Here is a 72,089-nt window from a genome sequence, read left to right as displayed (position 1 = left end):
TAGGAAGTCAAGAGATACCTGGAGTAACAGGCAAATGTAGCCTTTGAATACAAAATGAAGCAGGGCAAGGGATAACAGAGTTTTGCCAAGAGAACACACTGGTCATAGAAAATACCCTCTTCCAACAACACAAAAGAAGGCTCTACACATGGACATGAATAGATGGTCAATACTGAAATCAGATTGATTATATTCTTTACAGCCAAAGATGGAGAAACTCTATACAGTCAGCAAAAACAAGACTGGGAGCTGACTGTGGCTCAGATCATGAACTCCTTATTGCCAAATTCAGACTTAAATTAAAGAAAGTAAAGAAAACCACTACCGTTCAGGTATGACTGAAATAAAATCCCTTATGATTATACAGTGCAAGTGACAAATAGATTCAAGGGATTAGATCTGATAGACAGAGTGCCTGAAGAACTATGGATGAAAAAAAAAAAAAAACTATGGATGGAGGTTCGTGACATTGTACAGGAGGCAGTGATCAAGACCATCCCTAAGAAAAAGAAAGGCAAAATGGTTGTCTGGGGAGGCCTTACAAATAGCTGAGAAAAGAAGAGAAGCTAAAGGCAAAGGAGAAAAGGAAAGATATACCAGTTTGAATGCAGAGTTCCAAAGAATAGCAAGGAGAGATAAGAAAGCCTTCCTTAGCAATCAATGCAAAGAAATAGAGGGAACAATATAATGGGAAAGACTAGAGATCTCTTCAAGAAAATTAGAGATACCAAGGGAACATTTCATGCAAAGATGGGCACAATAAAGAACAGAAATGGTATGGACCTAACAGAAGCAGAAGATGTTAAGAGGAGGTGGCAAGAATACACAGAAGAACTGTAAAAAAAGATCTTCATGACCCAGATAACCACAATGGTGTGATCACTCACCTAGAGCCAGATATCCTGGAATGCAAAGTCAAGTGGGCCTTAGGAAGCATCACTACAAACAAAGCTAGTGGAGGTGATAGAATGCCAGTTGAGCTATTTCAAATCCTAAAAGATGATGCTCTGAAACTGTTGCATTTAATATGCCAGCAAATTTGGAAAACTCAGCAGTGGCCACAGGACTGGAACAGGTCAGTTTTCATTTCAATCCCAAAGAAAGGCAATGCCAAAGAATGTTCAAACTACTGCACAATTGCACTCATCTCACATGCTAGCAAAGTAATGCTCAAAATTCTCCAAGCCAGGCTTCCACAATACATGAACTGTGAGCTTCCAGATGTTCAAGCTGAATTTAGAAAAGGCAGAGGAACAAGAGATCAAATTGCCAACATCTGTTGGATTATCAAAAAAGCAAGAGAGTTCCAGAAAAACATCTACTTCTGCTTTATTGACTACACCAAAGCCTTTGACTGTGTGGATCACAACAAACTGTGGAACATTTAAAGAGATGGGAATACCAGACCATCTGACCTGCCTCCTGAGAAATCTGTATGTAGGTCAACATGCAAGTTAGAACTGGACATGGAACCACAGACTGGCTCCACATCAGGAAAAGAGTTCATGAAGGCTGTATATTGTCACCCTGGTTATTTAACTTATATGCAGAGTACATTATGCAAAATGCCAGGCTGGATGAATCACAAGCTGGAATCAAGATTGCCGAGAGAAATATTAATAACCTCAGATATGCAGATGACACCACCCTTATGGCAGAAAGTGAAGAACTAAAGAGCCTCTTGATGAAAGTGAAAGAGGAGAGTGAAAAAGGTGGCTTAAAACTCAACATTCAGAAAACTAAGACCATGGCATCCAGTCCCATTACTTCATGGCAAATCAATGGGGAAACAATGGAAAGAGTGAGAGACTGTATTTTGGGGGGCTCCAAAATCACTGCAGATGGTGACTGCAGCCATGAAATAAAAAGACACTTGCTCCTTGGAAGAAAAGTTATGGCCAACCTAGACAGCATATTAAAAAGCAGAGACATTACTTTGCCAACAAAAGTCCATTCTGTCAAGGCTATGGTTTTTCCAGGAGTCATGTATGGATGTGAGAGTTGAACTATAAAGAAAGCTGAGCGCCAAAGTATTGATGCTTTTGAACTGTGGTGTTGGAGAAGACTCTTGAGAGTACCTTGGACTGCAAGGAGATCCAACCAGTCCATCCTAAAGGAAATCAGTCCTGAATGTTCATTGGAAGGACTGATGTTGAAGCTGAAACTCCAAAACTTTGGCCACCTGATGAGAAGAGCTGACTTATTTTAAAAGACCCTGATGCTGGGAAAGATTGAAGGCAGGAGCAGAAGGGGGTGACAGAGGATGAGATGGTTGGATGGCATCACCGACTCAATGGACATGAGTTTGGGTAAACTCTGGGAGTTGGTGATAGACAGGGAGGCCTGGCGTGCTGCAGTCCATGGGGTTGTCAAGAGTCAACACGACTGAGCGACTGAACTGAACTGAACTGAGGGCTTCCCTGGTGGCTCAGTGGTAGAGAATCTGCCTGCCAGTGCAGGAGATATGTATTTGATCCCTGATCTGGGAAGATTCCACGTACCGTGGAGCAACTAAACCTGTGCACCACAACTATTGAGCCTGTGCCCTAGAGCCCAGGAGCCACAACTACTGAAACCTGTGTGCCCTAGAGCCTGTATTCTACAACAGGAGAAGCCAGCCAATGAGAAGCACACGCACTGCAACTAGAGAGTAGCCCCTGCTCACCGTAACTAGAGAAAAGCCCATGCAGCAATGAAGAACCAGCATAGCCAAAATAGATTTTTAAAAACCTTTAAAAAATAAAATAAATGTTGACACCTAAATGAAACAGACCAATTCCTATGAAGAAAATTGAATATGTAACTAAAAGTCTGTCCAAAAGAAATATTCAGTTTTGGTGGTTTCATTGGACAGTTCTACCAAATATCTAAAGAAGTATTAATACCAATTCTATATAATCTTTTTCAGAAAATAGGAGGAAACTTTTCCCAATTCATTTTATGAGGTTAGGCCCTATACAATAACCAAAGGCAATACAAAATAAACTACAGATCAATATCCTCCATGAATATGGATGTAAAAATCCACAACAAAATATTATCAAATAGAATTCAGCAATATATACTATATGACCCAGCAATCCCACTCCTGGGTATATACCCAGAGAAAACCATAATTCAAAAAGATATATACACATCAATGTTCATTGCAGCACTATTTACAGTAACTAGGACATGGAAGCAACCTAAATGTCTATCAATGGAGGAATGGATGAAAAAGATGTGGTACATATATACAATGGAGTATTAGTCAGCTATAAACAGGAACAAACTTGTGTCATTTGCAGAGACATGGATGGACCTAGAGACTGTCATACAGAGTAAAGTAATTCAGAAAGAGAAAAACAAACACTATATATTAATGCATATATGTGGAATCTAGAAAAATGGTACAGATGGTCTTATCGCAAAGCAGAAATAGACGCAGATGTAGAGACCAAATGTATGGAGGCCAAGGGGGAGAAAGGTAGTGTAGAATGAATTGGGAGATAGGGATTAACATATATATACTACTATGCACAAAATAGATAATAAATTATAGCACAGGGAACTCTACTCGGTGCTCTGTGGTGATCTAAACAGAAAGGAAATCCAAGAAAGAGGGGATATACAGGGACTTCCCTGGTGGTCCACTGGCAACACTCCAGGTCATAGCTAGGGGGTCCACGTTAGATCCCCTGGTCAGGGAACTAGATCCCATATGCTGCAACCAAGAATTCGCATGCTGCAACTAAGACTCGGTGCAGCCAAATTAATTAATTTTAAAAAGAGGGGATATACATGTATACAAATGGCTGATTCACATTGCTGTACACCAGAAACTGACACAGCAGTGTAAAGCAACTATACTCCAATTTAAAAAACTTAGAAAGAATTTAGCAATATATAAAAAGAATTATACTCCATAACCAAGTAGGGTTTATTCCAAGGGTTTGCATCAATAAATCCTTGCAGCTGGTTCAACATTTGAAAATCAATCTGTGTAATCCACCATATTAACATACTAAAAAAAATCACATGATTGTATCAATTTATGCAAAAAAAAAGCATTTGACAAAATTAACCACACATTCTTTTTTTTTTTTTTTACTTTATTTTGCTTTACAATACTGTATTGGTTTTGCCATACATTGACATGAATCCACCACAGGTGTACATGCGATCCCAAACATGAACCCCCCTCCCACCTCCCTCCCCACAACATCCCTCTGGGTTATCCCCGTGCACCAGCCCCAAGCATGCTGTATCCTGCATTGGACATAGACTGGTGATTCGATTCTTACATGATAGTATACATGTTTCAATGCCATTCTCCCAAATCATCCCACCCTCGCCCTCTCCCTCTGAGTCCTAAAGTCCGCTATACACATCTGTGTCTTTTATGCTGTCTTGCATACAGGGTCATCATTGCCATCTTTCTAAATTCCATATATATGTGTTAGTATACTATATTGGTGTTTTTCTTTCTGGCTTACTTCACTCTGTATAATCGGCTCCAGTTTCATCCATCTCATCAGAACTGATTCAAATGTATTCTTTTTAATGGCTGAGTAATACTCCATTGTGTATATGTACCACAGCTTTCTTATCCATTCATCTGCTGATGGACATCTAGGTTGTTTCCATGTCCTGGCTATTAGAAACAGTGCTGCGATGAACATTGGGGTACATGTGTCTCTTTCAATTCTGGTTTCCTCTGTGTGTATTTTTAAAAAACTTTTTATTTTGTATTGGGGTATAACCGATTAACAATGTTGTGATAGTTTCAGGTGAACAGCACAAGGACTCAGCCATACATATACATGTATCCATTCTCCCCCAAACTCCCCTCCCACCCAGGCTGCCACATAACATTGAGCACAGAACCGCACATTCATTTAGAAAACTAGGAAAAGAGGGGGAACTTCCTAAAGTTGGTGAAGAACATCTATAAAACCCCTACAACTAACGTCATCCATACTAAATGCTTTTCTCCACTAAGACTGGGAGCAAGGCAAGGATGTCTCCTTTCACCACTCTTAATTCAACACAGTACTGAAAGCCCTAGCCAGATAAGAAAATGAAATAATAGGCATACAGATGGGAAAGGAAGGGGTGAAAAATCCCCTATTTGGAGATAACATGTTGGTCTATATCAGTTTAGTTCAGTTCAGTCGCTCAGTCGTGTCCCACTCTTTGTGACCCCATGGACTACAGCATGCCAGGCCTCCCTGTCCATCACCAACTCCCGAAGTCTACCCAAACTTATGTCCACTGAGTTGGTGATGCCATCCAACCATCTCATCCTCTGTCGTCCCCTTCTCCTCCCACCTTCAATCTTTCCCAGCATCAGGGTCTTTTCAAATGAGTCAGCTCTTTGCATCAGGTGGCCAAAGTATTGGAGTTTCAGCTTCAGCATCAGTCCTTCCAATGAACATTCAGGACTGATTTCCTTTAGGATGGACTGGTTGGATCTCTTTGCAGTCCAAGGGACTCTCAAGAGTCACCTCCAGCACGACAGTTCAAAAGCATCAATTCTTCAGCGCTCAGCTTTCTTTATAGTCCAACTCTCACATCCATACATGACTCCTGGAAAAACCATAGCCTTGACTGGACAGACCTTTTTTGGCAAAGTAATGTCTCCGCTTTTTAATATGCTGTCTAGGTTGGTCATAACTTTCCTTCCAAGGAGTAAGCATCTTTTAATTTCATGGCTGCAGTGATTTGGGAGCCCAGAAAAATAAAGTCTGACACTGTTTCCACTGTTTCCCCATCTATTTCCCATGAAGTGATGGGACCGGATGCCATGAGCTTAGTTTTCTGAATGTTGAGTTTTAAGCCAACTTTTTCACTCTCCTCTTTAACTTTCATCAAGAGGCTTTTTAGTTTCTCTTCACTTTCTGCTGTAAGGGTGGTGTCATCTGCATATCTGAGGTTATTGATATTTCTCCCAGCAATCTTGATTTCAGCTTGTGCTTCTTCCAGCCCAGCATTTCTCATGATGTACTCTGCATATAAGTTAAATAAGCAGGATGGCAATATACAGTCTTGATGTACTCCTTTTCCTGTTTGGAACCAGTCTGTTCCATGTCCAGTTCTAACTGTTGCTTCCTGACTTGCATACAGATTTCTCAAGAGGCAGGTCTATATAGAAAATCACAAAATATCTGTAAAAACAAATATAAAACCCAACCTTCTAGAACAAATAAATGAGTTCAACAAAGTCACAGCTCACAGGATACAAGATCAACATATAAAACTCAATTGTACTTCTAAATATCAACAATGAACATGTGAAAACCAAAGCTTAAATTACAATATTATGTGACTTCATTGGTGGTCCAGTGGTTAAGAATCCACCTTGCAAGAAAAAAAAAAAAAAGAATCCACCTTGCAGTGCAGGGGGCATGGGTTCAATCCCTGATCGGGGAGCTAAGATCCACATGCCTTGGAATATTTAAGCCCATTCGCCACAACTAGAGAATCTGTGTATCACAAGGAAAGATCCTGAATAACACAATGAAGATTCCACATGCTGCAACTAAAACCTGATGCAGCCAAATAAAAAAAATTTCCATATCATGCACAAATCACTCAAAGAAAATGAAAAGATATATAAATCTAAGAAAACATGTACAGGACTTGTGTGCTGAAACTGCAAAACACTGATGAAAGAACTCAAAGAAGAACTAACTACATGGAGAGACATACTGTGTTCATGAATTGGAGGACTCCACAGAGTAAGGATGTTAATTATCCCCCAAATATTTTACAGTTTTAACAACATTCCTATCAAAATCTTATCAACATTTTTGTAGATATAGACAAGATTATTCTAAAATGTACATGGTAAGGTAAAAAAAAAGAACTAGAATAGCTAAAACAATTTTGCAAAAAAGAATGAAGTGGGAAAAATCACTCTACCCAATTTTAAGACTTAGTGTGCAGCTACAGTAATGAAGGGTGCATGACACAGTGTAATACTGATGAGGGGATAGACACATAGATCAATGGAACAGAACAGAGAATCCAGAACAGATTCACACAAGTACAGTCAACTGATTTTTTAAAAAATATTTATTTATTTGGCTGTGTCAGGTCTTAGCTGTGGCATGTGGGATCTAGTTCCCCCATGAGGGATTGAACTCAGGCCCCCAGCATTGGGAGCATGGAGTCTTAGCCACTGGACCACCAGGAAAGTCCCCAGCCAATTGATTTTTAACAAAAGTACAAAAGCAATTTAATGAAGATCAACATTTCCAACAAATGTTGCTGGAGTAATTGGACATCTATATGCCAGAAGAAAAAAAAATAGACTTCAATATAAACCTCACATCTTCCACAAGATTTGCTCAAATGGATCATACATTTAAGTGTAAAACATACAGCTCTAAAACTTTTAGAGAAAAATATAGGAGAAACCATTTGAGACCTACAGCTTGATAAAGAGTTCTTAGACATGACACCGTAAAAGCATAATCCATTTAAAAAAAAAAAGGACTTTTGCTCTGCCAAAAAAACCCTCAAGAAGATGAAAAGACAAGCTAAGAGACTGGGAGAAAATATTTGCAAACCACATAGCTAACAAAGTACTCATATTTAGAATCTATAAAGAGCTCTTGAAATTCAACAACAACAAAAATTCATTCAGAAACTCCACAAAAGACATGACATTTATTTCACTGAAGAGGATATACAGATAGCAAAATCACATGTGAAAAGATGTTCAGTATCATCAGCCATTGCTGCTGCTGCTGCTAAGTCACTTCAGTCGTGTCCGACTCTGTGCGACCCCAGAGACAGCAGCCCACCAGGCTTCCCCATCCCCGGGATTCTCCAGGCAAGAACACTGGAGTGGGTTGCCATTTCCTTCTCCAATGCATGAAACTGAAAAGTGAAAGTGAAGTTGTGTCCGACCCTCAGTGAACCCATGGACTGCAGCCTACCAGGCTCCTCCATCCATGGGATTTGCCAGGCAAGACATTAGAGAAGTGCAAATTAAAATCACAATGTGATATTAGTACACATCTATCCAAATGACTAAAATGAAAAATTTTAATGACACAAAATGCTGGCAAGCAGGTAGAGAAAGTGGATTACCCATTCATGACTGGTAGGAATGTGAAATGGTGCAGACACTCTGGCAGTCTCCTACAAAACTAAAATGCAATTACCATACACCTCACAATTACACTCTTGGAAATCATCCTAGGGAAATGAAAACTTGTATTCATGCAGAAACTTGTACACAAATATTAATATTTATAGCCACTTGATTTGTAATAGCCTCAAACTGGAAACAACTCAGATGTTTTTCAATGAGTGAATACTTAAATAAACTATGGGCAATCATGTTATGGCCTGCTACTCCAAATAATACAAATGGCAATATAAGCATAGGGTGCTTTGGGAGCACAGAGGAGTGCCTAGCCCAACCTGGGAGAAGGTATAGAAGAGGGCAGGGAGGGCTTCCAGGAGGATGTAACATCTGGTCTTGGGCTTGAAATGTAAACAAGAGTTGTTGTTCAGTCACTCAATCATGTTAGACTCTGCAGTCCCGTGGACTGCAGCACAACAGGCTTATCTGTCCTTCACCATCTCCTGGAGCTTGCTCAAACTCATATCCATTGAGTCAGTGATGCCATCCAATCATCTCATCCTCTGTCATCCCCTTCTCCTCCTACCTTCAATCTTTCCCAGCATCAAGGTCTTTTCCAGTGAGTCAGTTCTTTGCATCAGGTGGCCAGAGTACTGGAGCTTCCGCTTCAGCATCAATCCTTCCAATGAATATTCAGGAATGATTTCCTTTAGGATTGACTGGTTTGATCTCTTTGAGGGCCAAGGGACTTTGAAGAATTTTCCCTAACACCACAGCTCAAAAAGCATCAATTCTTCAGTGTTCAGCCTTCTTTATGGTCCAACACTCACATCCATAAATGACTAATGGAAAAACCATAGCTTTGACTAGATGGACCTTTGACAGCAAAGTGATGCCCCTCCTTTTTAATATGCTGTCTAGGTTTGTCATAGCTTTTCCTCCAAGGAACTAGTGTCTTTTAATTTCATGGATACAGTCACCAACTGCAATGATTTTGGAATCCATTTCTATTGTCTCCCCATCTATTTGCCATGAAGTGATGGGACTGGATACCATGATCTTTGTTTTTCCAATGTTGAGTTTTCAGCCAGCTTTTTCACTCTACTCTTTCATCTTCATTAAGAGGCTCTTTAGTTCCTCTTCACTTTCTGCTGTAAGGGTGGTGTCATCTGCATATCTGAGGTTATTGATATTTCTCCTGGCAATCTTGATTCTGGCTTGTGCTTCATCCTGCCTGGCATTCTGCATGATATACTCTGCATATTAGTTAAATAAGCAGGGTGACAATATACAGCTTTGATGTACACCTTTGTCAATTTTGAACCAGTCTGTCGTTCCATGTCTGGTTTTAACTGTTGCTTTTTGGCCTTCATACAGCTTTCTCAAAGGCAGGTAAGGTGGTCTGCTATTTCATCTCTTTAAGAATGTTCCACAGTTTATGTGATCCACACAGTCAAAGGCTTTAGAGTAGTCAATGAAGCAGATGTTTTTCTGGAATTCTCTTGCTTTTTCTATGATCCAGTGGATGTTGGCAATTTGATCTCTGGTTCCTCTGCCTTTTCTAAATTCAACTTGAACAGCTGGAAGTTCTTGGTTCATGTACTGTGGAAGCCTGGCTTGGAGAATTTTGAGCATTACTTTACTAGCATGTGAGATGAGTGCAATTGTGCAGTAGTTTGAACATTCTCTGACATTGTGCATCTTTGGGATTGGAATGAAAACTTACGTTTTCCAGTCCTGTGGCCACTGCTGAGTTTTCCAAATTTGCTGGCATATTGAGTGCAGCACTTTAACAGCATCATCTTTTAGGATTTGAAATAGTTCAACTGTCATTCCATCACCTCCACCAGCTTTGTTCGTAGTGATGCTTTCTAACGCCCACTTGACTTTGCACTCCAAGATGTCTGGCTTTAGGTGAGTGATCACACCATCGTGGTTATCTGGGTCAGTAAGATCTTTTCTGTACAGTTCTTCTGTGTATTCTTGCCACCTCTTCTTAATATCTCCTGCTTCTGTTACGTTCACACTGTTTCTGTCCATTATTGTGCCCATCTTTACATGAAATGTTCCCTTGGTATCTCTAATTTTCTTGAAGAGATCTCAGTCTTTCCCATTCTATTGTTTTCCTCTATTTCTTTACATTGATCACTTAGGAAGGCTGTCTTATCTCTCCTTGCTATTCTTCAGAAGTCTGCATTCAGATCAATATATGTTTCCTTTTCTCCTTTCCCTTTCACTTCTCTTTTCTCAGCTATTTGTAAGGCTTCCTCAGACAACCATTTTGCCTTTTTGTATTTCTTTTTCTTGGGGATGGTTTTGATCACCACCTCCTATACAATGTTACAAACCTCCATCCATAGTTCTTCAGGCACTCTGTCTATCAGATCTAATCCCTTGTATCTATTTGTCACTTGCACTGTATAATCATAAGGGATATGATTTAGGTCATACCTGAATGGTCTAGTGGTTTTCCCTACTTTCTTCAATTTAAGTCTGAATTTTGCAATATGGAGTTGATGATCTGAGCCACAGTCAGCTCCCGGTCTTGTTTTTGCAACTGTATAGAGTTTCTCCATCTTTGACTGCAAAGAATATAATCAATCTGATTTCGGTATTGACCATCTGTTCATGTCTATGTGTAGAGTCTTCTCTTGTGTTGTTGGAAAAAGCATGTTTGCTATGACCAGTGCTTTCTCTTTGCAAAACTCTGTTAGCCTTTGCCCTGCTTCACTTTGTATTCCAAGCCCAAACTTGCCAGTTACTCCAAGTATCTCTTGACTTCCTACTTTTGCGTTACAGTTCCCTAAGATGAGAAGGACATCTTTTTTTGGTGTTAGTTCTAGAAGGTCTTGTAGGTCTTCATAGAACAATTCAACTTCAGCTTCTTCAGTATTAGTAGTTGGGGCATAGACTTGAATTACTGTGATTTGAATGGTTTGCCTTGGAAATGAACAGAGAGAATGCTGTTATTTTTGAGATTGCGCCCAAGTTTTGCATTTCAGACTCTTTTGTTGACTATGAGGGCTACTCCATTTCTTCTAAGGTATTCTTGCCCACAGTAGTAGATATAACTGTCATATGAATTAAATTCACCCATTCCAGTCCAGATAATCACGATGGTGTGATCCCTCACCTAGAGCTAGACATCCTGTAATGTGAAGTCAAGTGGGCCTCAGGAAGCATCACTATGAACAAAGCTAGTGGAGGTGATGGAATTCCAGTGGAGCTATTTCAAATCCTGAAAGATGATGCTGTGAAAGTGCTGCACTCAATATGCCAGCAAATTTGGGAAATTCAGCAGTGGCCACAGGACTGGAAAAGGTCAGTTTTCATTCCAACCCCAAAGAAAAGCAATGCCAAAGAATACTCAAACTACCACACAATTGCACTCATCTCACACGCTAGTACAGCAATGCTCAAAATTCTCCAAGCCAGGCTTCAGCAATATGTGAACTGTGAACTTCCAGATATTCAAGCTGGTTTTAGAAAAGGCAGAGGAACCAGAGATCAAATTGCCAACATCCGCTGGATCATCAAAAAAGCAAGAGAGTTCCAGAAAAACATCTATTTCTGCTTTATTGACAATGCAAAAGCCTTTGACTGTGTGGATCACAATCAACTGTGGAAAATTCTGAAAGAGATGGGAATACCAGACCACCTGACCTGCCTCTTGAGAAACTTGTATGCAGGTCAGGAAGCAACAGTTAGAACTGGACATGGAACAACAGACTGGTTCCAAATAGGAAAAGGAGTGCGTCAAGGCTGTATATTGTCACCCTGCTTATTTAACTTATATGCAGAGTACATCATGAGAAACGCTGGACTGGAAGAAACACAAGCTGGAGTCAAGATTGCCAGGAGAAATATCAATAACCTCAGATATGCAGATGACACCACCCTTATGGCAGAAAGTGAAGAAGAACTAAAGAGCCTCTTGATGAAAGTGAAAGAGGAGAATGAACAAGTTGGCTTAAAGCTCAACATTCAGAAAACTAAGCTCATGGCATCCAGTCCCATCACTTCATGGCAAATAGATGGGGAAACAGTGGAAACAGTGGCTGACTTTATTTTTCTGGGCTCCCAAATCACTGCAGCCATGAAATTAAAAGATGCTTACTCCTTGGAAGGAAAGTTATGACCAACCTAGACAGCATATTAAAAAGCAGAGACATTACTTTGCCAACAAAGGTCCAGACGTCTAGTCAAGGCTATGGTTTTTCCAGCAGTCATGTATGGATGTTAGAGTTGGACTATGAAGAAAGCTGAGCGCCGAAGAATTGATGCTTTTGAACTGTGGTGTTGGAGAAGACTCTTGAGAGTCCTTTGGACTACAAAGAGATCCAACCAGTCCACCCTTAAGGAGATAAGTCCTGGGTGTTCATTGGAAGGGCTGATGTTGAAGCTGAAACTCCAATACTTTGGCCACCTGACGTGAAGAGCTGACTCATTTTAAAAGACCCTGATACTTGGAAAGATTGATGGCAGGAGGAGAAGGGGATGACAGAGGATGAGATTTTTGGATGGCATTACCGATTTGATGGACATGGGTTTGGGTGTACTCTGGACAGGGAGGCCTGGCATCCTGCGGTTCATGGGGTCACAAAGAGCCAGACACAACTGAGCAACTGAACTGAACTAAGCCCATCTTAGTTCACTGATTCCTAAAATGTTGATGTTTACTCTTGCCATCTGCTGTTTGACCACTTCAAATTTACCTTGATTCATGGACCTAATATTCCGGATTCCTATGCAATACTGTTCTTTACAGTATCAGACTTTACTTTTATCACCAGACACATCCACAACTGGGTTTTGTTACCTCTTTGGCTTAGCCTTTACATTCCTTCTGGAACTATTTCTCCTCTCTTCTCCAGTAGCATATTGGGCACCTACCAACCTGGGAAGTTCATCTTTCAATGTCATATCTTTGTGCCTCTTCATACCATTCATGGGCTTCTCAAGGCAAGAATACTGAAGTGGTTTGCCATTCCCTTCTCCAGTGGACCACATTTTTGTCGGAACTCTCCACCATGACCTGTCTGTCTTGGGTGGCCCTACATAGCATGGCTCATAGATTCATTGAGTTAGACAATAGTTAGCTAGATCAAAAATGGGGGAAGGGTATTCCAGATACAGTATTATGTGCAAAGGCATGGAGTCTTAAGAGAGCCCTGTGTACTTGAGGGCCTGTAGATGGTAACTTGACATGGTTAGAGCCCAGTGTGGACCAGCATGAGATGAGACTGCAGATGCCAGGAGAAAAGCCCTTGGGTCTCTAGGCTAAGTAGCCTCTCAAATAGTCAGAGCCACTGAAGAGTTTTCACTGAAAGAGAGTCAGATCTGTTTCTGAGAGCTCTCTATCAGTCACTGGAGAGGGTAGATTGGAGGGGTGATGAGACTGGCAGCTGAGAGACCAATGTGGAGGCTGTTCCAGAGATGATTGCTGAATTCTAGTGAAGTGTTCATTGTTCACTCTAAAATGATGAAGGGTGTAGATAAAGAGGTGTTTAAGTGGCATAATCCATTGCAAATGGAGACCAGTTCCTGAGCACACAGAAGACCTCTTTCCAACTGTCCTCTCCTCTGCCTTGGCCACGGCACTCTGCCCACTGGCTCCCACCCCACTGTGTTCCTTCTCCTCACCTCTGTGTTTCTGAGCTTGGGATGTCCAGCACTGTAGGTAGAGGTGATCACCTTCTAGATTACTCCAAACCAACACAATGATGCATAAACCAGAGGGAAGTTTATTTCTTTCTCGTGGTGGGGCCATAACTTTGCTCTGGTGCTTCTCAGGCAGAAACACCCCTGGGGAAGCTGATTTGGAGAACAGGCACCCAGAACAAAGGTATTCTTGAATTTCATTTAGAGAATGGCAAAGCCTACAGCAGTGTCATCATACAGAGAGTACCAGCTTGTAATTTACACAGGCCTAAGTTCTGAGCCCAACCATGCCACAATCCTTAGCTGTGAAACTTTGAACAGATTTCTTAACTTCTCTGAGCCTATGTCTTCAGTTCCGAAATGGCAATGGTGATTGAACAATAAGACTGTTCTGAAAAATAAAAGAAATAATGAAAAGTGCCCAGTTCATGCCACATATGCCATTTGTGTCCATTGTTTTTCATTGTCTCAAATGAACACTGCCTCAGAAGACAATCTTCTCCCAGTAGATACTGGAATATTAATGTCCTCCAGAAACTGCAGTTCTTTTGCTTAGGCAAGGCTGGACAAACCTAGATGGAATCTTCTTCTCTGACATTCTTTTTAAAAAACCAGTTCTTGAATGCTTCATTATCTCATGTCAGACATGTTACAACAGCATGAAGACAACAGAAACTTTTCTGGCTACTGACTGTGCTCGGGAGACACATACATCCCATCGGCAATGTCCCAGCATCCATTTGCCTTGATGGGCGGTTACTTCTGCAGGTGTACATCCACTGTGTACTGATTTTTCCTGGTTTCAGTGTCCAAAGGTGACCTTTTCCCACCCTTATCCCTAGAGTCTTGGGCCCAAAGCTCCGCATACACTGACCACCTCTGAATGGGATCAACTAGAGCTCTGTGTTTTATAGCTTCAAGGCCCCCTTTCAGAATAAGCTCTGCTGGCACCACAAATGGGAAAGAAGCTGCAGCCCTTTGGTTGTGGAGCAGCTGGGACGGGTCAGTGAGTTTGGGTCAAGATTTGTGAAACTGTGTCCTGAGAAGCAGGCTGCCAGCTTCCCTTCCTGATTTTCTTCATTTAAGAAATGCATGGAAGAATCAGTCTGAGGAGATACCTAATAGAAAATACAACTGGCAGCCATCCCTGGCTCTGACTCACTGTGCACACTCCCGCAATTGTTACCATGGTTTCAAGGCTGAAGTTTTCTCCGCTCTGCCCCCCTGCCCCTTCTGCTGTTCATTCGTCACTCTGCTCCCACAGATTCCTCCACAGTCGGCCTCCACAGACTGGTGCAGACTTAACCCCGTATAGAGGCTAGCTTTTCTGTTGTTTGTTTTACAAATAACATTCACTGCCTTTTTTCTTGAATTAAAAAAAGAATACATGCCAATTCATATAAACAGAATATAATTTAAACAGAAAAAAAAGAAAGCTAGCCATAAACTTACATCCCAAGACTAACATTTAAGATGCCTGTGATGCATACTGCATAGTTGAGATTGTACATGATTTTATCAGTCCTAAAGCGCTTTTGACCTATGCCCATCATTTTCTCCTTTGAACTACTGGCCTCTAGGCACTGTTTCGGGCAAATTCAGCCACTTACACAGGCTTATTATTGTTGTTGCTGTTATCTGCTGGAACACACAGAACTCTCACAATGTTTCAGACACCAAGCATTTGCAGATACATCAGCCATTTAACGCTGGCTCTTCACTGGGGTCTGAACTTTGCCTCATTCCCACTCTTAAGACTGCCATAGCCAGTGGTCACAGGAAAGGCTGTCCCCTATGAAAAACCAGAAGTAAAGGTGTCCTCTTGGCCTCCTGGCTGTAGATGAACTGTTGAACATGAGGCCATACTATTATTGTCAATCTGCCTCATCTCCAGCAGGACTTTGAAAATCAATACATAAGTGGGATCCACCTCAGAAGTGAGGGACCAATTATCTCCTCAGCTCTGGATGTGTTTCCCACAGTTGATCACTACCAATCCAAACCAAGGAGTGCCTAAACTGTGCCTGTTCAGAAATGACAGCAGTAAAACAGGGGGCTGCCTGTAATGCATGAGTTCGGGGTGGCAGTCTCAGAAATACCTGATCGCTGGCAAGTAGCATCTGAAGTCCCACAAGACTCGATTCAAAAACTAAGCTCTGAGCTGGAGGACCATTCTGGCTGGCATGGGCAAGCTGAGAGAGCTATCTCATGAAGTGGAGGAAAAGCCCTGATCTTACAAAAATTGGGAGAAGAGGGGTTGTGGACAAGGGTAAAAAGTTTGAGGATGTAAATTCAAAACTCATTCACCTTAAGCTAACACTCCACAAGCAAGTCATTGTTTTATGTGCTTTACAAACTTGTTTCATTCTCTTTACATCCCATAAAGGTAAAGTCAAGTCGCTCAGTCGTGTCTGACTCGACCCCATGGACTGTAGCCTACCAGGCTCCTCCCTCCATGGGATTCTCCAGGCAAGAGTACTGGAGTGGGTTGCCATTTCCTTCTCCAGGGGATCTTCCCAACCCAGGGATCGAACCCAGGTCTCCTGCATTCCAGGCAGACGGTTTAACTTCTCAGCCACCAGGGAAGCTTACATTTCCTTCTCTAGGAAGGAACCTGGACCCAGGGATTGAACCTGTGTCTCCTACATGCAGGCAGATTCTTAACCATTTTGAGCCACCAGGGAAGCTGCACAGGTACTAACTACAGCAAATATTTAACAGTAGTAGTGTTAGTCGCTGGAGAAGGACATGGCAACCCACTCGTGTTCTTGCCTGGAGAATCCCAGGGACAGAGGAGCCTAGTAGGAGGCCGTCTATGGGGTCGCACAGAGTCGGACACGACTGAAGCGACTTAGCAGCAGCAGCAGCAGCAGTGTTAGTCGCTCAGTTGTGTCCGCCTCTGCCCATCATTTTCTCCTTTGAACTACTTGAGGCACTGCTTTGGGCAAATTCAGCCACTTATACAGCCTCGCTACAAGCTGTAAAATAACTAAAAGCGAAAACCTAAAACGAAGGGCAGGCCGGTGTGCATGAGTGCGCGAAACGGGTAGGCGGCCGCCGAGGTTCTTCCGGCTATGCCTTTGTCTAATTGCCCCGCGTGATTGGCTGGAACCCCGCGCCGAGGGACTGCGGAGGCGCCCCCCAACCCCCACCCCTCCGGCTTCCATTACGCACGCGTGGAGGAAGCGGGTAGGGCAGTTGGGGAAAGGGCGCAAAGAAGGGCGTGTGAAAGAAGCCGCAAAAAGCACAGAGGCGTAACTCCCCCTGCCCCGCCCAACCTTTGGCTCCGCCCCTCTTCCCCGGTCCGCGCTTCAGCCCCATTGGCCCAAGAGTCAAAGGACCGGGCCTGCCCCAAGATATGCCTGCTTCCGGAGCCACGGTAAGGATGGCCAATTGCGATGCCGCTTTCTGGCATATGTTTAGGACACACCGGTGGGGCCTGAAGGGGCTTTGTGCGGCAACCTAAGCAGTTGAGAGTTCAACGGCAGATTTTGGAAATGCCCCCGAAAGGAAAAAGCGGTTCTGGAAAAGGGGGAAAAGGTAGAAACCAAGAAGAAATGGGGTTGGGTGAGGAGCAAGGCGGAGGGAGCAGACCGCCGGGGTCCGGGGCGGAGGCAGCGCGTTGCCAGTGACTAGAGGACTGACCAGGAAGTGATGTTAGAAACAATCAATACAGACTTCAGTTTTGATTTAAAAGCATGGGGATTAGATGGTGGATAGAAGAGGAGAAAGGATTACAAGAAAGTTTGATTTTGTTAGTTTCTTCCGAATGGGCAAAACTTGGGAGTGAGGCTGTCATGAAGGATCCATTAGTTAGGTAAAGCTACAGGGTAGTGAAATTTGGGAAAAAAGAGGTAGAGCAGTTAGTTGACTTTGAGAAGGAGAAGGGACATCTTAAGCTTGACGTCACAGAGATGAAGATAGATGTGGTGGTAAAAAGTGGAAGGCAAGAGTAGTTTTTAAAACAGCAGGACAAGTACTGAGTAGGGGTCTTGAGGACAGTGTTAAGCGTTTGGAAGAGTCATTGGGGTGGTAAGAGGGGATGAAACACTTAAAAAAGGACTGCCCTTAGGACTGAGAGCTTAAGATTGAAGGCTATGAATTTGTATAGGACACAATCTGCTCAGTCATGATTTACTTAGTACCATATAACTGGCACAATACAGGATTGAGACGAGCTAAGTATAACCTGTAGCCAAGGTTGAGGTTTTGTTGGACAATGATAATAGAAGGAAAGCAACACAAGGGAATTACGAATGCCACTAGGGACACAGTTCAGATGATCAAGCATGGGATCCAGACTGGGAAGGGAAGGAGAAGTTTGATAGCATAGGAGAGCAACACAAGGGAATTACGAATGCCACTAGGGACACAGTTCAGATGATCAAGCATGGGATCCAGACTGGGAAGGGAAGGAGAAGTTTGATAGCATAGGAGAACATAGGAGGATAAAGGAACTGAATGGGGGGAAGGAGGAGGTGGTTCTGTGACATTAAAGAACCTGTGTTGTGGGAGTGAGGCATGAGAAGGCTGGAAGAACAGAAAGTTGTAGCCAGAGATTGAATTAGTTGTGAGTGGCACAGTTTCATCACGTGCCCCTGGGAACAGGTGGCCTGGAGTAAAAGGCATGGGTATTTGGGAGGGAGGTCTAGAAATGTGAGGTTAGACTGTTGGATGGTTCCTCTGAATAGATAGTGAAGTCACCCAAGATTAGGGCAGTAATGAGGATGGAAAGGAAGCCTGAAGTTGCTGCCAGAGTTCTCAGTCAGAGGGAGTGAAGGGGCATTCAGACGATGATAGCATCCATTGGGGCAGGGGGTGGGATGACCAGAAGGCATCTTTGTTCTAGAGAAAATAAGTTTAGTGTAATAAAACTCCTTTGGCAGTAACATTTTCTTAGGCATTTGGTGGTTGGCATTTTCGATATTCAGTTTTGTGGAACATTTATTGAACAACTTTTGGGTGCTCGGCATTGGGGTTCCTAAGACAGGATGGAGTCTCCTGAATAAAATTTCAATGCGTCCCTATTACTTCTAGGATAAATTCCAAGTTCCTTAATGGAGCCCAAAGGCCCTCATGCCCTAACCCTCAGCCACCTCCCCTGGGTTCCTCTCACAGCACTCCCACTTCAGATTTGGCTTCGTCCCTAGTTTCCCCCCACATACTACACTGTTCCCCTACCCTGGAATTCTCCTCACCATTGTCCTGTCTTTGCCTGTTCAGCTCCTACTCATCCAGGAAACCTTCTTTAACTGGCTAAAATGTACCTCTGTGCTTCCACAGCCCCCTATTTATACAGCATAGCTCATTCTCCTGAAATGATCTTTCACATGATTTTACATAACGATATTCCCGAGTAGTATATGAGCCCCCTGAAGGAATGTATTATGCCATTTGGGCTTGTTCATCTTTGTATCTCCAGTGTCTGGAACTTAGTTACTTAGGAAATGTTTGTGAACTGAACACTTAAACCAACAATAGTTCTTAGGAACATCAGCCTCTAACAGTAAATATGCTGCCATCAAAACAGAAACTGGCATAGTAGCAAAACGACACAGTAATAAAATGTAAAATGTGTTAATCTGAATATTGATAACTTCTTAGGAAGGTTATCAGTAGGCAATGTCATTGACTCCAGGAGTTTGGACATGAATGTATTCTTTACCCAAATATGGGTGGTAGGAAATTTGATCTTTATTTAAAATATATTCTTGGACATTTTACCTACTATAATTGTGAGTATCCAAGTACATAGCTGCCGTGCTTATTAGAAATCTCACAAGAGCTCCAGGGTTTGCTCTTAGAAGGCAGGATTTCAAACTGGGTCTAGAGAAACCAGGCCAGGTTTTTGGTGCTCCCATTCAACTATTAGCACACTCACTTGTGTATTCATTTTCCGTGAAGGGTTTTTGTAGGGCACAAATTTCTTGTTTTAAGAGGTATGTTACAGGTTAATTTAGCTTGATGTAAAGTGTCTGCAGAGTTCCCTTTTGAAGCTTGGTGCTGTGATGGAAGTATCAACTCCTATTGTGTTGAATAATAAGGTGAAAGTGTAGTTTAAATGAGTACTTGTCATCTCTTCTCTAAAGGAAAAGCAGCCTCTGGGAGTGAGAGTTCTGAGAAGAAGGCTCAGGGTCCCAAAGGTGGTGGGAATGCAGTAAAGGTGAGTTACTCTCCTTTTTTTTTTTCATTTTAAATATAAATAACATATACATCTGTTATTTTGGTACACATAAAAGGAAAAGACAGCATGCTTAACTCATCCTAAGGCTAGCCTAATACTGACAGAAGATCAAGATAACACAAAAGTGGTGCTCACTTCGGCAGCACATATACTAAAATTGGAATGATACAGAGAAGATTAGCATGGCCCCTGTGCAAGGATGACACGCAAATTCGTGAAGCGTTCCATATTTTTCAATGTATGGCAAAACCAATACAGTATTGTAAAGTAAAAAAAAATAAAAAAGTTAAAAAAGATAACACAAAAGTGGAAAATAATAGATCACTCACTTATGAAAAGTAATTCCTTTTAAATATTTCTTAAATGTTTTCTCAGACATCCAGAAATTCTTCATACTCTAGTATTTTTCCTTAAAATATATTAAGTCTTTGCAAGTAAGTGAATGAGTTATTTCTCAGAATGAAATACTACTTGACAAAACCAAGAGCTGAGATGAGCAGGCAAAGGCATGGGTCTCATTAGACAGCTTCCCCACTGGTGAGCTATAAGCCAGAGCCCTGACCATGAAAATTAAGGTGGGAGACAACTGCAAATAATTACTTGAAGTTCTTGACATAGTGCCAGAGGTATGTCTGCCCTGGGAAAATATAATCTGAAATAGAATTATACTGTTTAATACTACATAAAAAGGCAATTTCCATGTTTCAGTCAGGATGTGGGATTCCATACTCTGATTCATTCATTCCTTAAGGATTTAGTGACATCTGCTCTGTGCCAAGCAGTGTAGTAAATTCTGGGTATTAAAAAAAAAAACAGGTAAGAGATGGTTCCTGTTATTACAGTCTAGTTGGGAGCAGTTAGGTAAAGAAAGAAATTTCATTGCTATATGAGAAGAGCTATAGTGGAGTTGTAGCATATACATGCACCTATACGTATGCAGCCAAAAGAAAGAGCAAATGTAAATAGAGAGGGCCATTCTGCCCACTTTTCTACTCAGTGAACCCATAGAAAGATAGAGAGATGGGAGACATGAATTTGCTTTTCATGATAGTTGACCTTCGTTCTCATATGAATATCCCACCATGTGAAGTGGGATTCTGGTATCCAAAGATAATTTTCATAAAACATGGTGCCTAAATGCAAGCCAGCTACTTTGTCCAGGCATCCAGCTGAAGAAGTGGCTTTAAAGAGGCATCTTTCCCTTTCTGGAAACAAAAATAAGTTCAGTGTGGCTATATTTGAGGTATATGGAAAGGTGGTGGTGGTTCAGTCACTCAGTCCTGTCTGACTCTTTGTGACGCCATGGACTGCAGCACGCCAGGCTTCCCTGTCCATCACCATCTCTCAGAGTTTGCTCAAATTCATATCCATTGAGTCTGTGATGGTATTCAACCATTTCATCCTCAGTCACCCCCTCTTCCTCCTGCCCTCAATCTTTCCCAGCATCAGTCTTTTCCAATGAGTTGGCTCTTTGCATAAGGTGGCCAAAGTATTGGAGCTTCAGCTTCAGCATCAGTCCTTCCAATGAATATTCAGGGTTGATTTCCTTGAGGACTGATTGGTTTGATCTCCTTGCTGTCCAAGGGACTCTCAAGAGTCTTCTCCAACACAAGTTTGAAAGCATCAGTTAGCTAGGAAAGTCAGTTAAGGTTAAACTCTTTTGTTAAACTTTTCCTTTTGAAATAATTTTAGACTCACATTCAGTTGTAGGATAGATGTACTTTTTATACATGTACATGTGCCTTTTATCAGGGGCTTTCCAGATGGTGCTAGTGGTAAAGAACCTGCCTGCTAGTGCAGGAGATAAAATAGACATGGGTTCAGTCCCTGGGTTAGGAAGATCCCCTGGAGGAGGGCATGGCAACCCACTCCAGTATTCCTGGATAATCCCATGGACAGAGGAGGCTGGCGGGCCACAGTCCATAGGGTCACAAAGAGTCAGACACAACTGAAATGACTTAGCACTATACCTTTTATCCTGTTTTCCCAATGGTAACATCTTACAAAACCCTAGTACATTAGCACAACCAGGAGATTGACATTGCTACAATCAAGATCCAGACATTTCCATCATCCCTCCTGTTGCCCTTTTATAGCCATACCCACTTCCCCCCTGGATCCCCTACCCTCCATGACCTCAGAGCAGCAGCTAATCTCTTCTCCATTTCTATAATTTTATAATTTCTATATAAGTGGAACGATACAGTGTGTAGCCTTTTGGCGTTGGCTATTTTCACTCACCATAAACCTCTGGCGATTTCATTCCACTTGTGTGTATCCACAGTCTGTTCTTTGTATTACTGAGTAGTGTTCCATGGACACATGAAAGTAGTGTTGAACTTTTCACCTGCTAGGGGACTGGTTTGTCTCCAGTGTTTGTGAAGGACCCAGTAGCAGAGGGACCCCAAACCCTTCAGCCTTTTAGGGTCTAGGCTCCTTCCACACCTGCCATTCTGCTCTAGACCGCACTCTTGAACCCAGCTCTGCCCTGTGTCGCTAGAGCTGCCCAGATTCTGAAACTACCTTCCTATCACAGCTTCCTTCCTTCCTCTTGTTTCCCACCTCCCCCAATCCTGTTCTGTTCCTCTCCATGCAGACCTCTAGGCCCTCTAGCCTGCCCTGTTCACTTCACCTCCCAGGCTTTGTGCCTGTTTTCTGAGCCCCGTATGTCTTATAGGCTGGAAATTAGATGGATCATGGAGCCCTGACTCCTTTCCTTTTGGTGATCCACTATGTCTATCTGCCAGACCACAGCTCAGAATCAGTCCAGTGATCTCCTTTCTTTACACTCAAACCCAGAACTGCCGAGGCCCACTGGAGAGTCATGCAGCCTCAGGGGTTGGGGCCAATGATTCCTGGTCTCTGCCCTGAGCTGGGCCATCAGAACTGCACGGAGATCCCTTGCCACTCGCCGCAAGCCATCCACCACCCTCCTCCAGTCAATCAGTAGACAGCTTCGTCCAGTGGCTCTCAACCTTGGTATACATCAACTTCACCTGGAGAGCTTCTGAAAGTCTCCATGCCTAGGGATCTACCCCAGACCAGCTGCCTCACAGTCTCTAGGGGTGGGGACTAGATCTTGGTATATTTTTTAGAAGCTCTTGGGGTGATTCTGACATGTGCCAAGGTTGAGAAACACTGATTCAGTCTTGCAGGGTTGGTGTGAAGATTTCACGAGATCACGCATGTAAAGCACTTAGCACAGTTAGTATTAAGTACTCAATAACTGAAATATTGTTATAGTGTAATAATTCACAAGAAAATGTAATTCTTCATTATAAGGTCCTGGATCCTCATCATTCTGCAGCATTTAACCCTGTTGCCCATTTCCTCCTTGAAACTTTCTCTTGCCTTGGTTTCTGTTAACACACCTTTCTCTCTACTTGTCTGGTTCTTTTTATTATGCTTGTTGAGCTTCTTTCTTTGCTTATTAAACACCAGTATTCTCCACCGATGAGTCTTAAGTGTACTTTGCTCTTCTTCTCATTCTGTGTACTTCTCATTCTGTGTAGCCTCCTTGGGTGATCCATCACCTCCCATAGCATCAGCTGCTACTTCCATGCTCATCACTCCCACATTCTCTCTGGAGCTTGGCTCTTTTTTCTAATCTTTTGTCTGCACCACCAGGCATGAAGGATCTTAGTTCCCCGACCAGGGATCGAACCCAGGCCCCCTGCATTGGCAGCATGGAGTCTTAACCACTGGGCTGCCAGGAAAGACCCTTAGCTCTCTTCTAAGATGTCAGTCTCATACAGTTGCCAGTTGGTTAGTCACACTTGCAAACTTCACAGGTACTACAGACTCTGTCAAACTGTGTAAAACCAGAATACTTGCTTATTCATTTGTAAAGTGGTAGATGGGATCCCGTTTCTGTGATCACGAATGCTGTGTGCACTTTCCCAGCCATTGAACCAGGTTTGCTTTGTGAATGTAGAAGCAGAAAGAGGGAAACAGTGGAGAAGCAGTTTTAGCCAGGCTAAGATGAGGTCTGAGGAACCATCCTCATCCCCCAACAATCTCTCTAGTGTCCAGATTGTCCCTGTCTCCCCTAGGCAGTGCTGGACACATTCTATAGAAGTTTGCCTCTCCTAGCCCTGCTTTTTGACACATTCTTTTCTTTGCTGTGTCTGTCTTCTGTGTAGCTCCTCCAGTCCAGGATTCTGTCATTCCCAGTTTTACTAACTGAACCCTGAGGACATGGTTTGTCTGTCTCTAAATTTATAAGGGAGACATCTTTAGGCCCTACCCTAGTGTATCACTTATAATAAGAAATGAATAATGGATTCTGTTTGAGTGAGAAATGGGAAATCCTACAAAACGTATCTTGACAAAAGCATTTCTAAGGACATAGTGACTTTATATAAATATAAGTTACATTTGAATACTTTTTTAGGGTTGAGTATTCTTAATCTTCAACCTATGATTCTTTCTCTAAGTGTTAAATTGTGGAGGGGCTTTATGCAATTGGCCTCTTTTGGTAAAAAGCATTTCTTTGTGGGTTTTTTTCATATCATTCCACCTCTGATAAATTAATAGGTAACCTTTATTGAGTGCTAGCTGCATCATCTCAGTCTTCACAACACAGTTACTGTTATTTCAGTGCACAAATGGGAAAACATTTAGAGATTTAAAACATGCCTAAGACCATACAGGAGAGTGGGGATTTGACTCCAGCTCTCAACCATTATCATGTTTCCTCTTGTTATCATTGAGGTACATGGTAAAGGATGGGAGCATTCCTCAGCCAGGTGCCCATTTTCCATCTAAATCTGGGTTCTAAGATAGTGTCTTATACAGGAAATGGGTTTTTGCCCCATTGGGCTATTGCCCAATTGGGCAGACTTCCAGAATTTTCCATTGCCATGAGTGAATGCGTTTGTTTGTTTTTTTTTCCACTAGTATGGGGGTAATCCTGATGTGACTGCTTTATTGTGAGGAAAGAAATCATTTGGGTCTCCAGGTATTACATGAACATGTTTTTTCCTTGTAGGTCAGACACATTCTGTGTGAAAAACATGGAAAAATCTTGGAAGCCATGGAAAAGTTAAAGTCTGGAATGAAATTCAATGAAGTGGCTGCACAATATAGTGAAGATAAAGCCAGGCAAGGGGTATGGTGCATTCATCATTTAAAATGTCTCTCATGGAGGACACACAGCAGTAGGGATTATTTTTGTTTTGTCACTAGTTTTAGGCATATCTTAAAGATCTTAAAAGCAGAAATGTCCAACTTGTGAACAGTTGAATACAGGTCACCTTTGTCTAAACCTTGGCATAACCAAATTTACACAGCTAACAGATACCTAGGGCTTCCCTGGTGGCTCAGATGGTAAAGAATCCGCCTGCAATGAGAGAGACCTGGATTTGATCGCTGGGTTGGGAAGTTCCCCTGAGGAGGGCAGCCAGCAACCCACTCTAGTATTCTTGCCTGGAGAATTCCATGGACAGAGGAGCCTGGAGGACTACAGTCCATGGGGTCGCAGAGTCAGACACAACTGAGTGACTAAGCACAGAATAGACACCCAGTAACATTGTGAGTGCTTGTGTGTGCAGCCCAGGGTTGGGCCTCTTCCCCATTTTGTGCTCATTGAGTCTTCTTCTCTCCAGCCCAGATGAATAAACGTAGGAACCTTAGCATTCATGTTGGGAAATTTTCAAGCTACAATAGAACTGTTCCCTCTTCGGGGCCACTTGATATCACATATCTTTTGGATTTTCCAGGGTGACTTGGGTTGGATGACCAGAGGGTCCATGGTAGGACCATTTCAAGAAGCAGCATTCGCCTTGCCTATAAGTGTGCTGGATAAGCCTGTGTTTACAGACCCTCCAGTAAAGACAAAATTTGGGTATCATATTATAATGGTTGAAGGGAGAAAATAAAATTGTATGAAAGACTACATGTTTTATACATTATTTCTTTAAAAGGTGTTGAATAATCATTGTATTTTATGAACTCTGTCATTGTGGGTTTGTGGGTACAAAATCAGGTGGGTAAAGGTGTGCACAACAGTAGGTATTTAGTTGGTAGTTCTCTAAGATAAGTCAAGCAGACTCCTTTTAAACCTGTTAGTCCCTTCCCCAAGAACTGCTTTATCTGATTCTCAGTATATCCCATAAGTTAATTTAGAAAGCTTCTCTAGAAAAGTCAAATATCAGCTCATACAATTCACACTGAATTGGATATTGAATAGATGGATTAGCATATGAAAATCATAAAATAAGTTCCTAGACACTTGTTTTATAAGGTAGCCAACATTGATCTGCCAGGACAGTTGTTATTAGCTCCACTGTCATAACGTAGCACATGGCACATTCAACATTATGGCCATTCAACATTAACTCCTTTCTTTTTAAATAAACGTTTGTTGGACGAAAAAACACTCAGTTCTTCTGTCAGTTTTTTGTACTGAACAGTAGCCATTGACAGTAACTGCTGATTAAAGGGAAAAATGTTGGAGTTCCCTGGCGATTCAGTGGTTAGGACTCGGAGCTTTCACTGCCAGGGCCTGGGTTTGATCCCTGGTCAGAGAACTAAGATCTCACAAGCCACAGGCCAAAAAAGGAAAAAAAAAAAAAAAACAGACAGGGAGGGATGTCAGCCTAAAAACGTATGGGTTCCTTCATCCTCAAACGTATGGGTTACGTTATGACAGTCCTCTCCAGGGTCAATGTTCTGGGTATCTACATTTTTTTAATGCCACTTTTATGACATAACAAAAAAGTATATAAATATTATAAATATGATACTACTTCAAAACTCAAAGTTTGAGAGTGCAGCTGTGTGATTATTAACAGTGATTTTTTGAACACACTGTGTTTTCTCTCGGCTGCATCTGACATACCCGCATTATGCCACATAGCAGCAGCTCACCTTAGTTAAGTTTCCCATTTTAGACATTTCTGACCACCTGTGCTTCCACACAGTATTCCCCACTGAGCAGACTAAAGGCTGCCCACTCCCTAGAATACATAGACATGATACAGAGGGATGATCAAAATAGTATGCATCAGATGAAATTGCTTTAAAACCACATTTAAAACACTCTCTAAATAAGGGCTATAAATTCTGAAAATCTTGAAGAAAATTCTGAAAAGAATGTTTATTTTAAATGAATACATAGAACTACAAAGAACATCAATTATACTGAAATTGAGTAATCAAAATATTGTTTTATATATAGCTCTATTAATACATTGAGATGTAGTGGTAGGACTAAAAACCACTGTGAGGGAATTCCCTGGTGGTCCAGTGATTAGAACTCTGCACTTTCACTGCCATGGGCCTGGGTTCAACCCCTAGTCAGGGAATGAAGATCCTCCAAGCCATGTGACATGGCCAAAATTAAAAAATAAAACCCACCATGATTTTGTGGTGGTGAATATCAATGGTATTTTGAAATAGATGCAATAACTATGGAATCTCTGTGATTTCTATTAGCAAGAAAGTTGTGGTACTGCTATTTCTGTACTTTGTTGCCAACATTCATAATGAAAGGAAACATTAAATTTCAGATAGAGTACAGTAGTGGGGGAGGAGGGGGAGATGTAACTCTTCCCATCCAGATTCAGACATCTGAATTCTTCAGTTTAAAAATCCCTGCCTTAGATACTGTTTTAACATTTTACCATGTATCTGTATTTCCCCCGCCCGCTCCGCCCCCCCCCCCACCAAACTGTCATTATAGGTACTCGAGAAGCACTGTTGTTTTTCAGTGAGAAATACATCTAGGACCTTTAAGTCTTACTCTTCAGATCAAATGGACACAGGCCCTGAAAGCCTCCTGGCAAGCAAATAAATCACGTGGGGGCCTTTTTTTTTCATATCAAGGGAGAGAAGAATTTATTAGCTGAATTTTCACGAACATTTGTGTTTGATAGGAGACTTATAAGATGTAGGACACAGCCAATGATGCACTTGCATGACAACAGTCATTCAGTTCTTGTAGGGAAACTGGAACTGGAGTTAGATGCAGACTATGAATTGCTGAATCACAGTATTAACAATGGGATTTTTTTCAATGATACACATTCAATCATATCACCCTCTCTAAAATAAAAGTCGGCCCTCTCTTTCCATGGTTCTGCATTAGCAGATTCAACAACTGCAGATCAAAAATATAATTTTCAGAAAGTTCCAAAAAGTAAAACTTGAATTTGCAATGACTTGCAACTATTTACATAGCAGTTATACTGTATTTACAAACTTTGCAATTTACATTTATGTTGTATAAGTGGCGTGGGTGGCTGCAACCAGCTCACTAAGCGCAGGCGAGAAGAGCAACCCCACGTCTGAGGTCAGGGGCAGCGACCGAGAGTGCCAGGCTGCAATGGCACCAGAACGGCTGAGAGGAGCTATCCCGCGTCCGAGGTCAGGGGCGGCCGGGAGGAGCCACCCCGCGTCCGGGGTCAGGGGTGGCGGCCGGGAGGAGCAACCCCACGTCCAAGGAGCGCTGGCTCCGCGGGCGCAGGAGGGCCTAGAGGAGCTATCGCACGTTGAAGGTCAGGAAGGGCAGTAGTGAGGAGATACCCTTCCTCCAAGGTAAGGAGCAGCGGCTGCGCTTTGCTGAAGCAGCCGTGAAGGGATACACCACGCCCAAGGTAAGAGAAACCCAAGTAAGACGGTAGGTATTGCAAGAGGGCATCAGAGGGCAGATACACTGAAATCATACTCACAGAAAACTAGTCAATCTAATCACACTAGAACCACAGCCTTGTCTAACTCAATGAAACCAAGCCATGCCCACGGGGCAACCCAAGATGGGCGGGTCATGGTGGAGAGGTCTGACAGAATGTGGTCCACTAAAGAAGGGAATGGCAAACCACTTCAGTATTCTTGCCTTGAGAACCCCATGAACAGTATGAAAAGGCAAAATGATAGGATACTGAACGAGGAACTCCCCAGGTCAGTAGGTGCCCAACACACTACTGGAGATCAGTGGAGAAATAACTTCAGAAAGAATGAAGGGATGAAGCCAAAGCAAAAACAATACCCAGCTGTGGATGTGACTGGTGATAGAAGCAAGGTCTGATGCTATAAAGAGCAATATTGCACAGGAACCTGGAATGTCAAGTCCATGAATCAAGGCAAATTGGAAGTGGTCAAACGAGATGTCAAGAGTGAACGTCGACATTCTAGGAATCAGTGAACTAAAATGGACCGGAATGGGTGAATTTAACTCAGATGACCATTATATCTACTACTGTGGGCAGGAATCCCTTAGAAGAAAAGGAGTAGCCATCATGGTCAACAAAAGAGTCTGAAATGCAGTACTTGGATGCAACCTCAAAAACGACAGAATGATCTTTGTCCATTTCCAAGGCAAACCATTCAATATCACAGTAATCCAAGTCTATGTCCCAACCAGTAACGCTGAAGAAGCTGAAGTTGAACGTTTCTATGAAGACCTACAAGACCTTGTAGAACTAACACCCAAAAAAGATGTCCTTTTCATTATAGGGGACTGGAATGCAAAAGTAGGAAGTCAAGAGACACCTGGAGTAACAGGCAAATTTGGCCTTGGAATGCAGAATGAACCAGGGCAAAGGCTAATAGAGTTTTGCCAAGAAAATGCACTGGTCATAGCAAACACCCTCTTCCAACAACACAAGAGAAGACTCTACACATGGACATCACCAGATGGTCAACACCGAAATCAGATTGATTGTATTCTTTGCAGCCAAAGATGGAGATGCTCTATACAGTCAACAAAAACAAGATTGGGAGCTGACTGTGGCTCAGATCATGAACTCCTTATTACCAAATTCAGACTGAAATTGAAGAAAGTAGGGAAAACCGCTAGACCATTCATGTATGACCTAAATCAAATCCCTTATGATTATACAGTGGAAGTAAGAAATAAATTTAAGGGCCTAGATCTGACAGACAGAGTGCCTGATGAACTATGGAATGAGGTTTGTGACACTGTACAGGAGACAGGGATCAAGACCATCCGCATGGAAAAGAAATGCTAAAAAGCAAAATGGCTGTCTGGGAGGCCTTACAAATAGCTGTGAAAAGAAGAGAAGCGAAAAGCAAAGGAGAAAAGGAAAGATATAAGCATCTGAATGCAGAGTTCCAAAGAATAGCAAGAAGAGATAAGAAAGCCTTCCTCAGCGATCAATGCAAAGAAATAGAGGAAAACAACAGAATGGGAAAGACTAGAGATCTCTTCAAGAAAATTAGAGATACCAAGGGAATATTTCATGCAAAGATGGGCTCGACAAAGGACAGAAATGGTCTGGACCTAACAGAAGCAGAAGATATTAAGAAGAGGTGGCAAGAATACACAGAAGAACTGTACAAAAAAGATCTTCACGACCCAGATAATCACGATGGTGTGATCACTCATCTAGAGCCAGACATCTTGGAATGTGAAGTCAAGTGGGCCTTAGAAAGCATCACTATGAACAAAGCTAGTGGAGGTGATGGAATTCCAGTTGAGCTGTTTCAAATCCTGAAAGATGATGCTGTGAAAGTGCTGCACTCAATATGCCAGCACATTTGGAAAACTCAGCAGTGGCCACAGGACTGGAAAAGGTCAGTTTTCATTCCAATTCCAAAGAAAGGCAATGCCAAAGAGTGCTCAAACTACCACACAATTGCACTCATCTCACATGCTAGTAAAATAATGCTCAAAATTCTCCAAGCCAGGCTTCAGCAATACGTGAACCGTGAACTTCCTGATGTTCAAGCTGGTTTCAGAAAAGGCAGAGGAACCAGAGATCAAATTGCCAACATCCGCTGGATCATGGAAAAAGCAAGAGAGTTCCAGAAAAACATCTATTTCTGCTTTATTGACTATGCCAAAGCCTTTGACTGTGTGGATCACAATAAACTGTGGAAAATTCTGAAAGAGATGGGAATACCAGACCACCTGACCTGCCTCTTGAGAAATCTGTATGCAGGTCAAGGAAGCAACAGTTAGAACTGGACATGGTCAAGTCTGTATATTGGCACCCTGCTTATTTAACATATGCAGAGTACATCATGAGAAACACTGGACTAGAAGAAACACAAGCTGGTATCAAGATTTCCAGGAGAAATATCAATAACCTCAGATATGCAGATGACACCACCCTTATGGCAGAAAGTGAAGAGGAACTAAAAAGCCTCTTGATGAAAGTGAAAGTGGAGAGTGAAAAAGTTGGCTTAAAGCTCAACATTCAGAAAACAAAGATCATGGCATCCAGTCCCATCACTTCATGGGAAAGAGATGGGGAAACAGTGGAAACAGTGTCAGACTTTATTTTGGGGGGCTCCAAAATCACTGCAGATGGTGATTGCAGCCATGAAATTAAAAGATGCTTACTCCTTGGAAGAAAAGTTATGACAAACCTAGATAGCATATTCAAAAGCAGAGCCATTCCTTTGCCGACTAAAGTCCATCTAGTCAAGGCTATGGTTTTTCCAGTAGTCATGTATGGATGTGAGTTGGACTGTGAAGAAGGCTGAGCGCCGAAGAATTGATGCTTTTGAACTGTGGTGTTGGAGAAGACTCTTGAGAGTCCCTTGGACTGCAAGGAGATCCAACCAGTCCATTCTGAAGATCAGCCCTGGGATTTCTTTGGAAGGAATGATGCTAAAGCTGAAACTCCAGTACTTTGGCCACCTCATGCGAAGAGCTGCCTCATTGGAAAAGACTCTGATGCTGGGAGGGATTGGGGGCAGGAGAAGGGGACGACAGAGGATGAGATGGCTGGATGACATCTCTGACTAGATGGATGTGAATCTGAGTGAACTCCGGGAGTAGGTGATGGACAAGGAAGACCTGGCATGCTGCGATTCATGGGGTCGCAAAGAGTCGGACACGACTGAGCGACTGAACTAAACTGTATAAGTAATCTAGAGGTGATTTAAAATATAATACATGTGAGAATGTATGTAGGATATATGTAAATACTACATCATTTTATATGAGCAAATTGAGCATCTGTGGACTCTAGTATTTGCAGAAAATCCTGCAAGCAATCTCCCTTTGATTTGAGGGACACCTGTAATAATTTCTTTTGGTAAGAGCAAAGTTTTGTACTATCAATAGGTAACCTATTATTTAAGCTTCAGCTCATCTTTTTCAAGCTTCTATCTGTATATTTTATAATACGTATAACAGTAACGTGTACTACATGTCATTTACAAGTAGCTTTCATATGTGTGTGTGTGTTAGTTGCTTAGTCATGTCCGACTCTTTGTAACCCCATAGACCACAGCCCACCAGGCCCCTCCATCCATGGGACTCCAGGCAAGAACACTGGAGTGGGTTGCCATTTCCTTCTCCAAAATAAACTAGAGAAATAAATAAAGAAAATTTGCTCAGTCGTGTCCAACTCTGCGACCCCATGGACTGTAGCCTACTAGGCTCCTCCATCCACGGAACATTCATATGTGTGTATGTGATAAAAAAAAATCTTTGTCTCTAGTTACCAGCAACATGGCTCCCTTGGAATCTATGTAGTAATTTGGCCTTTTTTATGGTAATGATATGATTGGTGGCTGAGGGCCCCTCAAGAGCTTCAGGATGGGGACTGGTCACCAGAAAGAATTAGTGGCTTGGAACTCTTGGCCCCACCTCCTGGCCTCTAGGGAGAAGAGAGGTGCTAGAAATAGTTATTTACCAATGGCCAGTGATTTAAATGATTTAAACAATCATGCCTACACAATGAAACCTCTGTAAAAATATTCTAAATGACAGGGTTCAGAGAGCTTCAGGTTGGTGAACACATCAAGGTGCTGGAAGTGTGACCATGCCCAGAGAGGACACAGAAGCTCACACACACCTCATTCTCCATATCTTGCCCCATGCATCTCTTTCATTTGGCTGTTTCTGAGTTGTAGTTATTAAAACCAGTAATAATAGGTTTTCCTAAGTTCTATGCACTGCTCAAACAAATTACTGAACCTGAAGAAGCAGCCATCCTCAGGAACACTCCATTTGTAGCCAAGCTGAAGAGAAGTGTGGATAACATGGGACCCTAATACCAGTAACTGGCATCTGACGTGAGGGCAGTCTTATGGGAGTGAGTCCTTAAACCTGTGTGCAGTTTGACTCTAGTCCAGGGAGTGTCAGAATTGAGTTCAATTGTAGAATAGCCAGTTGGTGTCTGCAAAGAAATGGAGAACTGCTAAGGTGTGGAAAAACCCCACATTTGGTGTCAGAAATGTTGTGAGTAAAAGCAGCTCAGTTATTATAGTGGCTTGTTACTAGGTAGCACATGGTTAACAATCCATTTCACCCCTTACTGTGTGATCTTGGGCAGGTCACAGTCTCACCAAGCCATTTCAATTAAAAAATGGAAATGCTACCCTTGACCTCAAAGGATTATGGTAAGGATTAAACAAGAAACTTATGTAGAGTACCTAATACACAGATGGTACTTGATAAACTCTCCAGTGATAGAGCACAGAATGCTATGCTGCACTTTTTATTTTTAGGAGGGAACCAGACTCCTTTTCAGTCTACAACCTGAAGATATGATGTGTGGTATGGTGGTGACTGACGGATGGCCAAATGGTCTGCAAAGGGACTCTAGGGTAGGGCACTAGTGATAAAGCAGCCCAGCACCAGGTACCTTACCCCAGGCTGGCTGTAGTAAACCAACAGCCTACATGCTAGTGCATGTTAAGTGGGTCTTAGATCTGGAATACTAATGACAGACTTCTGCCTAAGTGATTTTTACATGCATTTGTCAATATCAACCATCTCAGTGAAAGAAACTGAATGAAAAATGCTTGAGAAAAGTAACTTTAATATTATTATTATCTGGACTGTGATGTACAAAATTGACATTCTCAGAGTAAAATTTAAAATGGCCAGAGTAATGTTACAAAAACTTCTCTAGAAATAACACAGTTCTATTAAGTTTACAGAGTATGCCTAAAAGAAAAATATAAGAATACTTGAGTAAAGAAATATTAACCTAGCGCTCAGAATACCAAAATATATGTATGATGGAAAGCAGGAGCAGGTGGTAAATACAAAATTTGCAAAAAAAGTTAGAACAAAAACTCACTTTTTGAGTTCTCTCACCTTAAGCCTGAAGGCTTCATGCTCCCAAAGAATCCAATTATGGGAACAAATTACCTCATACTCAAGTTTTGCTCTAAAATACTATAAAACAGGTTTTATTCTCAAGTTTTATTAAGTTGTTTATACAAACTTAAAGTCATGAGCATGACTTCAGGATCTGAGCTTTTTATGTCAAGTGCTTTAACTAAGCAGTCTAAGGCCTCCTGTATTTTTCCACACTCTTTCAGTTCTTTTCCATGCAAGACAAGAGTGTCATAGTCATTCACAGCCTCCACTGTCTCATCCTGGGGAGAGTCAACCAACTGTCCACCAGACAAAGGCTCAGGGTCACCTGGAGAGGTCTCCTGAGCCAGAGCACCAGGCTTAGATGCACTTAATTGACTGGATTTATTTTCTGAAGACAGTGTTTCTCTGGAAGGATCTTCTTTTGTATGCTCTGGGGCTTCGTCACCGCTCTCCTCTGCTCCTTCCTCCAGATAATCTTCAACAACATTTGCTTCACTGCTGTTGTCAAGTCTTTCCTCCATATCCTCCACGTGGTCTAAAACCACATTAATAAGAGACCTCCTAGAAGCCAGGGATCTTCTAGAGTTTACAGACTTATTTATACTTTCAGATACTTTAGGTGAAAAGAAACTTCCAGGTGGACTGATGTCATTTTTGGGAGTTGAGGCATCAAATTGTTTTACAGACAAAAATGGGAAGGGAGATGTGTTGAATGGATTTGTGCTTGAAGTATCTTTAAAAGTATGGTCACCTTCGTCATCTGAATCAATTCGTCTGGCTTTTCTTCTGATTTTCACATTAACTATTTCTGGCTCATCATCTTCCTCAGAAAGATCCACACTGAGACATGCTTTGCTATGCACTGACTCTGCTCTGGAATTAGCTGCAGAGCCACACAAGCTATTTTCTTTCTCCACGTGCTCCAAAAACTGACTGGAAAGATTTTGTCCATTGTCTGCAGAGTCTTCCAAGAAAAGATTGAAATCACATGCATACTGCGCTGAAGAGGCTAAAGGTTCCTCTTCCAATTTGGCCTCATTTGTTTGAGCACCCTGCAGTGCACTGTGGGCTGCTGCTAAGTCATCATCAGCTATTTTAATAACAGATACATTCGATTCTGGCCTTTGATATTCCTTTGTTTTGGGATTAGCAGGCGAGGGATTGCGGTGATGTAAAATCTCATCATCCTCTAGTTGATCTAGATTTGGTCCAAGATCAACACTGGCTGACTTGCTAGGTAAATAATTAAAACTTCCCAGAGGGCTCTCTTGCTCTGACTCCTGCATAAACCCCTCTTGTGATGCCTCTTTTTGTAGCGCCATCCCTGATAAAGAGTCAGGGAAAATCTCTTCAACATCTCCACACCCCTTGGGTAAAGTAGTGACAAAGTCATCATCAAATGTACTTACACATGGGTGCCTACCATCTTGTGGGATGGTATCATTCATCTTTGTCCTGGAGAGATCTTTCTCACCCTCTTTGGGCAGATCATCAATGATTACGCTGGCCATTAGAGAACTGATTTCTTCTTCCTGGGTGTGATAAATAGGTAGACGAGATGAAGGCTGAGGCTGTGGTTTATTTACTTCGGGATGTTTCTTCTTTGTTTGATATACAGGTTCTCTCAGCCAGATGCCCTCATTCCCCATTTTTTGTCTTTCCATTAAGAGCTCTGTATTTTGAGACTCGCATTCAACAAGGAATTGAGCTTTCTGAACCCTTTGTTGAATATAGTGAGAGTCTTTGATCACATCAAGCTCTTCTTTAACAGACAGGTCACGTGTGTACATCAAGTCATGGTCTGAGATTCCAGCGATCCTCAAAGAGTGCAGGAAGGCAATATGTTCATCTAGGTTCTTATCAGATCTCCTCTGAGCAGCATGCAAAGACTGAAGCTGCAGCTGGGTTGCAGAGTTCTGAAAATCCTCAATTGTAAAGAGCTCTCTCAATTCTTGTTTACTAAAATATCGGAAAGGGTTCTTCTTATCACCAGTAGTTTGTCTTATTAATGAGTCCTTGAAAACCTGTCTTCTGTATATTTTTTCCTCTACAGTTCCACAAGTGATGAGCCTATAAACTACAACATTTTCTTTCTGTCCAATTCGGTAAACCCTATCCACAGCTTGAGCATCAGTTGCAGGATTCCAGCTAGGGTCAAAGATGACCACTCTGCTTGCTGCAGTTAGTGTTAAGCCAACACCACCTACTTGAGTGGTAAGCAGAAAAACAGAGTAATCTTTATTTTGCTGGAATAAACTAATCCTTTTTTCTCGTTCCACAAGATGAGTAATTGTTCCATCAATTCGCAATATCTTAAAGTGCCTATTCTTTAAGAGACGTTCAATGATGTTTAGAATTCGTCTTGACTGGGAAAACACCAGAGTTTGATGCCCTTCATCTCGCAGTTTCTTAAGCAGGTCCATTAGAAATACCATTTTTCCAGATTCTTCCATCAGTGTATCATCACTTATATGATCAATATGGTCCACATCTGAGGAATCTTCCCCTTCAATTTCATCCTGAACAGAGAATTTGGCAGCTCCTAGATTCAGCAAACCACAAGCTCGTGCAGATAGCAGCCTAGGATGATCACAGAGCTTCTTTAAGACACCCAGCTCAGCCAAAGGTGAGCGTGTCTCCATTAACAACTCCTTGATATGATCTAGAGACACAAATTTCCTGTATATTTCTTCTTGTAAAGGTACAAGACGTATCCAAATAATTAAATCATTTTTCCTGGAAAGGGAAGGCATTTCACATATGGCACCAACATCCGGACTCTTTTCACTAAGCTGGGCCTCTGGGTTGCTTGACTTTTTCTTCTGTACCTCTTCTTTAGTCCTCCTGAGAAAATAGGGCTTTATGATTGCCATTAAGTTTTCAGATATTTTAAATCCCAAAGCTTTTTCCTCTGGGGTAGCATCCTTCTCTCTTGCTCTAGTAATAGGATTTTCATACTCCATTTTAAAAGTTCTTAATGTTCCTAGCAGGGACCCTTGACAAGCAAAATCAAATAGGGACCACAGTTCTTGTAAATTATTCTGGATTGGGGTTCCTGTGAGGAGGATGCGATTACTGGCAGGGATTGCACGAGCACATATTGCTGACTTGGTAGATGAGGTTTTTATTTTATGTGCTTCATCAAGGATGACATAGTCCCACAAAAATTCTTGGCCATTCAAGCTGGAAAGCTGCTGCCAATTATTGATTAACATTTGGTATGTGGTGATAATGACACCATTCCTTTGCTGAATCCGACAGAGGTTTCTGGTACGTTCATCCTTGCTAGGACCATGAAAGGTTTTGACTCTCATTCCTGGAGTCCACTTGACAAATTCTCTTAGCCATATGCTGATAAGACTGGTTGGCATGATCAGAAGCACATGGTTCACAAGTGAAGCATCAAACATACCAGAAAGGAAAGCAATAATTTGAACAGTCTTTCCTAACCCCATATCGTCTGCCAGAATGCCACCTTTCCTTCCATCCCTATACAGGCTATAGAGAAAAGCTACACCTTCCTTCTGGTACTCATATAGTTGGTTGTGCAGTTCTTGATAAAGCAGCAGGCCAGAGTTGCACACATCTATGAATTCATCATCTCCATGTTCTGCCAACTCCTCCAAGGCTTCCTGTATTTTTTGGATTCTGCTCATCACCTTTTCGTTAGGAAAAATGTCCTTTGCCAAGTTGAAAAGTTTAAGTGCTTCTTCCAGATCTCCATTCTTAGTTGCTTCTTTGGCCTCCTTCACGTATCTGTAAAAATAAGGTTAAAAAAAGCTATGCATACATAGAGAGAGACTGATACGTAGAAGATTAGAAAGGAAACAAATTGAACATTCAGTCTAAGAATGCTTTAGAGTCCATTTTGGAACCCAAACCATAGTTGAGCTTTCAATATCCTCAATTCAGGATGGGAAAGATTAGCACAGAAGATACCAATGAAAGCTGGCATCACTTAAGACACAAATATCCACCAAACCCTGCTAGCAACAACTTCAGGTACTAATTGTAGGAAATAACCAACCTATATTGTGGGAGCATGGAAATAAGAACATACATAAGCACTTCTCAGGCCTTATTTTTCTAGATCTCTGTGATACATTTCACACTGTTGATCACTCTGTCCTTGCAAATCCCTCCCTCCACTGGATTCATATAGATTCCTCCTGGTTTCCTCCCCCATCATTAGCCATTTCCTCTTTGTGTCTTTCTTAGGTTCCTATTCTTCCTCCCCAAAGGCTCAGTCCTAGCCCTCTTCTCACTCCTTTTCCTTTCTCCTTATTGTCTCCTAGAGCTTCCACTCCCACCTATGTGTTCCTAACTCCCAAAACACTTTCTCCAACCCAAGGCTTGCCCTCAAGCTCTAGTCTAGACCCATATTCCAACTGCCTTCTGTACATCTCCACTTGAAAGTTTTACAGGCACCTCCAATTCAATTAATTCCAAATTAAACTTATTATTTCCCCTCTTAAGGCGTGCTTCTCCGTTTGTATGGTATTAAATGACAGTAACATCCACTCAGCCATACAAGCTAAAAATCTAAAGATCATCCTTGACTCCAACCCAAACGAGTGATCCTTGACTTCTCTTTCTAACCACCTCATCCCTTAGCCAACAGTCCCCCAAGCCCTCCTAACTTTATTTCCCAAAAATAACCTGTGTCTTGCTCTCTCATCTCTACCACTACTGTGGTCCAAGTCACCATCATCTCTGGATTAGATAACTGCAACTTCCTACTCATCGGTTTCCCTACGTCCACTCTTGGCCCCTCCAACATATTCTCTGCACAGGAGCCAGAGATATTGTCTTAAAACATAAAAGAAATTGTGAGTCCTTTGCTTAAAAGTCGTCAGTGGTTTACAGTTGATAGACTTTGAAAGGGTGCCACAACAATTCACTGAGGAAAGAGTAAGTAGTCTTTTCAACTAAATATCCATGTGCAAAAGAATGAAACTGGTCCCCTACCTCACAACATACACAAAAATTAATTCAAAATGAATCAAAGACCTAAATATAAATGCTGAAACCACAAAACTCTTAGAAGAAAGTTAGGTGTAATAGGTATAACTCTGTCATGACCTTGGATTTGGCAATGGTTTCTTAGATATGATGCCAAACACATGTGCAACCAAAGTAAAAAATAAATTGGGCTTCATAAAAGCTAAAAACATTTGTGCTTCAAAGGATGCCATGAAGAAAGTGAAAAGACAACCCAAGGAATGAGAGAAAATACTTGCAAATCTTGTACCTGATAAAGGATCTGTACCTAGAATATATAAAGAACTCTTACAACTTAATAATTAAAAGACAAAGAGGGACTTCCATGGTGGTCCAGTGATTAGGACTCAACACTTTCACTGCCATGGCCCTGGGTTCAATCCCTCATCAGGGAACTAAGATCTCACCCCCCCCCAAAAAAAAAGACAAGTAACCCAATTAAAATGGACAAAGTATCTGACTATTTCTCCAAAGAAGATATACAAATAGCTTACAACCACATGAAAAGATGCTCAACATTATTAGTCATCGGGGAAAATGCAAACCAAAACCACAATAACACTTCATGCCCATTAGGATGACTAGAATCAAAAAGAGAAAATACCAAGTGTTGACAGCAACACGAAAAAGTGGAAAAATTGAAACTCTATAACACTGCTGGTAGGAATGTAAAATGGAGTTGATGCTTCAGAAATTAGTCCATCAGTTCCTTAAAAAGGTACACATAGAGTTACCATGTAATTTAGGAATTCTACTCCCAGGTATATACCCAAGAGAAATGAAAACATTTGGTCACAGAAAATCTTGCACATGAATATTCACAGCAGTATTATATTATTCACTAAACCAAAAGGGGAAATAACACAAATGTCCATCAAATGATGATATACCAGATAAAAAGGTGATATACCCATACAAGGGAATATTATGCAGCCATAAAAAGGAATGAAATAATGCTACAGCATGAATGAGTCTTTAAAATATTTTGCTACATGAAATAATAAGCCAATCACTCACTGATACAGAGAACAAATTAGTGGTTACCATTGGGGAGAGGAATGGGGGTCATGGCGGGCAACATAGGGGTAAGGGATTAAGAGGTACTATCAAGTATAAAATAAGCTACAAGGGTATACTATACAACACAGGAAATATATCATACACCTGTAACTTATATAATATTGTACATTAACTGTACATAAAAAAGCCAGTCACAAAAGGGCATATATTTTATCATTCTATTTATATGAAATGTCCAGGTTAGGCAAATTCACAGAGAAAGTAGATTAGTGGTTGCCAGGGGCTGGCGGCTGGGGCATTCATGGACTGGAGAGGGCATGATGGCTGAAAGGTAAGGAATTTCTTTTAAGGGTGATGAAAATGTTCATGTTTGGGATCGCATGTACACCCGTGGTGGATTCATGTCAATGTATGGCAAAACCAATACAGTATTATAAAGTAAAATAAAGTAAAAATAAAAAGTTAAAAAAAAAACTGTGGTGATGGGGTGCACAACTCTGTGAACATACTAAAAATTATTAAACTGTACTCTTTTACGGTTTGAGAATGGAATGGTACATCAACAAATCTGCTAACAACAACAAAATCTTCAGTGGCTTCCTATGGCCTAAGAATGAAGTTTAAGCTCTGTAGCCTGGCATTCCAGGCCCTGACTGATACAGCCAGGAAATGCTGATCTCTCTGCCTTAACTTCTGCCACTTCCTGCCTCAAACATTTTCTTTTAACCCCTTATGTCCATCATACTACTTTGTCCTCTAAAGCTTAGCCTCACACTACCTTCCTCTTCTGGACTATACTCTTCTCCAAGCTGACCTCACTTATTCTTTAAGACACTGTTTCTCAATGTTCTGCACAATCTCCTGGCTGCTGCTGCTGCTAAGTCGCTTCAGTCGTGTCTGACTCTGTGCGACCCCACAGACGGCAGCCCACCAGGCTCAGCCATACCTGGGATTCTCCAGGCAAGAACACTGGAGTGGGTTGCCATTTCCTTCTCCAATGCATGAAAGTGAAAAGTGAAAGTGAAGTCGCTCAGTTGTGTCTGACTCTTCACAACCCCATGGACTGCAGCCTACCAGGCTCCTCCACCCATGGGATTTTCCAGGCAAGAGTACTGGAGTGGGTTGCCATTGCCTTCTCCACAATCTCCTGGAAGGCTTGTTAAAACACAGATTGCTAGACCCCAACATCAGATTTTCTGATTCTGTAGTTAGGCCCAAGAATTTGCAGTTCTACAAAGCTGCTTTAAGATCAGGCCTCACCTGTGGTTCCTCTAGGATGCCTTTCATCCCTACCCTCCCCCATCAGTTGTTCCACCTCAATATTCCCCTATATGTTCATCTCTATCAGTACATTTAACACACTGTATTAAAATCACCATGAAACAATCTAGCTGTATTACAAATGTATGAAACAACCTCACTGAAGAGGTTGGAGGGAAAATGTGCTGACCTAAGTAACCTAGGAAATGAATGAAGTCTGTAAGAGTAAAACCAAAAGAAACATAAGCATGTACTCTAGTGGATACAGTTGTTTCCCATGGGGGTATGAGGTCAAAGTTCTGAAATGCATGTATGCTAGAGTTAAAGAATTAAGTACATGGATGGCAGATAATGGGAGCCATGTTTCTCACTGTTGGAATGGGAGTTTACAGACTGGTTAAGAGAAGGGTACAATGATCCAGGCGGTAATGGATCAGAATTAGAAACATCACTATAAACCTATGTTCAACATAAATACAGATCAGTTCAGTTCAGTCGCTCAGTCGTGTCCAACTCTTTGTGACCCCACAGACTACAGCACGCCAGGCTTCCCTGTCCACCACCAACCCCCAAAGCTTGCTCAAACTCATGTCCAAGTCGGTGATGCCATCTAGATAGAAAAACACAGATAGTTACAGCTAAAAATATTTACAGATGTGGATATACGTGGGTTAGTATATATATATACATACACACACATATTTCCTCGCTCTATCAGCTAAGAGGGCCTAGAAGCAAGGAAACCCCAGCAGTAACAAGCACATCAAGCACCCAGATCTTGATTTCTAGTACCATTTGCCAATAAAAGGACCAGACCTCCTTGGAAAAATGGCATTCTAGGGTTATGGCAAGAAATCTATAAGATGAGCCTGGAGCATGCTGTATTGTCAGAAAGTAAGGAAGTGGTCAAATACAAACAACATCCCACAATGATAGGAGTATGTCAGAGACACAAGTGCCAAATGAAAGAGCTCCCAATGGTCAAAGCCAGAACAATTTGAGCAATATAATAAAGCAGTATTGGGTTATAACTCAAAGTATAAAATAAATATTCATGAGTCCACAGATATATTAGCCCAATATAAATGAGTGAATAAGTATAGGAAATGAGGCAAATCTCCTGTGCAGAAGAATTTCAAATAATTTATACAGATACTCTACCCTCAGGAAAATGAAGCATAATTCCTAATCCTTAACTGTGTAGTACACATAGTAACATCCTTCCAAAGAGTACAGTATGGAAAAGTGCAGTACAGAAAAGAGTACCTTTAAAGTGAAGAAACTGGGAATTTCCTGGTGGGCCAGTGGTTAGGACTCCGTGCTTCCACTGCAGGGGGCACGGGTTTGGTCCCTGGTCGGACAACTAAGATACCACAAACCATGTGGTGTGGCCAAAAACAAAACAAAAATAAAATGAATAATCTGGCAAACAGTACCTCAGCCAGGTGACTACAGTCAACATCAACAGTGATAAGTCATGTGGGTAATATGTACCCTTTTTTGGTTTCCCTGATAGCTTAGTTGGTAAAGAATCCGCCTGCAATGCAGGACACCCTGGTTCGATTCCTGGGTCAGGAAGATCTGCTGGAGAAGGGATAGGCTACACACTCCAGTATTCTTGGGCTTCCCTTGTGGCTCAGCTGGTAAAGAATCTGCCTGCAATGCGGGAGACCTGGGTTTGATCCCTGGGTTGGGAAGATCCCCTGGAGAAGGGAAGGGCTACCCACTCCAGTATTCTGGCCTGGAGAATTCCATGTACTGTAGAGTCCAAGGGGTCGCAAAGAGTCAGACACGACTAAGTGACTTGTACTTTCACTTTGACATGATTTAATGAAAAGGGTAATTTACCTCTGTAGTCTCCCCACCCCCACCCCAAAACCAAAAGCCCCAGTCTAAACATAAGAAAGTACACTGACAAATCCCAACTAGGGGAACAGTATACAAACTGCCTGATCAGTACTCCTCAAAATGGTCAAGGTCATCAAAAATACTGGCAAGTCTAAGAAACTGTCACAGGCAAGAAGAACCTAAAGAGACAGATGACAAAACGTAATGTGGTGTCCTAGACAGGATACAAAAAGGATATTAGGCAAAACCTAAGGAAATTCAAATAAGTATGGATTTACTGAGTAATAATGTATCAGTATTAGTTTATTATAATGTACCACACAAATGTAAGATGTTAAGAATACAGGAAACTAGGTTTCGGATATATGGGAACTCTCTGTATTATCTTTGTGATATACTTGTAAATCCAAAACTACTCAGAATTAAAAGTTTTTTTTAAAAAAAGAAAAAAAAATTCCATTTGTGGACTTGCCTGTTGGTGTGGTGGATAAGAATCCACCTACCAATGCAGGGGACATGGGTTCAATCCCTCATTCAGGAAGAGCCCACATGACATGGAGCAAATAAGCCTGAATACCACAACTACTGAAGCTGAAGCTTCAATACTTTGGTCACCTGATGCAAAGAGCTGACACATTAGAAAAGATCCTGATGCGGGGAAAGACTGAGGGAGAAAGTGGAGAAGGGGACGACAGAGGATGAGATGGTTGTATGGCATCACTGACTCAATGGACATGAGTTTGAGCAAGCTCTGGGGGATGGTGAAGGACAGGGAAACCTGGGAGCAGAGAGGAGGTGGGGAGGAGGAAGAGAGGGCTGGGCAGGATCAATTCATTCTCCCTAGGAGAACATAGGGAGCAATTTCCAGGCTGGGAACAACAGGGAGGGAACACATTTCTGCCCATCAACAGAATCTGGATTAAAGATTTACTGAGCATGGCCCTGCCCATCAGAACAAGACCCAGTTTCCCCCACAGTCAGTCTCTCTCATCAGGAAGATTCCATAAGCTTCTTATCCTTATCCCTCAGAGGGAAAATGAAAGTGATGTTGCTCAGTCATGTCCCACTCTTTGCGATCCCGTGGACTATAGCCTACCAGACTCCTCTGTCCATGGAATTCTCCAGGCAAGAATACTGGAGTGGGTTGCCATTTCCTTCTCCAGGGGATCTTCCCAACCTAGGGATCGAACATGGGTCTCCCGCATTGCAGGCAGATGCTTTACCCTCTGAGCCACCAGGGAAGTATCCTTTAGGGGGAAGACAGAATGAAAGCCACAATCACAGAAAACTAATCAAACTGATCACATGGACAACAGCCTCATCTAACTCAATGAAACTATGAGCCAGGCCGTGTAGGGCCAACCCAAGACAGACAAGTCATGGTGGAGAGTTCTGACAGAATGTGGTCCACTGGAGAAGGGAATGGCAAAGCACTTCAGTATTCTTGCCTTGAAAACCCCATGAACAGCATGAAAAGGCAAAAAGATAGGACACTGAAAGATGAACTCCCCAGGCTGGTAGGTGCCCAATATGCTATGGAGAAGAGTGGAGAAATAACTCCAGAAAGAATGAAGAGACAGAGCCAAAGCAAAAACAACACCCAGTTGTGGATGTGACTCGTGATGGAAGTAAAGTCTGATAGTGTAAAGAACAATACTGCATAGGAACCTGGAATGTTAGGTCCATGAATCAAGGTAAATTGGAAGTGGTCAAACAAGAGACGACAAGAGTGAACATCGACATTTTAGCAAACAGTGAACTAAAATGGACTGGAATGGGTGAATTTAACTAAGATGACCATTATATCTACTACTGTAGGCAAGAATCCCTTAGGGAAATGGAGTAGCCCTCATAGTCAACAAGAGTCCGAAATGCAGTATTCGGGTGCAATCTCAAAAACAATGATCTCTGTTAGTTTCCAAGGCAAGCCATTCAATATCACAGTAATCCAAGTCTATGCCCTGACCAGTAATGCTGAAGAAGCTGAAGTTGAATGGTTATATGAAGAACTACAGGACCTTCCAGAACTAACAACCAAAAAAGATGTCCTTTTATCACAGGGGACTAGAATGCAAAAGTAGGAAGTCAACAGTTACCTGGCTGCTGCTGCTAAGTCGCTTCAGTCGTGTCTGACTCTGTGTGACCCCACAGACAGCAGCACAACAGGCTCCGCCATCCCTGGGATTCTCCAGGCAAGAACACTGGAGTGGGTTACCATTTCCTTTTCCAATGCATGAAAGTGAAAAGTGAAAGTGAAGTCGCTCATTCGTGTCTGACTCTTTCAGACCGCATGGACTGCAGCCCACCAGGCTCCTCCGTCTATGGGATTTTCCAGACAAGAGTACTGGAGTGGGGTGCCATTGCCTTCTCCCAGAGATACCTGGAGTAACAGGCAAATTTGGCCTTGGAGTACAGAATGAAGCACGGCAAAGGATAACAGAGTTTTGCCAAGAGAAAGCACTGGTCATAGCAAACACCCTCTTCCAACAACACAAGAGAAGACTCTACACATGGACATCACCAGATGGCCAACAGCGAAATCAGACTGATTATATTCTTTGTAGCCAAAGATGGAGAAGCTCTATACAGTGAACAAAAACAAGACCAGGAGCTAACTGTGGCTCTGATCATGAGCTCCTTATTGCAAAATTCAGACTTAAATTGAAGAAAGTGGGGAAAACCACTAGACCATTCAGGTATGACCTAAATCAAATCCCTTATGATTATACAGTAGAAGTGATAGATAGATTCAAGGGATTAGATCTGATAGATGGAGTGCCTGAAGAACTATGGATGGAGGTTCGTGACATTGTACAGGAGGCAGTGATCAAGACCATCCCCCCAAAAAAGAGATGTGAAAAGGCAAAATGGTTATCTGAGGAGGCCTTACAAATAGCTGAGAAAAGAATAGAAGCTAAAGGCAAAGGAGAAAATTAAACATGTAACCATTTGAATGCAGACTTCCAAAGAATAGCAAGGAGAGATAAGAAAGCCCTCCTCCATGATCAATGAAAAGAAACAGGAAAACAACAGAATGGGAAAGACTAGAGATCTCTTCAAGAAAATTAGAGATACCAAGGGAACATTTCATGCAAAGATGGGTACAATAAAAGACAGAAATGATATGGACCTAACAGAAGCAGAAGATATTAAGAAGAGGTAGCAAGAATACACAGAAGAACTATACAAAAAAGATCTTAATGACCCAGATTATCACAATGGTGTGATCACTCACCTAGAGCCAAACATCCTGCAATGTGAAGTCAAGTGGGCCTTAGGAAACATCACTACAAACAAAGCTAGTGGAGGTGATGGAATTCGAGTTGAGCTATTTCAAATCCTAAAAGATGATGCTGTGAAAGTGCTTCACTCAACATGCCAGGAAATTTGGAAAACTCAGCAGTGGCCACAGGACTGGAAAAGGTCAGTTGTCATTCCAGTTCCACAGAAAGGCAATGACAAAGAATGCTCAAACTACTGCACCATTGCACTCATCTCACATGCTAGCAAAGTAATGCTCAAAATTCTCCAAGTCAGGCTTCAACAGTACATGAACCATGAACTTTCAAATGTTCAAGCTGGATTTTAAAAAGGCAGAGGAACCAGAGATCAAATTGCCAACATCCAATGGATCATTGAAAAAGCAAGAGAGCTCCAGAAAAACATCTACTTCTGCTTTATTGACTATGCCAAAGCCTTTGACCATGTGGATCACAACAAACTGTGGAACATTCTTCAAGAGATGGGAATACCAGACTACCTTACCTGCCTCCTGAGAAATCTGTATGCAGGTCAAGAAGCAATTAGAACTGGACATGGAAACACAGAGTGGTTCCAAATTGGGAAAGGAGTATGTCAAGTCTATATACTGTCACCCTGTTTATTTAACTTATATGCAGAGTCCATCATGCAAAATGCCGGGCTGGATGAAGCACAAGTTGGAATCAAGATTGCTGGGAGAAATATCAATAACCTCAGACACGCATATGACACCACCCTTATGGCAGAAAGTGAAGAGGAACTAAAAAGCCTCTTGATGAAAGTGAAACAGGAGAGTGAAAAAGTTGGCTTAAAACTCAACATTTAAAAAACTATGATCATGGCATCTGGTCACACTATTCATGGCAAATAGATGGGGAAACAGTGAGAGACTTTTGGGGGGCTCCAAAATCACTGCAGATGATAACTGCAGCCATGAAATTAAAAATGCTTACTCTTGGAAGAAAAGCTATGACCAACCTAGACAGCATATTAAAAAGAAGAGATATTACTTTGCAAACAAAGGTCCATCTAGTCAAAACTATGGTTTTTCTAGTAGTCATGTATGGATGTGAGAGTGGGACTATAAAAAAAAGCTGAGCACCGAAGAATTGGTGCTTTTGAACTGTGGTGTTGGAGAAGACTCTTGAGAGTCCCTTTGACTGCAAGGAGATCCAACCAGTCAATCCTAAAGGAAATCAGTCCTGAAAAATCACTGGAACAACTGATGCTGAAGCTGAAACTCCAATACTTTGGCAATCTGATAAGAAGAACTGACTCATTGGAAAAGACCCTGATGCTGGGAAAGACTGAAGGCAGGAAGAGAAGGGGACAATAAAGGATGAAACGGCTGGATGGCATAACTAACTCGATGGACATGAGTTTGAGCAAGCTTCAGAAGTTGGTGAGGAACAGGGAGGCCTGGCGTGCTGCAGTCCATTGTGTTGCAAAGTCAGGCATGACTGAGTGACTGAACTCAGGGAAGCCTGGCGTGCTTGCATTCCATGGGGTCGCAAAGAGTCAGGCATGACTGAGTGACTGAACAACCACAACTACTGGAGCCTGCGCACTCTAGGGCCCACAAGCTGCAACTACAGAGCCCGTGTGCCACAATTACTGAAGCCAGCATGCCTAGAGCCTGTGCTCCACATCAAGAGAAGCCAGAGCAATGAAAAGCCTGCACACCTCAACAAAGAGTAGCCCCCACTGGCTGCAACCAGAGAAAGCCTGTATGTAATAAGGAAGACCCTGTGCAGCCAAAAATATAACAAAATTTTAAATGGTGACTATCTGCCTAGACTTCTTACCACCAGCCCAAGACTCATACTTCTGGGTTCTTTCTACTCATCCTCTGAAACATCCACATTTGTCAACCTTCTGCCCGCACCACAACTGGAGTTTACAGTATTTGTTGGACAGCACCATTTTCTGGCTGGGTCAAACACCTGCTGTCAGCCAAATTACCTTCCCAGTCCCTGGAACACCCTAATTAGCAGATCTAACACTGTATCTCAGTTCTTCCCCTCCACCCTGTCTGCTCCAACAATAAAGTTAGACCTAGGACAGTATTCTTTCCCTATAATGGAACTGGGGGAAAAATGAAACCTGCTTTTATAGCACTGCTCTGGATATCTTATTGTTTACAAAACTACAACGCTTTCTGTAATACAGTTTGGTTTAGCTACTTAAACTCCAATCCTGGGCTTGGAAGGAAAACATGTCATTTTTACTACTATTGCAATCATGTGTCCATCTATAACACACTGTATCCCTAATGATCTGGAGAACTCAGCTAATAGTTTAAGGGCTCAAATATTTTTTCCAAAATTGCTCCCCTATTCTCCTTGGGCCTGGTTGGGAGAAGCCAGGACTGCTTGGGAGCCAAGAGGACAAGGGAAGAGTAACCAATTCAGCAGAAAGAACATCCTCTCCAGCAGGACAACAAGGAGAAAAAGAGTGCTAGAGTGTGGGGAGAGAGTGTCAGTTTTTATTTTCATTTACCCATTTAATAATTTCCAAAAGATATTTACATATGAAGCTCTAGTATATTAAAGAACTATTCAGATGCAAAACCATCAACCCAAAAGAGATTTTAATTTCATAGCAAGGGATAATAAAACCTTTTACATTTTAATGATTATATCACAAATTACATGCTTAGAATATGGTTCCCTTTAAGGAATGTTTTGAAGGACACATAAACTGTATACAAACAACTGCTGGAGAAAGACACAACCATTAAACACAGCCTCTACCTGCAAAGCTACCCTTTCATTGGCAGAACTGCCCAGCTACTAATTCCCTGGATCCTAAACCCACCTGAATATCTTTGCCTTAAAGTAGCCACTTAAAACCATTTCTTCCCAAAAGCACTTTCTGTTTCCCCAGATGCAAAAATCTGCCTCAATCACAGCCAACTAACATCTCAACAATCCCATCCCATCTTCCATCCTTCCATTGCTTGCCTGATCCCTCGAAAAGCATTTCATCTCCACAAAGGGAATGCCAGGCTTACATATTGCAATGTTTTCCTACCGAGAGAAACCAATTAGCTATGGTTTCTATACCATAACTATACTCTCAAAAGCTGCTGCTGCTAAGTCACTTCAGTCGTGTCCGACTCTGTGTGACCCCAGAGACGGCAGCCCACCAGGCTCCCCCATCCCTGGGATTCTCCAGGCAAGAATACTGGAGTGGGTTGCCATTTCCTTCTCCAATGCATGAAACTGAAAGTGAAAGTGAAGTCGCTCAGTCGTGTCAGACTCTTAGCGACCCCATGGACTGCAGCCCACCAGGCTCCTCCATCCATGGGATTTTCCAGGCAAGAGTACTGGAGTGGGGTGTCATTGCCTTCTCCTCCCAAAAGCTAAGCCCCACTAAATGCAGCAGTGTTTTCAAATCAGCAGCTGAAAAGACACAAGCTTAAACTGCAGAGACAAGCACTAGGTTTTCCTTAATCTGGAGGGCCCTTTGCAACATGCCCTATGCTGTTCTTCTGGAATGTGACAAGATAAGGAACTAAATGCAAAGACCCTGACCCAGTAAAACTTTATTGATGTCACATGCAAACCAACCAGAAGTTGCTCTTTTCTAACCTGACCACCAGCCACAGGGTATAGAAGCCTGGTCTTGCGAATTTCGGTCCATGTGAGTATAATTATGGCTCTCCATCCCACAAGAACTCAGTTTCCTATAACCTATAATGGAAAAAAAATCTAAAAAAGAATATATATACACACACACATATGTATATGAATCACTTTGCTGTGATTTGCTATTTAATAACACAACATTGTAATCAACTATACTTCAATACAAAAATTTTTTAAAAAGAACTCAGGAACTTCCCTGGTGATTAAGTGGTTAAGAGTCCACCTGCCAATGCAAGGGATATGGGTTCAATCCCTGATCTGGGAAAATCCCACAGGCCACGGAGCAACTGAGCCCATGGGCCACAACTATTGAAGCCCATGCACCTAGAGCCTGAGCTCTGAAAAGGAGAAGCCACTGCAGTGAGAACCCCGCACACCAAAACAACGAAGCTCTCTGTTCACCACAACTAGAGAGAGCCCCTGCACAGCAGTGAAGACCCAGCATAGCCAAGAAAAAAAAAAGAAATCAGTTCCCCTATCCTGATCCAACCCCCTGATAAGGAGCTTCTTGACACATCTCTATATCTACAGCCCCCATGTCAAGATGCATGCAGATACATCACATACAATTCTCAATCAGAATCAATAAGTCATGTGTGGCTGACATAAAAATTGCAGATGACCTGAACGCCAGTATTGGAAACTGGCCCATTAAAGCCTGGATCACAGAATTAGCTTCGGAAGATGGCTGCCTTTTGGCCTTACTTCCAGGGTGATCATTTTAATCAAAGTGGAAAATAATTTATCATAATGTTAAAGTGAAAGTGAAGTCGCTCAGTCATGTCCGACTCTTTGCGACCCCATGGACTGTAGCCTACCAGGCTTCTCCGTCCATGGGATTCTCCAGGCAAGAAGAATACTGGAGTGGGTTACCATTTCCTTCTCCAGGGGATCTCCCTGACCCAGGGATCGAACCTGGGTCTCCTGCACTGGAGGCAGACGCTTTAACCTCTGAGCCACCAGGGAAACCCATCATAACGTTAGGTAGGAAGTTAAGTGTGAGCAACAAGGGGTGACCTAGCTGAAAAGGATGCAAGCTGATCTCTAAACCCCATCCCAGACACACCCAGAAGAGCTCAAAGATATGCTACAAAAATAAACAGACTTTTCCAACTACTGCACATGCGCCCTAGGCACACAGTGGATACAAACTAACCACAGGGGCTTCCTCAAGTAACCTTAGGCAGCTAGGAGCCCATTCATAAATATTTACATGTATATACATCTGATTATAACAGACTGAATTACGGTAAGACATGCACAACAAAGCCTATTGTTATGTAACTTGCAACTGTCAATCGGCCTTGAGCATATGCCTATTTCCATTCCCTTTCTTGATTGGTGGTGGGTATAAGCCCTATTTTGCACAGGACACAACCAAAAGGAGGAGAGTGAAGTATAAATAGGGAAGCCAAGAGAGATCATCACAATGTTTACACAGGTGTAAACTGGATATAACTGAGCGACTTCACTTTGACTTTTCACTTTCATGCACTGGAGAAGGAAATGGCAACCCACTCCAGTGTTCTTGCCTGAAGAATCCCAGGGATGGGGGAGCCTGGTGGGCTGCCATCTCTGGGGTCACACAGAGTCAGACACGACTGAAGTGACTTAGCAGCACCAAGCGTTTCTTGGTATGTAAACTTTACTTCAAAAGAAAAAACCCTAAAATATTGAAATCTAGTTAATGCTATAGGACTTCCCTGGTGGTCCAATGGTTAAGAATCTATCTGCCAAGGTAGCGGGCAGGGGTTCAATCCCCAGTTCAGAAAGATTCCACATGCTGCAGGGCAACTAAGTCCGTCAGTTTAGTTCAGTCGCTCAGTCGTGTCTGACTCTTTGCGACCCCATGAATCGCAGCACGCCAGGCCTCCCTGTCCATCACCAACTCCTGGAGTTCACTCAGACTCACGTCCATCGAGTCAGTGATGCCATCCAGCCATCAAATCCTCTGTCGTCCCCTTCTCCTCCTGCCCCCAATCCCTCCCAGCATCAGAGTCTTTTCCAATGAGTCAACTCTTCGCATCAGGTGGCCAAAGTACTGGAGTTTCAGCTTTAGCATCATTCCTTCCAAAGAAATCCCAGGGCTGATCTCCTTGCAGTCCAAGGGACTCTCAAGAGTCTTCTCCAACACCACACTTCAAAAGCATCAATTCTTCGGCACTCAGCCTCCTCACAGTCCAACTCTCACATCCATACATGACTACTGGAAAAACCATAGCCTTGACTAGACGGACCTTAGTTGGCAAAGTAATGTCTCTGCTTTTTAATATGCTATCTAGGCTGCTCATAACTTTTCTTCCAAGGAGTAAGCGTCTTTTAATTTCATGGCTGCAATCACCATCTGCAGTGATTTGGGAGCCCAAAAAAATAAAGTCTGACACTGTTTCTACTGTTTCCCCATCTATTTCCCATGAAGTGATGGGACCAGATGCCATGATCTTCGTTTTCTGAATGCTGAGCTTTAAGCCAACTTTTTCACTCTCCTCTTTTACTTTCATCAAGACTATAACTATTGAGTCCTCGTGCCCTAGAGCCCATGCTTCACAACAGGAGAAGCCACCACAATAAGCCCACACGTTGCAAATAGAGAGTAGCCCCTCCCTGCAACTAGAGAAAGACCGAGCCCAGCAACAAAGACCCAGAGCAGCCAAAAATAATACATAAATTTTTAAAAATAAAAATAGTTAATGGTATTATGCTGAAGTAGGAGGAAATATCCTGATGTCTACAAGTTACTTTGAAATGCATCCAAAAAATAAGATGAATTGGTATAATAGATATGTGATAAAATAAGTACAGTGAAATATTAATAATAGAATCTGGGTAGTGGGTCAAAAAAAAAGAAGGGGGCCACTTTGCCCATAGGCTGCTGCCTCTCAGTTCAAAGGCTCACAAAACGGAGACATAATACACGACAATGTGGCTTCTCACCTAAGCACCCTAATGCAGCTGTTTTCACAGGGTACCAACAACCTCCATACTGCCAAATCAAATGGTTATTTCTTGGTCTTTCTTGACCTTTGTGCTGCATTTAAAGCCACTGACCACCATCTCCTTCATCAAGTTTTCCCTTCTCCTTGGGTATAGTGGTATACAACACTTTCTCCTGGATTTCTTCTTACCTCTCTAATCATTCCTTCTCAGTCTTGAGTCTTGAATTCCTTCCCCTCTGCCCATCCTCATATAGACGTTGGTATTTCCGAGGATCTTTGTGTTGTCATTGCCCTTCTGACTCTATGTACTTTCCTCCAGAAGATTTTATCCACAGCAGTGGCTTCCTATTGGATCGAACAGTATCCCCCCAAATTTCACGTTGACCTGGAATGTATGAATTACCTTACTTGGGAAAATAGGGTATTGGCAGATGTAATCAAGTTAAGATGCAGTCACCCTGGATTAAGGTGGGTCTTAATCCAACATGACTATTGTCCTTATAAGAGGTATATTGCACACAGAGAGACAAAGTGGAGAATGCCATGTGAAGACAGATGCAGAGAACGGAGTGATGCTTCTACATGCCAAGGAATTCCAAGGATCATCAGCACCACCAGAAGCTAAAAGCAGCACAGAACAGATTCTCTCTCACAGCCTCCAAAAAGACACTAACCCTGCTGACACCTTGATTTCAGACTTCTGGCCTCTGGAACTATGAAAGAATAAATTTCTGGAGAATTTTTTTTTGTGGTGAAATCTATGTAAGATGAAATTTGCCATTTTAACCATTTTAATTGTACTTCAATAGCATTAATTACATTCATCATGTTGTAAAACTATCACCACTATCTATTTCTAAAACTTTTGCATCATCCCAAGCAGAAACTCTCTCCATTCCCTCCTGCCCAGCCCCTAATAATCTCTATTCTACTTTCTGTCTCTATGTGAATTTGCCTATTCTAGGTATCTTATACAAGTGGAATCACACAATATTGGTCCTTTTGTTCTTGGCTTATTTCACTTAGCATAATGTTTTCAAGGTTCATCCATATTGTAACATCTATCACAAGTTTACTCATTTTCAAGTGTGAATACTCCACTGCATGGAAACCTATTTTATCCATTTATCAGTGGACACCTGGACTGTTTCCACCTTTCAGCTCTTATAAATACTGCTGCAATGAACACTGGTACACAAGTATATGTTTGGGCCCCTGTTTTCAATTCTATTGGGTATACCCCTAAGAGTGGAACTGCTGGGTCACATCAAAATTCTATGTTTAACTTTTTGAGGAACTGCCATTTGTTCAAGAGGATGGGTGTGGGAAGGTGGGAAGTAGAGCAGTCTGGAAAAGATACAATAATTTGGCTAAGAGAAGGGACAGAACAACTGACCCAGGCCCAGATATCCCCATTTTATAACATAAGGAAAGTGAGACTCAGCATATCATGGTCAAATGAATTGTCTGAAGTTACCCAGCTAGCAAAGCAAGTGGTAGAGCTAGAATTTTGACTGAAGCCTGAAAAAGCCAAAGCCACTGCTCTATCTTTCTACCTTGCCTCCATGTTATATTTTTCCCAGACAAGGAAAAGGTCCAAAGATCTGCTACCATCTACCATCAAGGTCCAAAGATCTGCTTTCACTCCTCCAACTTTCACCATATTCCAGCAATCCTAAACTCCTACCCTGCCCTGAAGGGGCCATGCTTCCTCTTGCTTCTAAATCTTTACACATAAAACTGTCTAGTATGCCGTGTATGTCTAGTATGCCATCAGCTTTTTCCCCACTGCTTAATTCCCACTAATCTTTAAAAGTCAGTGTTTTTTTAAGAAGGCTTCTCTGACAACTTCCCCCTTCACACACACACACACACACACACACACACACACACACACACACACACACAATCTGGATTGGAGACATATCTTGTGTTTTTTTATCTATCATATGAAATTTTCCATGTCATCTTATGAAACTGGTGGCTCAGACAGTAAAGAATCCGCCTACAATGCTCGAGACCTGGGTTCAATCCCTAGGTTGGGAAGGTCCTCTGAAGAAGGGATAGGCTACCACTCCAGTATTCTTGCCTGGAGAATTCCATGGACAGAGGAGCCTGGCAGGCTACAGTCCATGGCATTGCAAAGAGTTGGACGCAATTGAGCGACTCTCTCTCTCTCTCTCTCACACACACACACACATGATTATAAGGACATGTATGTCTTTCACCACTGCATTCTAAGCAACCAGCAGAGTGAGCTGGTCCACATGAGGCATTTGGTCTATGTTCACCAAAGGTATGCAATGGTGAGATCAAGATACTCAAAAAGTTAAACAACTTTCAGATACAGTGGGCAGTCTATTGTCTTTCCAGGAGTTTGCAACTCTCCAAAAACTTCACTAGCAGACTATAACCTGACTGACCATCTAAGACCTGGATGTTTGAAAACCACTGCCTTCAAGACAGGATATAAAGCAGAATTCAGAGACAGTCACTTCAACATTAACACAATTAAAATGCTTTTATAAGCAGCCTTATTTAAAAACAGCCTTGTTCAGGTAGCTGAAACCTCAGGCTACTAGAGATCTTAATGGAGGAACTTGAGCTTAGCTATAAGGTCCAGCAGAAGCTTAGATCCTGAGACACAATTGCTTCTGAATTAGCACAGGTTTTTCCAGTAGTCATGTATGGATGTGAGAGTTGGACTATAAAGAAAGCTGAGCACCGAAGAATTGATGCTTTTGAACTGTGGTGTTGGAGAAGACTCTTGAGAGTCCCTTGGACTGCAAGGAGATCCAACCAGTGCATCCTAAAGGAAATCAGTCCTGTTCATTGGAAGGACTGATGCTGAAGCTGAAACTCCAATACTTTAGCCACCTGATGCGAAGAACTGACTCACTGGAAAAGACCCTCATTGGAAAAGATCGAAGGTGGGAGGAGAAGGGGACGACAGAGGATGGGATGATTGGATGGCATCACTGACGCAATGGACATGAGTGTGAGTAGGTTCTGGGAGTTGGTGATGGGCAGGGAAGCCTGGCGTGCTGTAGTCCATGGGGTTGCAAGGGGTCAGACACGACTGAGCGACACCTGAACTAGCACAGGTAGCACAGAGGCAGCAATCCCCAGTAAGCTGTCTCTCAGAATATTCCCCTATGATAATCACCCAATGTATACGGGTTCTCCACTGGTGAAACTGTAACCACTGTCTTTGGAGGATATTTGACCAACCAAAGTAAGCTACGGAACATTCACTTCATCAAATTTGTATTAAGCATTTGCTGTGCTGTGCTTAGTTGCTCTGTCATGTCTGACTCTTTGCAACCCCATGGACTGTAGTCCATCAGGCTCCATGGGATTCTCCAGGCAAGAATACTGGAGTGGGTGGCGATGTCCTCCTCCAGGGGATCTTCCCAACCAAGAGATCGAAACCAGGTCTTCTGCACTGCAGGCAGATTCTTATCATATGTCAAACGTTGTGCTAAACACTGGAGATACAGCTAAGAACAAAACAGGTCTCTGCCTTCATGCAGCTCATGGTACACGAGACTGACATCTATCAAAGAATCACGTAAGTAGCTACAAACTGTTGTAATGGCTGTGAAGGAAAAGTATAGAGGGTTATTAAAGCATATAAGAGAGGGGCTCAGGGATGAAGAGCAGTGGGCCTCAAACCTTACAGAATTCTATTTTAACTCGTCAGGTTTGGTCCTTGCTGAATACACCCAACGTATAGAGGTCATAAAGCAAAGACCTATAGGGACAAGGCAAGTAACAGAGGTGTGAAGCTGCTATATTGAAAGCAACACTGAGGAATATGCCCCATGTAAAGGAGACAAGCTGTAATTCATCTTTGGATGGTAATTCCAACACAGGCATAAGAGCCCAGAGTTCTCAGGGCTTGGTGTGGCAGCCCTGCCGCATGTTGGGACCGGGGTCTAATATGGAAAGCCGATCATTCTGGGACACAGGGTGCCGCCCCTCGCCCATCACACACAAGCTCCTGTGGAAACTGGTGTTAAACCATTCATAGAGGACCTGCCTCCAGGTCTGGCTTTCATACACAGCAGAGCAGCTACCTCCCTGCAATCTATTGAAACTAAGCCTTCCAAGGGTTTGTAAAAATAAAACAAACCAAAGGGAAAATGAGAAATTAGTTTAAAAAAAAAAAGTAGTAAACTAAGATTTAAAAATTAAAAATTTATTTTAAAAAAATAGAAAAAAAGTTAAAAAAAAAAGTCCAGATTTGCCAAGATTTTCTGATGGTTGAAAGACAGTTGGAAATTCTGATTTTTATGTGAATTCTCCTGATTTTTAAATAGTAACTAATGCATACATGTTTAAAACATTGGGTCGGACAAATAAAATTTATCTGTGAATGTGGCTCATGGACTGCCAGTTCATGACTCCTGGTTTATCTTAGAAAGAAAAAGTACCATCAACTCTGGCTGTATCCCTTCTCCAAGTGCTTTCCCCCACCCCTACCCCAAAATGGTAAGCCTAGGGCTCTGAGGATAAGACCCTACACAAGCTTTTCACATTGTCCATATATGTACTCTGTTTCCCTCTATTACTTAAAACAGTGTAAGGCTTTCTGTAGTATTTATCTGTGTCACTGGCTTGGGAATCTAGACAAGAACTATCTGGACCAAACCAAATGGACCAAAAGAGATCCAAGGTTCTTAGTGCTCTTTCAGGTCCTCTGAACCCTGTCAGAAAGAGAATATAAGGAGGCAAGATGAGCAAGGCCTGTTTCAAAGGCAGACAGGGATCTGCCACCCTCTTTGTAACTTAAGACCTAACAATTTTGGTTGAACTGGACAAATACCTTCTACCAGAAAAAACAGGAAGATAGCATCTCTTACATGTTAACAACATGCCATCAGAAAGCAGATGAATCTGCTAATGACTCCAGAAAAAGCAGCTAATTCATAATTATGCCAAAACCAAAATTCTCTCTTTTTTTTGACATAGAGGATATGCTTTGGCATTCAGATAGATTATACCAACTAATGCTCTTCAGCAGGAAAAAGTTTCATTATTCAGGGGAGCATTTCGTGGTTAACATCCTGACTGGCCCTTTGGGATAAAGTCTAACTAAAAATGAAAAATTCTCCAGGAACAATATTAAGTTCTTTTATGGTAGAAAAGAACTTTGGTACCTCCAGCCCTCGATATTTCAGCCCAAGGTTATTTGGTTAACTACGGCACTGGAGCACAAAACTCTGGGGCTTCAAGCAAGCAATTAACCCAGAATCTGAACAAACCTAGGGTTGTTTTGGAAAAAGTCCTAAACCCTCAAGTGTGCCTTCAGTTAACCTTCAGGCCACCTCAGTGTGCAAACAGGTAAGACTTTCCATTAAGACAAGAATACAAATCTAAAAACAAACTATGACCTAGGTAGTAATTATAATGATAATTCATTAAATTGAATATTTACATTTTCTTATATATGTCTTATGTCTTATATTTCAGAAGAAAAATGTTAAAAACTATTATCTTGCCCACCTTAGTAGCCAAAGGATAAGATCACCAGAAGAGGGTAGATGTGAAAGCTTGCTGAACAGATCAAAAAAAAAAAAAAAAAAAACAAACACTATAGCAACCATAATCCCCTCAGTTCAGTTCAGTCGCTCAGTCGTGTCCGACTCTTTGCGACCCCATGAATCGCAGCACGCCAGGCCTCCCTGTCCATCACCAACTCCTGGAGTTCACTCAGACTCACGTCCATCGAGTCAGTGATGCCATCCAGCCATCTCATCCTCTGTCGTCCCCTTCTCCTCCTGCCCCCATTCCCTCCCAGCATCAGAGTCTTTTCCAATGAGTCAGCTCTTCGCATGAGGTGGCCAAAGTACTGGAGCTTCAGCTTTAGCATCATTGCTTCCAAAGAAATCCCAGGGCTGATCTCCTTCAGAATGGACTGGTTGGATCTCCTTGCAGTCCAAGGGACTCTCAAGAGTCTTCTCCAACACCACACTTCAAAAGCATCAATTCTTCGGCGCTCTGCCTTCTTCACAGTCCAACTCTCACATCCATACATGACCACAGGAAAAACCATAGCCTTGACTAGACCCCTATACCTAGTAAATATCTGAAGTATGGGTACTTTAGCTATTCTTGCCTGGGAAAACCATAGCCTTGACTAGACGGACCTTAGTTGGCAAAGTAATGTCTCTGCTTTTGAATATGCTGTCTAGGTTGGTCATAACTTTTCTTCCAAGGAGTAAGCGTCTTTTAATTTCATGGCTGCAGTCACCATCTGCAGTGATTTTGGAGCCCCAAAAAATAAAGTCTGACACTGTTTCCACTGTTTCCCCATCTATTTCCCAGGAAGTGATGGGACCGGATGCCATGATCTTCGTTTTCTGAATGTTGAGCTTTAAGCCAACTTTTTCACTCTCCTCTTTCACTTTTATCAAGAGGCTTTTTAGTTCCTCTTGACTTTCTGCCATAAGGGTGGTGTCATCTGCATATCTGAGGTTATTGATATTTCTCCTGGAAATCTTGATTCCAGCTTGTGTTTCTTCCAGTCCAGCATTTCTCATGATGTACTCTGCATATAAGTTAAATAAGCAGGGTGACAATATACAGCCTTGACGCACTCCTTTTCCTATTTGGAACCAGTCTGTTGTTCCAGGTCCAGTTCTAACTGTTGCTTCCTGGCCTGCATACAGATTTCTAAAGAGGCAGATTAGGTGGTCTGGTATTCCCATCTCTTGAAGAATTTTCCACAGTTTATTGTGATCCACACAGTCAAAGGCTTTGGCATAGTCAATCAAGCAGAAATAGATGTTTTTTCTGGAACTCTCTTGCTTTTTTGATGATCCAGCAGATGTTGGCAATTTGATCTCTGGTTCCTCTGCCTTTTCTAAAACCAGCTTGAACATCAGGGAGTTCACGGTTCATGTATTGCTGAAGTCTGGCTTGGAGAATTTTGAGCATAACTTTACTAGCGTGTGAGATGAGTGCAATTGTGCGGTAGTTTGAGCATTGGCATTGCCTTTCTTTGGAATTGGAATGAAAACTGACCTTTTCCAGTCCTGTGGCCACTGCTGAGTTTTCCAAATTTGCTGGCATATTGAGGGCAGCACTTTCACAGCATCATCTTTCAGGATTTGAAATAGCTCCACTGGAATTCCATCACCTCCACTAGCTTTGTTTGTAGTGATGCTTTCTAAGGCCCACTTGACTTCACTTTCCAAGATGTCTGGCTCTAGATGAGTGATCACACCATCATGATTATCCGGGTCGTGAAGATCTTTTTTGTATAGTTCTTCAGTGTATTCTTTCCACCTCTTCTTAACATCTTCTGCTTCTGTTAGGTCCAGACCATTTCTGTCCTTTATCGAGCCCATCTTTGCATGAAATGTTCCCTTGGTATCTCTAATTTTCTTGAAGAGATCGCTAGTCTTTCCCATTCTGTTCTTTTCCTCTATTTCTTTCATTGATTACTGAAGAAGTCTTTCTTATCTCTTCTTGCTCTTCTTTGGAACTCTGCATTCAGATGCTTATATCTTTCCTTTTCTCCTTTGCTTTTTGCCTCTCTTCTTTTCACAGCTATTTGTAAGGCCTCTCCAGACAGCCATTTTGCTTTTTTGCATTTCTTTTCCATGGGGATGGTCTTGATCCCTGTCTCCTGTACAATGTCACGAACCTCATTCCATAGTTCATCAGGCACTCTATCTATCAGATCTAGACCCTTAAATCTATTTCTCACTTCCACTGTATAATCATAAGGGATTTGATTTAGGTCATACCTGAATGGTCTAGTGGTCTTAAGCTATGCTAATGTACTATGCATTTACCCCAAACTCTGTCTTCAATTCAGTTCCGCCTTTTTGGGCTCAGAACCTACTTGATAAACCAGTATGTCATACTCCAATATTGTTCCTCTGGGGGCTTCCCTGGTGGCTCAGACGGTAAAGCGTCTGTCCGCAATGCGGGAGACCCGGGTTCAATTCCTGGGTCAGGAAGATCCCCTGGAAAAGGAAATGGCAACCCACTCTAGCACTCTTGCCTGGAAAATCCCATGGATGGAGGAGCCTGATAGGCTAGTCTATGGAGTCGCAAAGAGTCGCACAGGACTGAGCAACTTCTCTAATCTATGTAAATGACACTATTTGTATGGTGTTCTGCCCTTCTTCAAGATTCAAGTTAATCCTTTTATGGCCCATGATAAACCATTTGGAGCCAAAATTATCCCAAAATACATCTTATGGGTGAGGGGCCTGGTGCCATTCTAAGTTTTGATACATTCCTTTCTTTCATTAACAGACTGCTGGTGACTATATAACATCCAGCTAAAGACTAGCAGGGGGGTACTTTTTCTGCCCCCGTCTGATGCCTATGTCAGAAGCTTTCTCTATCTCCTTTATACTTTAATAAAACTTTGTTACACAAAAGCTCTGAGCGATCAAGCCTTGTCTCTGGCCCTGGATTAAATTCTTCTCCTCCGGGGGCCAAGAATCCCAGTGTTGTAATTCAACAACAACCTTTCAAGTCCGTGGGGTCACAAGAGTCAGACACAACTTAGTGACTAAATGACAACAAAAAATGGGTGCTTTATGTTGTTACAGGAAAGAAGAGTCTAAACTCTTCAGTTCTATTCCATTGATCTCTATGTTTATACTTATATATGTAACCTGACTACCACAGCTTTGTAGTTAGTTTTGAAATCAGGTACAGTGAGTCCTCCAATTTTGTTATTTTTCAAGATCTGTCCTCTGCTTTTGACAAGTTTGATATGTCTATTACCAAGTAGAGATACAGAGTAAGTAGCTGGATACAGGAGTCTAGCATTCAGAATAGGTCAGGACTAAAGACAAAAATGTGAAAATTCACAACATAAAGACAGGATTTAGGGACTTCCCTGGTGGTCCAGTGGTTGGGAGTCTGCCTTTCAATGCAGGGGACACAGGTTCAATCCCCAGTCTGGGAAGATCCCACATGCCACAGAGAAACTAAGCACATGAGCCACAACTACTGAGCCCACATGCCACAACTACTGAAATGCCCATGCTGTAGCGTCCATGCTCCCCCAAGAGAAAAGAACAAGAGAAGCCACCACAATGAGAAGTCCATACAAGGCAATGAAGAGTAGCTCCCATCTGCCACAACTAGAGGAGGCCTGTATGTGGCAATGAAGACCCACTGCACCCAAAAATAAGTTTTTTTAAAAGATGAAATTTAAAACCAAGAACCTGAATAGGATCACCAAAGAAAGGAGTATAATTTTAAAAAATGGTATTTCAACATTAACAGAAAGAATTTCAGCTAATTAACACAGAAAGAATGGTGAAATTAGAAAACTACCACTCGTAATACCTAATGAAATAATTGATTTAGGCATTGATAATAATTATATTATTGATAACAATGATTGTCAATGGATGAAAGGCTGATGGGGAAGTGGGTATTCATAGGATGCTAAAGTATCCCTGACATATTATTTATTCATCACAAGGGGGGAAATGCAACTTTGCAAAGGAGTGATCTGCCTACGACTACCTGAACTCACTGATCAACCATAAAATTACTAAAAGTAGAAAAATCAGACAGTGTATACTTCCTGATATGTTGCAATATGAAGTACATGACCTTACCTATGAAGAATTCTTGACAAAAATACTGAATCTTAAATCTTTTTATTTTGGCTCTAAAATAGTTTTTTTAAATTTTTTATTGAGATATAATCAACAAACAGCATTGTATTAGTTTCAGGTGTACAACCTAATGACTTGATATTTATATGTACTGTGAAATGATCACCACGATAGGTCGTTACCATCTGTCACCATACATAATTATAGATTTTTGTGTGATGAGAACTTTAAAAAATTTTTAAGATTTACGCTCTTAGCAACTTTCAAACATGCACTATATATTGTGTGTGTGTGTGTGTGTGTGTGTGTGTGTGTGTGTACATACATACATATATAGTTTTCCCTAGTGGCTCAGACAGTAAAGAGTCTACCTGCAATGCAGGGGACCTGGGTTCAATCCCTGGGTTGGGAAGATCCCCTGGAGAAGGGAACGGGAACCCACTCCAGTATTCTTGCCTGGAAAATCCCATGGACAGAGGAGCCTGGCGGACCCCAATCCATGAGGTCGCAAAGAGTCAGACATTCTTTGCGACCTCAAGTCAGGAGATTGAGGGGCCCCGGTGGCCAAATGGATCTAGCATTTTGTGGAGAACTGCTCTACTCTGTCAAGTACTACTGGTAGGCAAAGGAAGAGGAGGATTATGAACTGACCATTAGATTTAGCTACATGAAAGTCACTGGTGACCTTGACCAAAGCAATGGGAGTAGAATGAAACAGAAGCAATAGTAGAAATTAAATAGAAATTAAATAGCAGAAGAAAGTGGGTGACATAGAGAAAGAGAACAGATGGGTGACAGCAAGAGAGAGTGGACAACATAGAGGACAAGCAAGTGGGTCAAAAAGAGAGTGACAGTGAGTGACATGGCAGAGAGGGTGGATCATAGATAAATAGAGGTCAGATAACTGTCAGTCATCATTTATTACATCTCAGTTCCAAATTTACCCCTCAATACCTGCTCTATGATGACAGAATTCCTTTAAGCATCTCTCCTCTACAGCCAGCACAATGCTAAGCTTTCTCAGTAAAGGATGCCTGAGGCACACTGAAGGAGGACAGGGCTCTCCTGAAGTTGCCTACTGCTGCTGCACAGTGGATGAGCAGTAACACACGGCCACTCACCCAGAACACACAGTCCTTCATCGACCTTGAAGTCTCTACCTGGCCTCGCAGTAACCTTCTTGCACCCCTCTCTCCATGGAAAGAAGCCACCTTAGTGGCTGCCTGTGCCCTGAGCCCTACCCCTTCTGTGCTCCTACACCACGGGTTTTGGAGTTTGGAATCAGCAGATGCAAGCTATTATATATAGAATGGATAAACAAGGTATATAGCACAGGGAACCATATTCAATATCCTGTGATAAACCATAATGGAAAAGAATATGAAAAAGTATACCTGAAACTATAATAACATGATGTTGTAAATCAACATGATGTTGTAAATCAACAATACTTGAATTAAAAAAAGTTTTTAAATCCTAAAAATATATATGTATAAATCAATCACTTTCCTGTATATCAGAAATTAACACATTGAAAATCAACTATACTTTAATAGAAAATAAATTAATAAAAAAGAATGGCTAAGATGGTAAATTTTATGTTTTATTTTATAACAATTTTTAAAAACATTTAAATGTTCATTCCCCCATCCTTAGCCATCTGGTGAAGGAACATTCCTTTCTCAACACCAAAGTCTCCTCTTGTGAGCCCTTCCCTCAGCCCCTGACCCTTGTAGTTGGCCATTCCCTACACATTTACCTATCTCTTTTCACCGCTAGAGTATAAGCAATCTGGGGGCAGGGACAGTGTTTTACTCCTCTGTATCCCCTAGGCCTGGAGCTTGGTAGACTGGAAAAGACCCAAGAAAAGCTTTTTTTGTGGGGGGGAATGTTAAAATTTATGTTTGTGTATTAACGCACATGCACAAAAATCGTTGGAAAAATAAAAAGGGAAAATATTTTTACTACATATAATGTGAATTTTATATCTTTAATGTTACTATATTTCAAAAAATTTTTTAACTATTTCCAAACAGAAAGGTGAGTGCTCAACCCTGACTGAAAACGATACATTAAATTATAAAAGGAAAATATTTAAATTTAGCAAGAACAATACCATAATGTATCACCACTTTTTATGTATTGAAAGAAAATGGATTTCAAAATAGTAATTTTGAAAGCTGAAGACCCAAGAAAGCCTGGATCGATTGAAGTTCTGGCTCTTCAATCGAGTTCATACGGGAGAGTTATTTGACCCGGCATCGGAGGCTCCCCAGGATTTAGAAATCTGCAGATATTCCCACACCCTCTTCGGAGGACGAGGGCGCTCGCCCTTGTCGGCACTTTGGGCCCCTGAGGGAGTCCAAGAGACCTTCATCCCCACTCCCGGCCAGGGCCGGTGAACCAGACCCGCCCACCGTCCCAAACATACCTCAGGTAACTGGCAGCCTGCTCCGGGCTTAAGGGCCCAGCTTCCGAAAAACCTCGGGACACCTCCATGACGCCTCAGAGGGTTTCCGGTATCTCGGCCGCGGATTGAATTTCCCTCGTTCCCGCCCTGCACATGCGCCGTGCGAATGGAGGCGGGGCCGGGTCAACCGTCGACGTCCCGGCGGCCAATCCGCTGTATCACGCTCTGGCGCCACCGCCTAGGCCCCGCCCATGAAGGTCGCGCGCCTGCGCATACGCTGGCTGGGTGGGTGTAGAGGCAGTCGCCAGCGCAGTGGCGCGGGCTCGATTGCGTCTTTTTGTCTTGCATTTCAGTCCAGTCCAAATCATGCTGCGGCAGATTCGTGTGTGGGTGTGGGTGTCGGTGTGATATCCTTGTGAGTGGGGTAGACTGTCTCAAAGGATCTCAGTCGTTTTAATGGCCCCTAGAAAGCTCCTCAGCGTCCCCAAATATTCTCCTTTCCCAGTTGGGCGATGTCCGACACTGAGCGTACTTTTAATTCAAACACCCTAGGAGGCATAGCGGAGAAGGCAATTGCACCCCACTCCAGGACTCTTGTCTGGAAAATCCCATGGACGGAGGAGCCTGGTGGGCTGCAGTCCATGGGGTCGCGAAGAGTCGGACACGACTGAGCGACTTTACTTTCACTTTTCACTTCCATGCTTTGGAGAAGGAAATGGCAACCCACTCCAGTATTCTTGCCTGGAGAATCCCAGGGACGGGGGAGCTTGGTGGGCTGCCGTCTATGGGGTCGCACAGAGTTGGACACGACTGAAGCGACTAGCAGCAGCAGGAGGAGGCATAGACCTCGTTGTAGGGTAAGGGAGTTAGAGAAGGCGAGGTTTCGAAAAAGGAGGAGACAGGCACTTCTTACAGGAACAATCACCTTTAATGAGGAGAGAAGGGGCAGGAGTCAGATTAGCCAGCTGCTACACTTATCCAGGAAAAGAGTAAGTATATATGTGCATGTATATGTGGAAAGTTACTGTCTTAAGGGGACCTGTTCTCCAAGGTTGTTCGGAGTAGTTATCTCTTAAACGGCTGGGGCAAGGAATTTTGGAGATCCACCAGGGGATGGACCGGCTGGGAGCTGGGCGTAATCAACCTTAATGACCATTTTTTTCTTTGGGTGAGAGAGTTCTTTGTTTTGCATAGAATGGTGGGGAGGACCTGGAGGGGAGTTTTAACTCCAGGCTATTTTGAACCGTGTAACTCCTTCACTCCTAATTTAAATTTACAGTGAAGAGGTGGCTTCAAAAATCTAGCCAAAAGTCTCATTTAAGAAATAAGCAGTGGGACTTCTCTGGTGGTCCAGTGGCTAAGACTCTGTGCTTCCAATGCAGGGGATTCAGTTTCAAACCCTGGTCAGGGAATAAGATCCCACATGCAATTAAGACCTCATGCAGCCAAATAAATAAATAAATTTAAAAAGAAAAGAAGTAGTGCTCTGGTGTATTGTTGCTGTTCAATCACTAAGTCGTGTCCAACCATTTGTGACCCCATGGCCTGCAGCACCCCAGGCTTCCCTGTCCTTCACCGTCCCCTGGAGTTTACTCAAACTCATGTTCACTTAACCAGTGATGCCATCCAACTATCTCATCCTCTGTCGCACCCTTTTCCTCCTGCTGTCTATCTTTCCCAGCATCAGGGTCTTTCCCAGTGAGTTGGCTTATCACATCAGGTGGCCAAAGTATTGTAGCTTCAGCATCAGTCCTTCCAATGAAGAATATTCAGGGATGGTTTCCTTTAGGACTGATTAGTTTGAGCTCTTTGCTGTCCAAGGGACTCTCAAGAGCCTTCTCCAGCCTCACAGTTTGAAAGCATCAATTCTTTACCACTCAGTTTTCTTTATGTTCCAACTCTCACATCCATACATGACTACTGGAAAAAGCATAGCCTTGACTAGACAGACCTTTGTTGACAAAGTAATGTCTCTGCTTTTAAATATGTTGTCTAGATTGGTCATAGCTTTGCTTCCAAGGAGCAAGCATATTTAAATTTCATGGCTGCAGTCACCATGTGCAGTGATTTTGGAGCCCAAGAAAATAAAACCTGTCACTGTTTCCACGTTTTCCCCATCTATTAACCATGAAGTGATGGGACCAGATGCCATGATCTTTGTTTTTTGAATGTTGAGTTTTAAGCCAACTTTTTCACTCACCTCTTTCACTTTCATCAAGAGGCTCTTTGGTTCTTTGCTTTCTACCATGAGGGTCATGTCATCTGCATCTCTGAGGTTATTGATATTTCTTTTGGCAATCTTGATTACAGCTTGTGCTTTGTCCAGCCCAGCATTTTGCATGATGTACTCTGCATATAAGTTAAATAAGCAGGGTGACAATATACAGCCTTAAAGTACTCCTTTTCCGATTTGGAACAAGTCTTCTGTTCCATGTCCAGTTCTAACTGTTGCTTCTTGACCTGCATACAGATTTCTCAGGAGGCGGGTCAGATGGTCTGGTATTCCCATCTCTTTAAGAATGTTCCACAGTTGGTTGTGATTCACACAGTCAAAGGCTTTGGTGTAGTCAATAAAGCAAAAGTAGATGTTTTTCTGGAACTGTCTTGCTTTTTCAATGATCCAGCGGATGTTGGCAATCTGATCTCTGGTTCCTCTGCCTTTTCTAAATCCAGCTTAAACATCTGGAATATCTACTGTACACGTAACATATACTGTACATATACGTTAAATAAGCAGGGTGACAATATACAGCCTTGACATACTCCTTTCCCAATTTTGAACCAGTCCATTGTTCCATGTCCGGTTCTAACTGTTGCTTCTTGACCTGCATACAAGTTTCTGAGGAGACAAGTAAGGTGGTCTGGTATTACCATCTCTTAAAGAACTTTCCAGTTTGTTGTGATCCACACAGTCAAAGACTTTAGTATAGTCAATGAAGCAGATGTTTTTCTGAAATTCTCTGGCTTTTTCTATGATCCAACAGATGTTGGGAATTTGATCTCTGGTTCCTCTGCCTTTTCTAAATCCAGCTTGAACATCTGGAAATTCATGGTTCACGTACTGTTGAAGCCTAGCTTGAAGAATTTTGATCATTACCTTGCTAGCATGTGAAATGAGCACAATTGTACAATAGTTTGAACATTCTTTGACATTCTTTGTCTTTCTTTGGGATTGGAATGAAAACTGACCTTTTCCAGTCCTGTGGCCACAGCTGAGTTTTTAAAAAATTGCTGGCATATTGAGTGTAGCACTTTAACAGCATCATCTTTTAGGATTTGAAATAGCTCAGCTGGTATTCCATCACCTCCAGTAGCTTTGTTCATAGTGATGCTTCCTAAGGCCCACTTGACTTTGCACTCCAGTATGTCTGCCTCTAGGTGAGTGACCACACCACTGTGATTATCCAGGTCATTACGACCTTTTCTATATGGCTCTTCTGTGTATTCTTGCCATCTCTTAATCTCTTCTGCTTCTGTTAGATCTTTGCCATTTGTTATTTATGGTGCCCATCTTTTCATGAAATGTTCTTTGCTATTTCCAAGTTTCTTGAAGAGAATCTAGTTTTCCCATTCTGTTGTTCTCTGTTTCTTGGCATTGTTCACTTAAGAAGGCTTTCTTATCTCTCCTCGCTATTCTCTGGAACTCTGCATTCAGTTGGATGTCTTTACCTTTCTTCTTTGCCTTTTGCTTCTCTTCCATTCTCAGCTATTTTTAAGGCCTCCTCAGGCAACCACTTTGCCTTCTTGCATTTCTTTTTGTTTCAGATGGTTTTGGTCACCACCTCCCGTACAAGGTTATGAACCTCCATCCGTAGTTCTTCAGGCACTCTTGTCTATCAGATCTCATCTCTTGAATCTAATCATCGCCTCCACTGTATAATCATAAGAGATTTGATTTAGGTCATACCTGAATGGCCTAGTGGTTTCCCCTACTTTCTTCAAGTTTGAATTTTGCAATAAGGAGCTCATGATCTGAGCCACAGTCAGCTCCAGGTCTTGTTGTTGCTGACTGTATACAGCTTCTCCATATGTGGCTGCAAAAAGTATAATCAATCTGATTTCAGTGTTGACCATTTGGTGATGTCCACTTGCAGAGTCATCTTTTGTGTTGTTGGAAGAGTGTTTGCTATGACCAGTGTGTTCTCTCAGCAAAACTTTGTTAGCCTTTCACTGACTCATTTTGTACTCCAAGGCCAAACTTGCTTGTTACCCCAGGTATCAGTGGTGCATGTTCACTACCATTTCTTTGGAAGCTCCAACTTAAATGCAGCATATTTTCAAAAGCAGACCTTAGGGCTTAGGTAACATGGTTATTGAGTGGCTTCCTTGTGTGATACTAAATAGGTTTGTGAGCCAACAAAAATTGTTCTTGTTCATATAGTGGTAAGAACATGACATTACAATTCCTCAAGGCACTAATTAACAGTTAGCATTTGAAAACTCACCTATTGCCCCTGTCACATGTCTACCACATGTCCAGAGGATTTTAAACTTTATATAAATTTCGTAGGTCATTCAGAGTTAAAAAGGGAACTGAGAGAAGATGGTCTGCTCTCCTGGTGTATATGACTTTAAATCATATATGCTTTAGGCCCTCTGTTATGAGGGTTTTCCCCATTTTTCAGATGTGAAAATTGAGGTTCAGAGAAAAAAATGACTTGGCCCAAGGTTCCAAAGTTAGGAAATGGCAGAGCCAGAATTCCATACCAGGTAAATATGGACACAAATCTGTGCTCATTCACTATGTCACACTGTCTATTGCTGGAAAGAAGAGGGGAGTGGTGGAAAATGAGGTTGCAAGGGTAGTTGGAAGCCAGTTTGTGAAGGAGTTTGTTTATGCTGCTGAAGTGTTTGAATCACGTCTTTTCCTGGAGCCGTGTTTGTATTGGGATTGGGAGTCGGGGCGGGACAGGTAAAGTGTATAGGTGCCCTGGGTACCCAGAGGATATGTGGTGAGAAGAAAGGCTGGTGGAGAGAATTCCATAGAAAAGAGAGATGGGAGCACAAAAATCTTTATCTCAAGTCTGAGGAAAGCCATCTCTAGTTGTGGGAACTCAAGATGAAGCAAAGCAGAACCCTGATTGCTGCCTTAGGCAGCTGCCCCTATGTTGGCTTTAGAGAAACACTCAAAGGAATGCCCTCAGGAGCTGCGCTGCTCCCTCTTTGTTTCCCAGTGACAGTGATATCTTTCCCTGATCCTTAGATGAAAGGACCAACCCTCCTGCTTACCTGCCTTTAGGTTATTGGATTTTTCTCAGTGCCATTTTCATACAACCACGAGACTCCTCTTTAAACCCACTAAGTCCTCCAGCTCTCCTTCCGTTCCACTCAGTCCAACAGTGGCCACTTCCTTGGGGCTGTTTTCAGTGCCTTCTGGGGTCCCAGTTCCCATTCCAGAGTGCTGATAACCCAGGAAGCTTGCCACCCAGGACTCCTAGTCCTCCTATCACAGGCCAAAAATAAGAGAGAGGTTGGGGAGGATTTAGAGTGGATAAATGGAGAGAATGAAAGAGGATCAAAATAAGAGTTACTACTATATTCCATTTATGTGTCAGGTCCTGTTCAAAGCACTCTCATGGCTGTTCCTCATTTCACATCTACCCCTAAAGCAAGGGATTGAATTCTCTCAGCTTCTCTCAAGGGAATGGAGTTTTTTAAACCTTCCCTAATTATTGTTCATTTGAAAAGTGTGATGATGGTATTGTATGTTTTAAAGCCCTTATCTGCTAGAAATACGTAATGGAGTATTCTCAGCTAAAATGATATGACATCTGGGATTTACATTAAAATATTCAGTAGAGAAAAAAATGAGAGATAGATGAACATAGATTGGCAAAATGTTGATAATTGTTGAAGCTTGTTGCAGAGGTTCATTATCCTCTTCTCTCTGCTTCTCTGTGTGTTTGAAATTTTCCGTAATAAAAAAAGACCCTTTGCTTTTTAGTCTACAAATTACACTGAGTCACCCATACTCACAGACCGGAAATAAGATAATGAGACCATGTGGGAGAGTTCAGAATAGGTAAATGCAGAAATGGATGAGGCAGAATAAGAACAATAGCTATTACTAATGGAGCACTTGAGTGTCAGGCCCTGTTCTACATGCTTAATACACCTATATTAAGTTTAATATAGGTGTATTTAATCCTATATTAATCCTCACAACAACCTTATTAGGTAGTATATACTATTGTTAAGGTCACTTTATATTGATAGATAAGGAAACTGAGGCACAAGGAAGATTTAATAAGTTACACAAGTTTGTATAGCTTGTGAGTGGTAAAGTTGAGTTCTAAACCCAAGCAGCCTGGCTTTTGACTTTTTACTCTTAAACATAATGCTAGTTAGGTGTTAAACATGATGCAAGCAGCTGATACATGAAGAGGAAGGAATCATTCATTTCTTACTCATTTATTTAGTAAGTCTTTACAAAATTGCCAGTCAAGGATCTGTTTGCTGGGGTACAGTGGTGAGCAAAACAGACAGGTTCTTATCAGGAATTTAAAGTCTGATGTGGGCCTGGGGGTAGGGGTAGGTAGACTTGGAACAATGATTACACAAGCCTGTGGAAAATTGCAAACCATGATGAGGTTTGTAGGCAGGAAAATTCCAGGGACTTCTGAGAGCATCTGATGAGGTACCTGACCCAGTCTGGAAGGCCTGGGAAAGGTTTCTCTGAGACAGTAGTATTTGAGCTGAGAGCTAAGGATAAAGAGGAGTTAATCAAACAAAAGGGGGAAAGGGAAGAGCACGACTAAAAACGCTGTGACAGGAGAAAGCTTGATGCATGGGAAGAAGTGGAAAAGCTAAGGTGATCGGGGCCAAGCCAGGAACGCCAGAGTTGAAACGGTTTCTGGAGTCTAGCGTAATGTCACAGGTGAGGGAACTGCCACTGGGAAAGAAGGAAGTGATTGTCCAAGGTTACAGCCTGAATCGTTGGCAGAAATGGGATTCAAACCTAAGTTCCTTCATTCCCAGCCAAGTGGTCTTTCCAGCACAAGCCTTGGCTTCCCTGTGTATGAGGAGGAGGAAAGCCAACTGGGTGCCAGCAAAATGCTGCACTTGGGGACTGAGAATAGGAGAGGGTATTTTTAGAGATAGATATAAATAAACAAGTGAAGTTTTCTTGGGCAAGGAGGTCAAGAGTGGG

General features: G+C 42.2%; 2 protein-coding genes and 1 non-coding gene across 3 annotated transcripts; 1 reads left to right on the top strand and 2 right to left on the bottom strand.

Annotated features, from left to right (window-relative positions):
* Positions 1-17,137: 17,137 nt before the first annotated feature.
* On the top strand, positions 17,138-25,818 carry PIN4 (peptidylprolyl cis/trans isomerase, NIMA-interacting 4). The gene is made up of 4 exons (XM_005700651.2): positions 17,138-17,278; positions 19,828-19,901; positions 24,913-25,032; positions 25,643-25,818. Exons 1-4 carry the CDS (start codon positions 17,236-17,238, stop codon positions 25,799-25,801), a joined length of 396 nt encoding a protein of 131 aa, XP_005700708.1. The 5' UTR covers positions 17,138-17,235; the 3' UTR covers positions 25,802-25,818.
* A 7,894-nt stretch (positions 25,819-33,712) lies between these two features.
* ERCC6L (ERCC excision repair 6 like, spindle assembly checkpoint helicase) lies at positions 33,713-65,067 on the bottom strand. The gene is made up of 2 exons (XM_005700652.3): positions 64,961-65,067; positions 33,713-37,707 (listed from the first exon to the last, which is right to left on the bottom strand). Exons 1-2 carry the CDS (start codon positions 65,026-65,028, stop codon positions 34,047-34,049), a joined length of 3,729 nt encoding a protein of 1,242 aa, XP_005700709.2. The 5' UTR covers positions 65,029-65,067; the 3' UTR covers positions 33,713-34,046.
* TRNAW-CCA lies at positions 50,885-50,957 on the bottom strand. Its single transcript has one exon. It is a non-coding gene; the product is annotated as a tRNA-Trp (tRNA).
* Positions 65,068-72,089: the final 7,022 nt, after the last annotated feature.

Source organism: Capra hircus (genome assembly GCF_001704415.2).
Source record: "Capra hircus breed San Clemente chromosome X unlocalized genomic scaffold, ASM170441v1, whole genome shotgun sequence".
In the NCBI taxonomy this organism is placed as follows: domain Eukaryota; kingdom Metazoa; phylum Chordata; class Mammalia; order Artiodactyla; family Bovidae; genus Capra; species Capra hircus.
Note: the sequence above shows the minus strand (reverse complement) of the source record. Positions and strands in the feature narration are given on the sequence as shown.

Coding starts and splice junctions, on each gene's coding strand:
- PIN4 (XM_005700651.2), top strand. CDS start 17,236: ATGCCCCCGAAAGGAAAAAGCGGTTCTGGAAAAGGGGGAAAAG. Junction 17,279..19,827: donor TTCTGGAAAAGGGGGAAAAG/GTAGAAACCAAG, acceptor TCTTCTCTAAAG/GAAAAGCAGCCTCTGGGAGT. Junction 19,902..24,912: donor GTGGTGGGAATGCAGTAAAG/GTGAGTTACTCT, acceptor TTTTCCTTGTAG/GTCAGACACATTCTGTGTGA.
- ERCC6L (XM_005700652.3), bottom strand. CDS start 65,028: ATGGAGGTGTCCCGAGGTTTTTCGGAAGCTGGGCCCTTAAGCCCGGAG. Junction 37,708..64,960: donor CAGGCTGCCAGTTACCTGAG/GTATGTTTGGGA, acceptor TTATTTTTACAG/ATACGTGAAGGAGGCCAAAG.